A 50,615-nucleotide genomic window follows, 5' to 3' on the forward strand; every position below is an offset into this window, starting at 1 on the left:
GCATCCTGTAGATGGTACACTCTGCTGCCACTGTGTGTCAGTGGTGGAGGGAGTGAATGTTTGTAGATGGGCTGCCAAACAAAGTGGGCTCCTTTGTTCTGGATGCTGTCGAACTACTTGAGTGTTGTTGGAGCTGCACCCATCCAGGCAAGTGGAGAGTATTCCATCACACTCCTGACTTGTGCCTTGTAGATAGTGGACAGGCTTTGGGGAGTTAGGGGGTGAGTTACTCGCCGCAGAATTCCCAGCCTCTTGACTGCTCTTGTAGCCATGGTATTTATATGGTCGGTCCAGTTCAGTTTCTGGTCAATAGTAACCCCCATGATGTTGATAGTGGGGGATTCTGGATGGTAATGCCATTGAATGTCAAGGGGAGATGGTTAGATTCTCTCTTGTTGGAGATGGTTAATGCCTGGCACTTGTGTGGTGCAAATGTAATTTGCCACCTCTCAGGCCAAGTTCACTGTCTTAAAATTAGCGCTAGGCCATTTAGGAAGGAAATCCACGAGCACTTTTTCACCCAAAGTGTTGTGGAAATGTGGAACACGCTCCCCTGGAGGGATTGCTGCTTTCGAGGCTGTGATAGATTTTGCCAAGAAAAATCTATCATGCGATGTGGAACATAACGGGTAAATGGAAATGAGGTACAGAAACAGACATGGTCTAACTGAATTGCAGGGAAGGCTCAATGTTCCAATGTTCCCAAATGTGAAAAGTGAAGGATGAGGTGGTTTGTCGGACATGGGACTCATTGATTTTCCTGCAGTAATTAGTCCCTGTTTATATGAGCAGAACAATAAAATTATCTTTTCTAATTCACTCAATGCTGGATGAGGCGTTAAACCGAAACCCTATCTGCCCTCTCAGATGGACACAATAGATCCCATGGCACTATTTCAAGAAAGGCAGTAGTGTTCTCCTGGCCAATATTTATCCCTAAACCAACATCAACAAAAACAAAATCTGGTCATGGCTGTTTGTGGGACCAAAATAGTTGCTGCATTTACTAGGTTATAATGTGACTACAATGCAAAGGTACTTCGAGGTTGTGAAAAACACTGTACAAATGCAAGTTATTTCTTTGTACTTTTGCATTCTTTACAGTCACCATTCCACCAGGTGTCTTGGGATGCTTGTCTACATTAATCAAATTGCTGCTGTGGATGATTTCAGTGGTGATGGTAGAGCTTAGATCAACTTACTTTAATTTATCAATTCTTGCTGATTGAATTATTGCACAGCTACACCCAAAATATAGTAGTGATATTTATCAGCATACATGGACATTTTGGGGAGAAAATAATCTTGGGTGGTATTCTAAGTGGGCATATCGTATCGGCTACCTGTTATACAGCTGACTTGATATTCAGTTCCAGTAAACACAGGAACAGGAGAAGGCCACTGAGCCCCACAAGCATGTTCTGCCACTCAGTGAGATCATGGCTGATCTGCATATTGGGTGGGGAATGTAACTGGTGATCCAAGGATACCCCCCCCCCCCCCGTTTCGCACTACAAGCCAAAAACTGTCGCCTTACTTTTGATTTGCGTCACTGCACAAATTACAGTTTAAAAAAAAATTCTTTCATGGGATGTTGGCTTCGCTGGCCAGGCCAGCATTTATTGCCCATCCCTAATTGCCCTTGAGAAGGTGGTGGTGAACTGCCTTCTTGAATCGCTGCAGTCCATGTGGGGTAGGTAGACCCACAGTGCTGTTAGGAAGTGAGTTCCAGGATTTTGACCCAGCGACAGTGAAGGAACGCCGATAGAGTTCCAAGTCAGAATGGTGTGTGACTTGGAGGGGAACTTGTAGGTGGTGGTGTTCCCATGTATGTGCTGCCCTTGTCCTTCTAGTTGGTCGAGGTCGCGGGTTTGGAAGGTGCTGTCTAAGGAGCCTTGGTGCATTGCTGCAGTGCATCTTGCAGATGGTACACACTGCTGCCACTGTGCGTCGGTGGTGGAGGGAGTGAATGTTTGTAGATGGGGTGCCAATCAAGCGGGCTGCTTTGCCTGGATGGTGTCGAGCTTCTTGAGTGTTGTTGGAGCTGCACCCATCCAGGCAAGTGGAGCATATTCCATCACACTCCTGACTTGTGCCTTGTAGATGGTGGACAGGCTTTGGGGAGTCAGGAGGTGAGTTACTCTTCTCAGGATTCCTAGTCTCTGACCTGCTCTTGTAGCCATGGTATTTATACGGCTACTCCAGTTCAGTTTCTGGTCAATGGTAGCCCCTAGGATGTTGATAGTGGGGGATTCAGTGATGATAATGCCGTTGAATGTCAAGGGGAGATGGTTAGATTCTCTCTTGTTGGAGATGGTCATTGCCTGGCACTTGTGTGGTGCGAATGTTACTTGCCACTTATCAGCCCAAGCCTGGATATTGTCCAGGTCTTGCTGCATTTCTACACAGACTGCTTCAGTATCTGAGGAGTCACGAATGGTGCTGAACATTGTGCAATCATCAGCGAACATCCCCACTTCTGACCTTATGATTGAAGGAAGGTCATTGATGAAGCAGCTGAAGATGGTTGGGCCCAGGACACTACCCTGAGGAACTCCTGCAGTGATGTCCTGGAGCTCAGATGATTGACCTCCAACAACCACAACCATCTTCCTTTGTGCTGGGTATGACTCCAGCCAGCGGAGGGTTTTCCCCCTGATTCCCATTGACCTCAGTTTTGCTAGGGCTCCTTGATGCCATACTCGGTCGAATGCTGCCTTGATGTCAAGCGCAGTCACTCTCACCTCACCTCTTGAGTTCAGCTCTTTTGTCCATGTTTGAACCAAGGCTGTAATGAGGTCAGGAGCTGAGTGGCCCTGGCGGAACCCAAACTGAGCGTTACTGAGCAGGTTGTTGCTAAGCAAGTGCCGCTTGATGGCACTGTTGATGACACCTTCCATCACTTTACTGATGATTGAGAGGAGGCTAATGGGGCGGTAGTTGGCCGGGTTGGATTTGTCCTGCTTTTTGTGTACAGGACATACCTGGGCAATTTTCCACATTGCAGGGTAGATGCCAGTGTTGTAGCTGTACTGGAACAGCTTGGCTAGGAGCGCGGCAAGTTCTGGAGCACAGGTTTTCAGTACTATTGCCGGAATATTGTCAGGGCCCATAGCTTTTGCAGTATCCAGTGCCTTCAGTCGTTTCTTAATATCACGTGGAGTGAATCGAATTGGCTGAAGTCTGGCATCTGTGATGCTGGGGACTTCAGGAGGAGGCCGAGATGGATCATCAACTCGGCACTTCTGGCTGAAGATTGTTGCAAATTCTTCAGCCTTATCTTTCGCACTGATGTGCTGGGCTCCCCCATCATTGAGGATGGGGATATTTGTGGAGCCACCTCCTCCAGTTAGTTGTTTAATTGTCCACCACCGTTCACAGCTGGATGTGGCAGGACTGCAGAGCTTGGATCTGATCCATTGGTTATTGGATCGCTTAGCTCTGTCTATCGTATGCTGCTTACACAGTTTGGCATGCAAGTAGTCCTGGGTTGTAGCTTCACCAGGTTGACACCTCATTTTGAGGTATGCCTAGTGCTGCTCCTGGCATGCCCTCCTGCACCCTTCATTGAACCAGGGCTGGTCTCCTGGCTTGATGATAATGGTAGAGTGGGGGATATGCCGAGCCATGAGGTTACAGATTGTGGTTGAGTACAATTCTGCTGCTGCTGATGGCCTACAGTGCCTCATGGATGCCCGGTTTTGCATTGCTAGATCTGTTCGAAATCTATCCCATTCAACACGGTGATAGTGCCACACAACACGATGGATGGTATCCTCAATATGAAGGCGGGACTTCGTCTCCACAAGGACTGTGCGGTGGTCACTCCTACCAATACTGTCATGGACAGATGCATCTGCAGCAGGCAGATTGGTGAGGACGAGGTCGAGTATGTTCTTCCCTCGTGTCGGTTCCCCCACCACCTGCCGCAGACCCAGTCTCGCAGCCATGTCCTTTAGGACTCGGCCAGCTCGGTCAGTAGTGGTGCTACCGAGCCACTCTTGGTGATGGACATTGAAGTCCCCCACCCAGAGTACATTTTGTGCCCTTGTCACCCTCAGCGCTTCCTCCAAGTGGTGTTAAACATGGAGGAGTACTGAGTCATCAGCTGACGGAGGGCGGTAGGTGGTAATCAGTAGGAGGTTACCTTGCCCATGTTTGACCTGATGCCATGAGACTTCATGGGGTCCAGAGTCGATGTTGAGGACTCCCAGGGCAACTCCCTCCCTACTGTATACCACTGTGCCACCACCTCTGCTGGGTCTGTCTTGCCGGTGGGACAGGACGTACCCAGGGATGGTGATGGCTGTGTCTGGGACATTGTCTGTCAGGTATGATTCCGTGAGTATGACTATGTCAGGCTGTTGCTTGACTAGTCTGTGGGACAGCTCTCCCAACTTTGGTACAAGCCCCCAGATGTTCGTAAGGAGGACTTTGCAGGGTCGACAGGGCTGGGTTTGCCGTTGTCGTTTCCGGTGCCTAGGTCAATGCCGGGTGGTCCGTCCGGTTTCATTCCTTTTTTTAGACTTGGTAGCGGTTAGATACAACTGAGTGGCTTGCTAGGCCATTTCAGAGGGCATGTAAGAGTTAACCACATTGCTGTGGGTCTGGAGTCACATGTAGGCCAGACCAGGTAAGGACAGCAGATTTCCTTCCCTAAAGGACATTCGTGAACCAGATGGGTTTTTACAACAATCGACAATGGTTTCATGGCCATCATTAGACTAGTTTTAATTCCAGATTTTATTAATTCAAATTTCACCTTCTGTTGTGGTGGGATTTGAACCCATGTTCCCAGAGGAATACCCTGGGTCTCTGGGTTATTAGTCCAGTGATAATACCACTATGCCATCGCCTACCCTATTGCTTGAGGGCAATAGAATTTTGGTTCGTGGCAAGGATAAGACTATGTTGAACAAAAATCAGCTGAGACAGCTGTGAACATCAGCTGTGAAATTTTGCCAAATGAACAGTAATGAACTTTGAACATGACATGAATCTCATCAGTCATCAAATTACAATTACGATGTAATGCAAAGTTCATTTGGCTTCATTTACAGATAAACCAGTGCAGACAACAAGTTGCCATCGGTAGACATGATTTTCCACCTAAAGGTTTTAAAACACATTTTTAACATCATACAGTGTGATGAGATTAACGCAGGGTTGTCCACACTTTTCACATGGCGGGGGGAGTGCGGGGGGGTGCATGTTACAATTTTTGTCTTACATCGGGGGCAGGTGAGACAATTTCAGAAAGATAGACATTAAAATTTATCTTAATATTAATGAAAACTACAACAAATGTGCATTTTCATGAAGATGATTTAAATGAGAAGATTAATTTGTTGACTTACTTGGACACTGATTTAGTGAGATAACTGGCATTTATTTGCTTGCAAAAGTAGTCAATGTTTGCCCACACACTTCTTGCAGCGATGTGGAGAATTCTGGATAGATATCCATCTGTCAGGAGTAATCTTCATCACTCCTGTCTCTCTCTCTGCCCACCTCTGGTCCCCCTGCAGTGTTCCCCCCCCTCTGTCCCCGCCTCCCTCTGACGCCTCGTTGACTCCCACCATCCCTCCCTCTGTCGTCCCCTCTCTGGCCCCCTTCCCCCTTTCTCTCTGTCCACCCAGCCACCCTCTCGGTCCACCCCCTCTCTGTCCGCCACCCCTCTCTGCCACCCCTCTCTGTTCCGCCACCCCCCCCAGAAACCCCCCCATCTCTGTCTCACTCAAGCCTCTCTTCCACCCTCTTTGTTTTCTTCCTCTCTCTGTGCCCCCCTCTCCCTCTCTCTCTCTCTCTGCTCCCCTCTCCCTCTCTCTCTCTCTGCTCCCCTATCCCTCTCTCTCTCTCTCGGCCCCCCTCTCCCTCTCTCTCTCTCTGCCCCCCTCTCCCTCTCTCTCTCTCTCTCTCTGCCCCCCTCTCCCTCTCTCTCTCTGCCCCCCTCTCCCTCTCTCTCTCTGCCCCCCTCTCCCCCTCTCTCTCTGCCCCCCTCTCCCCCTCTCTCTCTGCCCCCCTCTCCCCCTCTCTCTCTGCACACCTCTCCCACTCTCCCTCTACCTGCCCCCCTCTCCCTCTCTCTCTGCCCCCCTCTCCGCCCCCCTCTCCCTCTCTGCCCCCCTCTCCGTCTCTCTCTCTCTGCCCCCCTCTCCATCTCTCTCTCTCTGCCCACCTCTCCTCTCTCTCTCTGCCTCCCTCTCCCTCTGTCTCACTCTGCCCCCTCTCCCTCTCTCTCTCTGCCCCCCTCTCCCTCTCTCTCTCTGCCCCCCTCTCCCTCTCTCTCTGCCCCCCTCTCCCTCTCTCTCTGCCCCCCTCTCCCACTCTCTCTCTGCCTTCCTTTCTCTCTCTGCCCCCTCCCCCTCTCCCTCTCTGCCCGCCCTCCCCCTCTCTCTCTCTCTGGTCCCCCTCCCCCTCTCCCTCTCTCTCTTTGCCCCCCCACCCCCTCTCCCTCTCTCTGCCCCCCCTCCCTCTGTCTCTCTCTGCCCCCTCTCCCTCTCTCTCTGCCCCCCTCTCCCTCTCTCTCTTTGCCCTCCCTCCCCCTCTCTCTCTCTGCCCCCCTCCCCCTCTTTCTCTCTCTCTCTCTGCCCCCCCACCCCCGCTCCCTCTCTCCGCCTCCCCTCCCCCTTTCTCTCTCTGCCCCCCCTCCCCCTCTCTCTCTGCCCCCCTCTGCCTCTCCCTCTCTCTGCCCCCCTCTCCCTCTCTGTCCCCCCCTCTTCTCTCTCTGTCCCCCCCTCTTCTCTCTCTGTCCCCCCCTCTCTCTGTCCCACTTCTCTCTCTGTCCCCCCCTCTCTCTCTGTCCCCCCCTCCTCTCTCTCTGTCCCCCCCTCTCTCTCTCTCTCTGTCCCCCCCTCTCTATCTGTCCCCCCCTCTCTCTCTGTCCCCCCCCTCTCTCTGTCTCCTCCTCTCTCTCTCTGTCCCCCCCTCTCTCTCTCTGTCCCCCCCTCACTCTGTCCCCCCTCTCACTCTGTCCCCCCTCTCACTCTGTACCCCCCCTCACTCTCACTCTGTACCCCCTCTCATTCTCACTCTGTCCCCCCCTCACTCTGTCCCCCCTCTCACTCTGTACCCCCCTCACTCTCACTCTGCCCCCCCTCACTCTCACTCTGCCCCCCCTCACTCTCACTCTGTACCCCCCTCACTCTGTTCCCCCCCTCTCACTCTGTTCCCCCCTCGCTCTCTGTCCCCCCCCTCTCTCTGTACCCCCCCTCTCTCTCTATACCCCCCTCTCTCTCTGTACCCCTCTCTCTCTCTGTCTCCCCCCTCTCTCTCTCTGTCTCCCCCCTCTCTCTCTCTGTCCCCCCCATCTCTCTCTGTCCCCCCCCATCTCTCTCTGTCCACCCCCCTCTCTCTCTGTCCACCCCCCTCTCTCTCTGTCCACCCCCCTCTCTCTCTGTCCCCCACTCTCTCTTTCTTCCCCCATCCTCTCTCTGTCTCACCCCTCTGTCTCACTTTGCTTCCTTGTCTGTCTGTCTTTGTCCCCGCTCCACCCCCACCCCAGACAGCTGCAGGGCGCAGGAGCACTCAGCACAGCAGCTTTGCGTTTGGTCAGTTTTTTTTTTAATCGCAATTCAATTTCACAGCTGAAAGCAGTTTCTGAACTTTGGACAGCTTTGGGGTTTCCTGGTCGTTTTTTAAAAAAAAATTTACAACCCGCCGGAAAACCCCAAATCTGTCCGAAGTTCAGAAACCGCTATTCCTGATGTCAGCACCTGTCAGTTGTGAAACTCAGTGCAACATGATGGGCTGAATGGCTCCTTCTGTGCCATAATTTTTCTATGGTTCTCGGAAACACTTCTACAGACAAAGGGTGGTAGCAGTTTGGAATTCTCTACTGCAAACTACAATTGACACTATTCAATGGTAAATTTGAAATCTGAGATTGGTAGATTTTTGCTCCCCAAAGCTATGAAGGGATTTGGGACAAACATGATTCTATGGAGTTAGTTTGCAGATCGGCCAGCAGTCTCCAGAGGCCCAGGCTAGTGATCTGGGGACATGGGTTCACCACGGCAGATGGTGAAATTTGAATTCAATTAATTTATCTGGATTTTAAAAAGCTAGTCTAATGGTGACTGTGAAACCATTGTTGATTGCTGTAAAACCCATCTGGTTCACTAATGTCCTTTAGGGAAGGAAATCTGCCGTCCTGATCTGGTCTGGCCTCCATGTGACTCCAGATCCACAGCAATGTGGGTGACTCCTAACTGCCCTCTGAAATGGCCATTCAGTCCAAGGGCAATTAGGGATGGGCAATAAATGCTGGCCTAGCCAGCGATGCCCACATCCCATGAACAAATTTAAAATACTCTCTTTGAATGCCGCACAGTCTCGAGGACAAACTGGCCTTCTCCTGTTCCTACGTTCCCAACTGTGCCTTTACCACCAATATCCTTCTACCATTTTAAACAATCGCTACCCTTAAAGCACCTCGCTACTGATGACTGCCTAGCACATTCTGCATACACTTACTTTTTTCCTACCCTTAGATGCAATCTTAGGAAATTAGCACAAATGCCCTTGTAGTAAATGAGCCGCCCCTTAGTATCTTAAAGACATATATTTTAAGTGAATGGAAATTAACTATATATTTTGTAAATTTGTTAAATTCAAAAGCAACGTCCGAGGGTAAGAAAGTGAAAAGTATTTGCATAATCCCATTATTTCTATAAGTATTAACTAAAGAAAGAGAGAAAGCCTCTGACTCAGAGGCAAGTGTGTTACCAACTGAGATTTGGCTGGCACTGTCCATATTAATTTCTCAAAGTTCTCAGGGAGTCTAAAGGTTTGTTTGTACATGTGGACTTTTACCAGGCTAGAATCAAGCTGCATCTGGTGTTGAACCAAAGCAATGCGTTGCTGCTCCCATTATGATGCCACTCAAAATTAGTTGGTATGATGCAAAAATAAGCATTAGTATGCCATGAGCAGGAACACGTGTTCATTTCTCAGGGAAAGACAGATGACGCACGAGAAATGTATCTTGAGAGGAAGTTAAGCTGTGGGGAAGAGTGGGAAATTTTAAGTATTCAAGCAGTTTACTAGAAACATCTCTAACTTGATTGGACACTTCAACTGTTGGAGTGAATCACACCAGTGGGAATAACACAACGGAAAAGCATGACTTTTACATTAATCTTTCCAGTGATACAATCTTTCCAGTGACACAATTAAATCAAAAGTGTTATTCCTATTTGTATCCAGTAAATTATTTTGGAATATGAGAAAGACTAGTACTTTCTATTGTCCTACATATGTTTGTGTAAAAAATAAAACCACTATTCTGATTTATCACAATTTTATGAATTAGAAAGGCAACAGTCTGACTTCTCTGTGTACTGCCTAGGCAATAAGTATTACCTGGACTGAACACAGAAAGAAAAATCTCACAGGAAGGATCAAAAACAACTTTCAGATCGCCATCCATTTGCCGGTAATTTTATTCGAACTCACCTGGTTGATAGCACATGGGATCAGTGGAACACTAGTTTCATACGCTGCCCAATATTATTCTCCATTGATTTCAGTGCAGAGTTAAAATTGGGGTGGGGTGAAAATCTAGCTTTGCAGCCGACTCCGTCAGCTCCTCGACAGACGAATTAGGTTAAAATTGCCCCATGTACCAGTTTTGCACCCAACCTGATTTTATTCTCCAATGAAGTGAGTAATATTAGGTGGGGTGCAAAACTAGAAGCAGTCATTTTAACTTAGCTTGCCAGGTGAGACGATGGGTGGGTCTTTGAACCCTGTCCAATATAACTGGCCATGACTTCAATTGGGCTGAGTTATCAAACCAACAGCATCAATTTTAACTTCCTCTTTCCTAGTGAGAATGGTGCATGGTTAAGATCAGGCTGAGTCAACCTATTGACCTGAGGCCATTCCGTTCCCACCCAGCAACATCTCACCTTTCCCCACTTTGACGCCGGACAAGACTCTAGTTGCAGGCAAGTGAGGGCCTGCTTTCAAAGTAAGAGTCATGACCTGATGGTGCCATCGGTGCTGTGGCATGATTTTCACACCAGCTCAGGTCACTTGGTGTCAAGGTCACTGGAGAAATCTGGCAGCCTTCAGCAACATGGCTGGAAGAGGCCAAGTTGAGTATGATTTCTTATCCTACAGAAAATCAGGAAGAAATCCTTTGCCCTCTCTTACCCTGGCTCTACTTATCATTTGTCACACTGGCATGGGTTTGGGATACTCCCTCCAGCACTTGATGCCAGGGCCTATCTCAATTCCAGCTCCTGCCCACTGGCATTGGCATCATTCCCACCAGCATCGACAGGGACAGGGGCACCCATATCAAGTATTCAAATCAACTGGGTATCACTACCTTCATAACTACCGTGTGTCACCTTCGAGTGTCCACCACATTGTACTCACTTTACAATCAGGGTCAGCATTGCACCCGAGCTTGTTGGATTCCTGATATATGGGCTAGGTTAAAATTAACACCCCCCACACCCACACCCATCCGATTGGTGGAACTCCCGAGGAAATTCCCAATGCGTGAGAAAAAAGCCCCCCATCTTGTGCAGCACTGAACCATAAAACTCTGCGATATCCTGAATTCTACAGGCCAGATGGGTTTTTTGCTGGGCTCTGTGCCAAGGGGTGGAACTCAGCTGGGCAGCCGGGGGCCTCTGAACTAATCAGTGCTGCACTGACTAAGATTCTTCATCCACTGACTGACACTAATGCAGGGGTACATTCATCAGCAATACAAAATAAAGGATACAATTCGAAAGGAGATGCAAGAGTATAGGGACCAGGAGATACATGTGCACAAATCGGTGAAAATGTCAGGGCCGGTTGAGAAAGCAGTTAGTAAAGCATACGGGATCATGGGCTTTATAGAGGCATGGAGTACAAATGCAAGGAAGTTACTGTGAACCTTTATAAAACACTGCTTCAGCCTTAACTGGAGTATTGTGTCTAATTCTGGGCACTACACTTTAGGAAGGATGAGAAGGCATTAGAGAGGGTGCAGAAAAGATTTACCAGAATGGTTCCAGGGCTGAGGGACTTAAGCTACGTGGATAGATTAGAGAAGCTGGGGTTGTGCTCCTTAGAGAAGTTTGAGAGGAGATTTGATAGAGGGGTCCAAAATTACGAGTGGTCTGGACAGAGTAGATAGAGAGAAACTGCTCACGTTGGCAGAAGGGTCAACCAGAGGGCACTGATTTAAGGCGATTGGCAACAGAGGCAAAGGCAACGAGGAAAAACTTTTTTTAGGCAGCGAGTGGCGAGTATCTGGAATGAACTGCCTGAGAGTGTGGTGGAGGCAGATTCAATTGTAGCCTTCGAAAGGAAATTGGATAATCATCTGAAGAGAAAAAATTTGCAGGACTATGGAGATTGGGACTAGGTGGGCTGGTCTTGCAGAGACAATTGGGCCGAATGGCCTCCGTCTGTGCTGCAATCATACTATGATTCTATGATTCTATTTATTCATGAAGAAGGCATGCACTCCACACCAAGAAGTTGATTCCCCAAAGTGGTGTCCACACATATGTTGCTGCCTGCTTTGTATTCAGATAGATTACTTTAGACAGAAGGGAAAGTACAGTATCAAAATTAGCCCTGGCATTCTCGGCTCGGGTGTGGAACAGTATGTGAGCAATCTAGCCTTTGTTTGTCTCTCAGATCCTGTTCCACTTGTTGTAATGGGAAATTATCAGCTCAAGTCACTCGGGGGGGGGGTTTTCTCTTGCATGTTTCTCCAATCAAATGCTGCAGGCTGGTACTGTTTAACCACTGTGAGCAAGTCAATGGATAAACAAGTCGGGTGTTACTATTAACCTAATGCACTGGGCAGGCAAACGGTAGCTTCGGGTCATCTGCCTTCTTTGCACGCCTCCTCAGCACCCCCTGCCAAATTTATTCTCCATTGAAACCACTGGGGAGAAAAATGGGTCTGATGTAAAACAGTCACCTGCCCCCATCAAGTTAACTCTCTGTTGGATAGGTTAAAATGCGGGCTAATCGCATTCCTTTTATGGTAGTAATTTTAACCCCGCCCCACCCCCATCACAATCGTCAGGGCAAGGGGTGGCTGTTGTAATTCAAAAATGTGAAACCAGACTCCAATGTTCATGACTGGTTTTAACGGAGGGGACTGGAGTTGGACATGATTAACCTGCTCTCACAAAGTTGTTTAAATGTGGTGGCTCACGCCAGCAAATGTTAATTTAACTGCTGTGCTCCAAGTATCCCAGGGCTCAGGAAACCCAGCAGCTGAATGGAGCAGAGAAAGGCCAGATCCAGCAGCACCTCTGCAGCACTGCTTGTGGGCTCAGAGGAGCAGAAGTGACAAGCTCAGACTCCCCACAAGCTAACCTGCTTCCATCCCCCTCTGATGGAACATACCCGACAATTGCTTCAAACCCGACCCAAGATCTCCCCTGACCCCTGATCGCTTTCTTGATCCATGACCTCCCACCCTGACTCACGCTTTCCCCTCTGACCCATGGTCTCCCAAACGCAGGGTCTCCTCAACCCACAATCTCCCGCCCACCCCACCAGTGATCTATCCCAACCCATGATCTCTCCCTGACCCTCACTCTCCCCGACCCACCCTTTCCCCACTGACCCATGCTCCTCCTGACCCACGATCTCCCTCCACAATGTCTTTAACCCCCTGACCCATGACCCCCCCCCAAAACCAATCTTGCCTGACTCTCAATCCTCCCACAACACTATCCCGACCTGCAATCTTCCCATCCTGTGACATGTCTTCTCCAGAATTTCTCCCTCCCTCCCTCCTCACTGCTCCCCAACTGTGATGTCCAGCACAGACCTTCCCACCCAACAGACAGCCTCTCAATCTGGCAGGCTGCCAGTCCAGAAATGGAGAAAAAGAAAACAAATGATTTCCTGCTGTGCAATAGGGATGTGATTTCCTGGCTATGATTCCATCTCTGCTCCCTCCAGCCTATGAATTAGTTAATAAAAATTTTACAGCAAGGAAAATAGACTTGCATTTATATCGTGCTTTCATGGCCATTGGTCAGCACAAAGCGCTTTGCAGCCAATGAAGTACTTTTTGAAGTGTAGTTGTATCACTAAGTTAAAACTTTCCACAATATTAAATGACAGGAAATATGTCTGTATATACATGCCATTATGTGGGCAATTACTGTTAACTTGTAAATGTAAATGACCAAACTCTATTTTTTACCTGCAATCACTTCCTCATTACTTGATGTGCCCAAAGATGCTGATAAGAATTTTACTGGTGCCATAAATTGGTGGAATGAATCACAGCACGATATTACATGAAGAAGGAACTGGTCTTTAAGATAATTATTCCAGACTCACAATTATTGCAACACGTTTTTTTTGCTATTCAACCGCAGTAAATTATTTAATATTATTTTCTGAGGAAAAGAATTTGCTTTGTAATATTACATTAAGTTACATGGGATCAACAGCACAGAAACAGGCCAGTTCTCCCAACAACTCGATGTGGGTGTTTATCCTCCACACCAGGCTCCTGCTACTGAACTGGGGGAGACAGTGGTGTAGTGGTAATGTAACTAAACTGATAATCCAGAGGCCCGGAATAATACCCTGCATACACGGGTTCAAATCCCACCAGAGCAGCTGGTGGAATTTAAGTTCAATTTCTTCATTAAAAAAATCTTGAATTGAAAGCTAGTCTCAGTAATGATGCCATGCACTATCGTCGATGGTTATAAAAACCCATATGGTTTACTAAGGGAGGTTGGATAGGCTTGGGTTGTTTTCGCTGGAGCAGAGAAGACTGAGGGGGTGACCTGATCGAGGTGTACAAGATTATGAGGGGCATGGACAGGGTAGATAGGGAGCAGCTGTTCCCCTTAGTTGAAGGGTCAGTTACGAGAGGTCACAAGTTTAAGGTGAGGGGCGGGAGGTTTGAGGGGGATTTGAGGAACAACTTTTTTACCCAGAGGGTGGTGACGGTCTGGAATGCCCTGCCTGGGAGGGTGGTAGAGGCGGGTTGCCTCACATCCTTTTAAAAAGTACCTGGATGAGCACTTGGCACGTCATAACATTCAAGGCTCTGGGTCAAGTGCTGGCAAATGGGATTAGGTAGACAGGTCAGGTGTCTTTAATGCATCGATGCAGACTCGATGGGCCGAAGGGCCTCTTCTGCACTGTATTATTCTGTGATTCTGTGATACTAATGTCCTCCAGGGAAGGAAATCTGATGTCCTTTCCTGGTCTGGCCTACATGCGAGTGCAGACCCACATCAATGTGGTTGACCCTTAACTACCCTCTCAAATGGCCTGGAAAGCCACTCAGCTGTCATGGGCAATTGGAGATGGACAATGAATGCTGGCCTTGCCAGTGATGCCCACATCCCATGAAAGGGTGAAATTGCATTTTTTTTTTAAATTCTATCAGCAAAACCTTGCATTCCATTCTACTTCATGTACCCATCCAGCTTCCTGTTAAATGCACCTCTGTTACTCGCCTCAACCAGTCCATGTGGTAGTGGAAGGAATGGTTTAGGCCCATTTTCCTGCTGCACGACAGAGGCAGGAACCCGAGTCTCATCCTAAATTGGGCCTTGGGCAACATCTAACCAATTCTAGAGAGCTGCTGATGCCATTCAGCTATCCAGAGGCAACTCCTTGGTTCCTGGAGACCAATACTGACTTCGATGCCTGAACTGGCCATCAGGTAGGCCTTCGGTGGGGACAACCTTTTGGTTTCTGTGCTCCAGCATTTCCTTTAAGGACTGCTGGTTAGTAGCATAAGCAATGAAAAATCTGAGCTGAGGTAGCCCACACCAGCTCTGATCAGTGCTGATGAATGTCTGGGACAGGGCAGCAAACCACTCTTTAACATATGCAAGGTACCGAACCTCTGTTTTAGGAGGCACGAGGAATGCCTGAACACTGGCAAATCCAACATGGCATTGGATGTACTTAAGGTACTCTTGGCATGTGGAAGACTGCACTGAGAAATTAGTGATTAAAAGAGTTGATAGGGTAGATAGAGAAAAGTTATTTCCTTTGGTGGGAGAATTCAGACAAGGGGGCAAACCTTAAAAATGTCTTAAAAAGTTGAATAAGAAAAAAAAACAAAGGAACATCCGGCAGCGACCTAGACACCGGAAATGACAACAGCACACCCTGCCTTATCGACCCTGCAAAGTCCTCCTCATGGACATCTGGGGAATGGTGCCAAAATTGGGAGAGCTGTCCCACAGAGTAGTCAAGCAACAGCCAGACAGTCATACTCACCGCATCATACCTTACAGCCAATGTTCAATGTCCTAGACACCGTCTCCACAGCAGAAGGTGGAATTTGAATTCAATTAATAAAATCTGGAATGAAAAAGCTAGTCTAATGATGGCCATGAAACCATTGTCGATTGTTGTAAAGACCCATCTGGTTCACTAATGCCCTTTAGGGAAGGAAATTTGCTGTCCTTACCTGGTCTGGCCTACATGTGACACCAGACCCACAGCAATGTAATGTAGTTGACTTGTAAGTGCCCTCTGAAATGGCCTAGCAAGCCACTCAGTTGTATCAAACCGTTACAAAGTCAATAAGGAATGAAACCAGATGGACCACCTGGCATCGACCGAGGCACCAGAAACAACAACGGAAAACCCTGTGGCAGGTGATGAGGAAACCAACAAGAGGAAAAACATACTTGACCTCGTTCTCACCAATCTCTCTGTCGCAGATGCATCTGTCCATGATAGTATTGGTGGGAGTGATCACCGCACAGCCCTTGTGGAGACGAAGTCCCGCCTTCACATTGAAGATACCCTCTTTCGTGTTGTGTGGCACTGCCACCATGCTAAATGGGATAGATTTCGAACAGATCTAGCAACTCTAAACTGGGTATCCATGAGGCGCTGTGGGCCATCAGCAGCAGCAGAATTGTACTCAACCACAATCTGTAGCCTCATGGCCCAGCATATCCCCCACTGTACCATTACCATCAAGCCAGGGGATCAACCCTGGTTCAATGACGAGTGCAGGAAGGCATGCCAGGAGCGGCACCAGGCATACCTCAAAATGGTGTGTCAACCTGGTGAAGCTCCAACCCAGGACTACTTGCATGCCAAACAGCATCAGCAGCATGTGATAGATAGAGCTAAGCAATCCCACAACCAATGGATCAGATCTAAGCTCTGCAGTCCTGCCACATCCAGTCGTGAATGGTGGTGGACAATTAAACAACTCACAGGAGGAGGTGGCTCCACAAATATCCCCATCCTCAATGATGGGGGAGCCCAGCATGTCAGTGCAAAAGATAATTCTGAAGCATTTGCAACAATCTTTAGCCAGAAGTGCCAAGTGGATGATGCATTTCAACGTCCTCCTGAAGTCCCCAGCATCACAGATGCCAGTCTTCAGCCAATTTGATTCACTCCATGTGATATCAAGAAATGACTGAAAGTACTGGATACTGCAAAGGTTATGGGCCCTGACAACATTCCGGCAATAGTACTGAAGACCTGTGCTCCAGAACTTGTTGCCCCCCTTGCCAAGCTGTTCCAGTACAGCTACAACACTGGCATCTACCCGGAAATGTGGAAAATTGCTCAGGTATGTTCTGTAAACAAAGAGCAGGACAAATTCAACACGGCCAATTACTGCTGCATCAGTCTACTCTCGATCATCAGTAAAGTGATGGAAGGTGTCATGGACAATGCTATCAAGCGGCACTTGCTTAGCAATAACCTGCTCAGTGACACTCAGTTTGGGTTGTGCCAGGGCCATTCAGCTCCTGACCTCATTACAGCCTTGGTCCAAACATGAACAACAGAGCTGAATTCAAGAGGTGAGGTGAGAGTGACTGCCCTTGACATCAAGGCAGCATAGGACCAAGTATGGCACCAAGGAACCCCAGCAAAACTGTAGGTCAATGGGAATCGGGAGAAAACACTCCGCTAGTTGGAGTCATACCTAGTGCAATGGAAAATGTTTGTGCTTGTTGGAGGTCAATCATCTCAGTCCCTGGACATCACTGCAGGAGTTCCTCAAGGTGGTATCCTCGGCCCAACCATCTTCAGCTGCTTCATCAATGACGTTTCTTCAATCATAAGGTCAGAAGTGGGGATTTTTGCCGATGATTGCACAATGTTCAGCACCATTCGTGACTCCTCAGATACTGAAGCCGTCCGTGTAGAAATGCAGCAAAACCTGGACAATATCCAGGCTTGGGCTGATAAATGGCAAGTCACATTCATGCCACAGAAGTGCCAGCCAATGACTATCACAACCAAGAGAGAATCTAACCATCTCCCCTTGACATTCAATGGCATTACCATCACTGAAACCCCCTCTATCAACATCCTGGGGGCTACCATTGACCAGAAACTGAACTAGAGTAACCACATAAATACCGTGGCTACAAGAGCAGGTTAGATGTGAGGAATCCTGTGGCGAGTAACTCACCTCCTGACTCCCAAAGCCTTTCCACCATGGACAAGGCACAAGTCAGGAGTGTGATGGAATACTCTCCACTTGCCTGGTTGGGTGCAGCTCCAACAACACTCAAGAAGGTCAACACCATCCAGGCAAAGCATATCACTCCCTCCACCACCAACACACAGTGGCAGTAGTATGTACCATCTACAAGATGCATTGCAGCAACACACCAAGGCTCCTTCGACAGCACCTTCCAAACCCGCGACCTCTACCACCTAGAAGGACAAGGACAGCAGTTGTATGGGAACACCACCACCTGCAAGTTCCCCTCCAAGTCACACACCATCCTGACTTGGAATTATATCGCCATTCCTTCACCGTCGCTCGGTCAAAATCCTGGAACTTTCTTCCTAACAGTACTATGAGTGTACCTACCCCCAGATGGACTGCAATGGTTCAAGAAAGAGGCTCACCACCACCTTCTCAAGGGCAATTAAGGATGGGTAATAAATGCTGGCCTGGCCAGCAATGCCCACATCCCATGAAAGAATATAAAAAGATAGAGCTAGACCATTCAGACCTGAAGTCAGGAAGCACTTTTTCTGACACAGGGTAGTGGAAATCTGGATTTCTTTCCCACAAAAAGCTGCCAATTGAAAATTTCAAAGCTGAGAATTTTAAAGGTATAAGCATTACGGAACCAAGGTGAGTGGATGGAGTTCAGATACCGATCAGCCATGATCCATTTGAATGACAGAAGCGGCTCAAAGGCTGAATGGCCTCCTCCTGTTCCCATATTCCTGGAGTTAACCCCTTACATGAATATGTACAACACCAGCACATCTATCTCCTTCCCTTCCACCGCCAAGTGCCCCAAACACTCTTTGCACGTGAACAGCGATTTACTTGCATTTTCAATCTGGTATATCCTAATCGCTGCTCACAATGTGGTCTCCTCTGCGTTGAGGGGACCAAGGACAGATTGGGTGACCACTTTGTGAAACAAATCTATTCAGTCTGCAAGCTTGTCCCTGGGCTCCTGGTTGTTTGCCACCATTTCACTCACATTCTAACCTCCTACTTAGTTCCAATTAAGCTCAACGGGAGCTCACAGAACAGGGCATCATCTTTACATTCTTTCAGACTCAACATTGACCTCAATAATTTCAGATCATAACCTCTGGCCCCTTTTTGTTTTGGATGTCAGCTGTTGATGATGACTCCGGTATTCCCGTTCACACCTGCTCGACACCCATCTTCTGTATCTTTACTTGTCCTGTTACCATTTCCTTTTGCCTTGTACCATCATCCATCCCGTGGCTATTTAATCACTCCTACTTTCCACTGTCACAGACCTTCCCTTTTGTTCTTTCCACCATTTCCCTATCTCTGTACTTGCATAAAACCTGTTCCATCTCACTTTTTACCAGTTCTGATGGAAGCTCCTTGGTCTAAAGTGTTAACTCTGTGCTCCTTCCTCCACAGATGCTCTGAGTCCTGTTGACAATTTCCAACATCGTCTGTTTTTTTATCAGGCGAATCTACCAATGAACGAGCACTATATTTAACCCACAGTCACTCCTTAGATACATGACATGTACATAGCATTGTAAATACCGATCAGGTCAGCTGCCTGTCAGGTATCGATCAGATTAGCCAGGTACAATCCGCTGTAACTTTCCCTCCCAGCCAACAAAAGGTGGCGGTACAGACACCAAACTCTCAGACTGACTTCGGGGGAGGTACAGAAATGGCTACAAATCTGGACAGAGATTTAAGTTGCTCCATTTGCCTGGATGTGTATCAAGACCCGGTGTTGCTAAGATGCGGCCACAATTTCTGTCGAGTCTGCATACAAAGACACATAGAAGAGTCGGAGGAGCCACTGTGCCCGCACTGCCGAGAAGAGTTTGAGGAGGATTCGCTTTATCCCAATCTGCAACTGGCCAACCTCATCGAGGGAGTGCTGGAACTCCGCACTAATGCGGAAGCACAGGCGGACAAGCTGCAATGTGTGAGACATAAGGAAGAATTGAAACTCTTCTGTCGGGACGACAACCAGCTGATTTGTTTGATGTGTGCACTCTCCCCGGATCACAAATCCCACACTTACCTTCCCAAAGTTGACGCCGATAACGAATACAAGGTAATTAATATAACATAAAAGCAAAATACTGCGGATGCTGGAAATCTGAAATAAAAACAAGAAATGCTGGAACCACTCAGCAGGTCTGGCAGCATCTGTGGAAAGAGAAGCAGAGTTAACGTTTCGGGTCAGTGACCCTTCTTCGGAATTGACAAATATTAGAAAAGTCACAGGTTATCAGCAAGTGAGGTGGGGTTGGGGCAAGAGATAACAAAGGAGGTCCAGATTGGACCAGGCCGCATAGCTGACCAAAAGGTCACGGAGCAAAGGCAAACAATATGTTAATGGTGTGTTGAAAGACAAAGCATTAGTACAGATTAGGTGTAAATACATTGAATATTGAACAGCAGCAAGTGCAAACCTGAAAAAAAACAGTGGGTAAGCAAACTGAACAAACTAAGATGAAATGAAATAAATGCAAAAAAAAGATTGTAAAAAAGAATGTAAAAAAAGGAAGAAAAAATAACTAAAAATAAAAGTAAAATGGGGGCCCGTCATGCTCTGCAATTATTGAACTCAATGTTCAGTCCGGCAGGCTGTAGTGTGCCTAATCGGTAAATGAGATGCTGTTCCTCGAGCTTGCGTTGATGTTCACTGGAACACTGCAGCAATCCCAGGACAGAGATGTGAGCATGAGAGCAGGGGGGAGTGTTGAAATGGCAAGCAACCGGAAGCTCAGGGTCCTGCTTGCGGACTGAGCGGAGGTGTTCCGCAAAGCGGTCACCCAGTCTGCGCTTGGTCTCCCAATGTAGAGGAGACCACATTGTGAGCAGCGAATACAGTATACTACATTGAAAGAAGTACAAGTAAATCGCTGCTTCACCTGAAAGGAGTGTTTGGGGCCTGGGGTAGTGAGGAGAGAGGAGGTAAATGGGCAGGTATTACACCTCCTGTGATTGCAGGGGAAGGTGCCATGGGACGGGGACGGGGACGAAGTGGTGGGGGTAATGGAGGAGTGGACCAGGGTGTCGCGGAGGGAACGATCCCTTCGGAATGCTGACAGGGGAAGGGAGGGGAAGATGCGACTGGTGGTGGCATCACGCTGGAGGTGGCAGAAATGGCGGAGGATGATCCTTTGGATATGGAGGCTGATGGGGTGGAAAGTGAGGACAAGGGGAACCCTGTCACGGTTCTGGGAGGGAGGGAAAGGGGTGAGGGTAGAGGTGCGGGGAATGGGCCGGACACGGTTGAGGGCCCTGTCAACCACAGTGGGGGGAAATCCTCGGTTGAGGAAAAAGGAGGTCATATCAGAAGCACCGTCATGGAAGGTAGCATCATCAGAGCAGATGCGTCGGAGACGGAGAAACTGGGAGAATGGAATGGAGTCCTTACAGCAGGTAGGGTGTGAAGAAGTGTAGTCGAGGTAGCTGTGGGGGTCGGTGGGCTTATAATGGATATTAGTAGACAACCTATCCCCAGAGATGGAGACAGAGAAGTCGAGGAAGGGAAGGTAATTAATATCTAGCAAATACCTACTGCTTAAAAAGAACATGGGGTGTAATAATTTCACATCGTTCGTGTTTGCACTGTCTTCCACAATCTTCTAGCGCAGGCAGGGGATACAATTCGGGAAATCTCCGATTTAGTCCCCAGTTTTGCGATCATTAATTTTAGGCTGCGTTTGCTGACAATGCAACCACCAGGTGGCGCAGTACTAGCACATGTGCAAATGCAGCCTCTTCCACTGTCACTGTCTGCCACCATCAGGCAGCTGCCAGGATTAAAGATGGCGCTGCTCAATTTATCACAGAAAAACAAATGGCACCGGAAAATACACTCAATGGCTGCCATTGCTGCCTCTATCCAACTCCCAACAGTCCTCCGCTCCCCCCTTGCCATTGAGCGTCTCTCTATCGGCCCCTCCTGCGCTCGTCTTCTCACCGCTGAATCCCCGCTGTCTTCTTTTAAGCCGGTTCGCCCCCTCCGTCAGCCTGTTGCTCCACACCTCATCACTGCTGCCCCCCGCCGCCACCCCCCCCCCCCCCCCGCCCCCCGCCGCCACCCTGCTCTCTGGCCACTCACTCCCCCCTTCCCCCCACCTCCAGACGCTAGCTCCAGGCCATGCCGCTTTCCTCTTCTCGGCCACTCGCTCCCACTTTCAATCGTTCTCCCACACCGCCCGAAGGATGACGTAGGAGCGAATGGCCGAGAGGAGGGAAGTGACGCGGCCTAGAGTTAGCGGCTGGAAGGGAGCAAGCAAGGAGCGAGTGCCCGGTGAGCGGGGTTTTGGGGGCGAAGGGGCGGTAGCGAGGAGCAGGGAGCAATCAGCTGAGGGGAGTTGGGCGGGGGAGCAGTGGTGAGGTCTCGAGCGAGCGGCTGAGCGGGGGAAGTGGCTGGTGGGGAGGAAGGGGGAGAAAGCCCCGAGGCCTGGAGCAAGTGGCCAGTGGGGCGGGAGCAAGTTCGGTTCTGGGTACTGCCTGTGTGGAGTTTGCAAGTTCTCCCTGTGACTGCATGGGTTTCCATCAGGTGCTCCGGTTTCCTCCCACAGCCAAAGGTTTGCAGGTTGATAGGTAAATTGGCCATTGTAAATTGCCCCTCATGTAGGTAGGTGGTAGGAGAATTGAGGGAAGGTGGGAATGAGGCAGGGAATATGGGATTAATGTAGGATTCGTATAAATGGGTGTTTGATGGTCAGCACAGACTTGGTGGGTCAAAGGGCCTGTTTCAGTGCTGTATCTCTCTATGACTCTAATTTAGCGATTCCGTCTCTCCAGCTCTTTTCCCCATAGTCCTCCACTATATGTTCCCTTCAGGTCCTTATCAAATTCCCCACTTGAAAGCCATCACTGAACCTGCCTCCACCACACTCTCAGACAGTGCATTCCAGATCCTAACCACTCACTGAGTAAAAAACAAATTCCTCATGTTGCCTTTGGTTCTTTTGTGAATCACTTTAAATCTGTGTCCTCTGGTTCTGGAACCTTCTGCCAGAGGCCTCATGATTTTGAACACATCAATCAAATCTCCTCTCAATCCTCTCCTTTAAGGAGAGCAAGCCCAGCTTCTCCAATCTATCCACTTCGCTGAAGTCTCTCATTCCTGGAACCATTCTGGTCATTTTGTTTTCTGCACCCGGACAATACTACAGTTGAGGCTGAACTCGTGTTTTATAAAGGTTCATCATATCTTCTTGCTTTTCTACTCTATGCTTCTATTCATTAAAATCCAGGATCCCCTATGCTTTCTAAAACACTTTCTCAACCTGCCCTGACACCTTCAGTGATTGATGCAGGTACAACCTCTGTTCCTGCACCTCCTTTAGAACTGTACTCTTTAATTTATATTACCTCCCATCATTCTTTCAACCAAAATGTATCCCTTTGCACTTCTCTGCATTAAATTTCATCTGCCACATGTCCACCCATTCCACCAGCCTGTCTATGTCCTCTTGAAGTCTATCAGTATTTTCCTCACAGTTCATTAGAATTTGAAGTTTTGTGTCCTCTGCAAATCTTGGAATTATGCCTCATACACCCAAATCTAATTAATTAATAAATAACAAAAAAACAGTGGGCCTAGTACCAACACCACTGCATGCCTTCCTCTGGTCCAAAAAATAACCGTTCACCAGTACTCTCTGTTTCCTGTCACTCAGCTAACTTCCTATCTATGCTGCCACTGTTCCTTTCATTCCATAGACTCGTTGTGGGCGAGTCTATTATGTGACACTTTATCAAATGCCTTTTGGAAGTTCAAATGCACCACATCACCTGCATTACTCTTATCAACCATCTTTGTTACCTCATCAGAAAACTCAATCAAGTTAGTTGAACATGATTTGCATTCAATAAAAGCATACTGGCTTTCCTTAATTAATCCACGTTTGTCTAAGTGACTGTTGATTTTCTCCTGCATTTCCTTGTCTATAAGCACCACTGAGGTTAAACCGACTAGCTTGTAGTTACTGGGTTTATCCTTGCACCCTTTGTTTTGAACAGGGTGTAACATTTGCATTTCTCCAGTCCTCTGGCGCCACCTGTCTATCTAAGGAGGATTGGAAGGCTATGGCCAGTGCCTCTGCAATTCCACCTTTACTTGAATGGGAACTTTAATTGGAAATGTAATAATTGTGGGGGACTTTATAGACTGGACCAATCAAACTGGGCAAAAGTGGTTTGAAGATGAGTTTGTAGAATTCTTTCATGACTGTCTCAATTTTGATTTAGATTTTTGATTTAGAGATACAGCGCTGAAACAGGTCCTTCGGCCCACCGAGTCTGTGCCGACCATTAACCACCCATTTATACTAATCCTACACTAATCCCATATTCCTACCACATCCTCACCTGTTCCTATATTCCCCTACCAACTACCTATACTAGGGGCAATTTATAATGGCCAATTTACCTATCAACCTGCAAGTCTTTTGGCTGTGGGAGGAAATCGGAGCACCCGGAGGAAACCCACGCAGACACAGGGAGAACTTGTAAACTTCACACAGGCAGTACCCAGAATTGAACCCGGGTCGCTGGAGCTGTGAGGCTGCGTTGCTAACCACTGCGTCACTGTGCCGCCCTACACTGCGCCACTGTGCCGCCCTGGAGAAATATGTTGTGAAACCAACTAGGCTTAAAGTTATTTTAGATCTAGTTTTTGCAATGAGACAGGGTTAATTAGTAATATCATAGTAAAAGATTCACTGGAAAATAGTGATCATAATACAATTGAATTCCACCTTAAGTTTGAAAACCACACGCACCAATTACAAACAAGAATCTTAAACTAAAATAAAACCTGTAGAATGAAGAGAGAACTGGCTAAGGTAGATTGGGTAAATACACTAAAAGGCAGTAAATAAACCCTTGTTCAAAACATGCAAAGAAACAATTCAAAATGTTCAACAAAAATACGTTCAATTGAAAAACAAATACTCAGTACAAAATATCTATGCATGACTTACTGTGGAGGTTAAAGATAGTATTAGATTAAAAGAAGAAACTTAGAATTTTGCAAAGAATAGTAGTAAGTCTAAGGATTGGGAATGTTTTAGAAACCAGAAAAGGGCCACCAAAAAAAAGTTAATAGAAAAGGAAAATGTAGAATGAGAATAAACTAGCCAGCAGTATAGAAACAGATTGTAAGAGTTTTTACAAGTATATAAAAAGGAAGAGAGTAGCTAAAGTAAATGTTGGTCGCTAAGAAACAGAGACAGGAGAAATTATCATGGGGAGTGAGGAAATTACAGAGACAATGAACAAAGATTTTGTGTCTTTATTCACAATAGAAGGCACAAGTTACATGCTAAAAGTAGACGGTAACCTAGGGGCAAATAAGAATGAGGAAATTAAGGTAATTAACATCAGTAGAGAAGAAGTACTGGAGAAACTCAAGGGACTAACATCTGACAAATCTCCAGGACCTGATAGCTTAAATTCTAGGCTTCTAAAAGAGATAGTTGCAGAGATAGTTGATGCGCTGACTATGATTTTCATAAGTTCCCTAGATTCTGGAAAGGTCCCAGCAGAATGGAAGTTAGCAAATTTAACACCGCTATTTAAGAAAGGAGGGAGAAAGAACACAGGGGACTACAGGTCAGTTAGCCTGACATCAGTCATCAGGAAAGTGCTGGAATATATTATTAAGGAAGTCTTAACAATATACTTAGAAAATCATAGTATGATTTAGAACACGTCAATGTGGTTTTATGAAAGAAAAATCCTGTTTAACAAATTTATTAGAGCTTTATGAGGATGTAACTAGTCGGGTGCATTAACATCTCACACTGAAGAGTGTCTGCAGAGACTCATCGAAAGGTTTGCGGCTGCCTGCAATGAATTTGGCCTAACCATCAGCCTCAAGAAAACGAACATCATGGGACAGGACGTCAGAAATGCTCCATCCATCAATATCGGCGACCACGCTCTGGAAGTGGTTCAAGAGTTCACCTACCTAGGCTCAACTATTACCAGTAACCTGTCTCTCGATGCAGAATTAAACAAGCGCATGGGAAAGGCTTCCTCTGCTATGTCCAGACTGGCCAAGAGAGTGTGGGAAAATGGTGCACTGACACGGAACACAAAAGGCCAAGTGTATCAAGCCTGTGTCCTCAGTACCTTGCTCTACGGCAGCGAGGCCTGGACAACATACGTCAGCCAAGAGCGACGTCTCAATTCATTCCATCTTCGCTGCCTCCGGAGAATCCTTGGCATCAGGTGGCAGGACCGTATCTCCAACACAGAAGTCTTTGAGGCGGCCAACATCCCCAGCATATACACCCTACTAAGCCAGCGGCGCCTGAGATGGCTTGGCCATGTGAGCCGCATAGAAGATGGCAGGATCCCCAGACACATTGTACAGCGAGCTCGCCACTGGTACCGGACCCACCGGCCATCCATGGCTCCACTTTAAAGACGTCTGAAAACGCAACATGAAGTCCTGCGACATTGATCACAAGTCGTGGGAGTCAGTTGCCAGTGATCGCCAGAGCTGGCGGGCAACCATAAAGGCGGGGCTAAAGCGTGGTGAGTCGAAGAGACTTAGCAGTTGGCAGGAAAAAAGACAGAAGCGCAAGGAGAGAGCCAACTGTGTAACAGCCCTGACAACCAATTTTATCTGCAGCACCTGTGGAAGAGTCTGTCACTCTAGAATTGGCCTTTATAGCCACTCCAGGCGCTGCTCCACAAACCACTGACCACCTCCAGGCACTTACCCATTGTCTCTCAAGACAAGGAGGCCAAAGAGAAAGAGAACTAATAGGGTAGATAAAGGGGAACCTGTAGATATAGTATACTTGGATTTACAAAAGGCATTCTATAAGGTGGCACACAAAAGATTAATACACAAGATAAGGGTTCATGGAGTTGGGGGTGACATATTAACATGGATAGAGGATTGGTTAATGGACAGGAAGCAAAGAGTAGGGATAAATGGGGCATTTTCACATTTGCAGGCTGTGACTGATGGAGCACTAGGGCCTCAGATATTTACAAACTATTTTAATGACTTAGATGAAGAGACAAAGCATAATGTATCTATGAATGGAATACTGGGTACAGTTTTGGTCTCCATATTGAAGGAAGGATAGACTTGAATTGGAGGCAGTACAGCAAAAGTTCACTAGATCGGTCCCTGGGATGAGAGGGTTGTCTTGTGATGAGAGGCTGAGTAAATTGGGCCTACATACTCTGGAATTTAGAAGAATGAGAGGTGATCTCATTGAAACATTCAAGATTATGAAGGGGCTGGACAGGGTAGATACTAATGCGTTATTTCCCCTGGCTGGGGAATCTAGATCATGGGGGTACAGTTTCAGAATAAAGGGCTGATCATTTAGGACTGAGATGAGGAGAAATTTCTCCGCTTAAAGTGTTATGAATCTTTGCAATTTGGTACCCCAGAGGATTTTTGAATATATTTAAGGCTGGGATAGACAGATTTTTGGTCTCTCAGGAAATCAAGGGATATGGGTAACGAGCGGGAAAGTGGTGTTGAAGTCCAAGGTCAGTCATGATCACATTGAATGGTGAAGCAAGCTCAACAGGCCATATGGCCCACTCCTGCTCCTATTTCTTATGTTCCCTCAGCATCCTTGGATACATCCCATCTGTACTTTAAGTACAGCCAGCCGTTCTAGTACCTTTTCTTCAATGTTCTCTCTGACCTCTGTTCGCTGTGCGTGGCCAGCTTGTTGCACTGCGTGGTCCCTTTAAGATCAATGCGGGGCCTTGCATGGGTATCTTCAAGGAAATGTTGCTTGTACAATGCCTGTTTGTTCCCTGTAGAGCACCTTCCTCATTGCTGTGCAGCTACACACTTGCACATCTTGAAATGACTCCTCCTTATCAAATTTTAGCCCATCTGGTATCTCAACTACTTCCTCTTTCGCTATGACTTTGACAGCATCTTCTTCCTCGGTAAACACTGATGCAAAGTACTCATTTAGTACCTCAGCCCTGTTCTTTGCCTCCATGTGTAGGTCTCCTTTTTCGTCCCTAATTAGCCCCACTTCACCCTTATACTATTTAACATTGAGTGCGACTTTAAGGTTGGAGTCCCTGAATGTCCACGGGGGTGCTGGTGATCTCCCAATGTTAAATTAGAGGCTGCCAATCTCTTGATTGAGAAAATCGTGTGGAACTTCCAGTCACATGTGTTAAACCTCCGCAAGGAAGCCTTCAATTAAATCAGCACAATTCAATGTCAGCCATACATAACAGCCGCCAGCACTTATGAACTGGTTTTAAATAAGGCTCTGAGGGTGGGTTTATAACTTTAATGTGGATGAACGTTTTCTTCCTGGAAGCAATGCTAAACACCACCTGGGGGCTAATTTTAACTTAGCTCATCATGCAGCCCAATATTACTCTCCTTCAACTTCAAGGGAGAGTAAAACCAGTGGGAAAGTAAAATCAGCATTGTATCCAACCCTGTCTGTTTGCCAATGGCCAGATTAAGTTAAAATTGTCACAAGGTGCTGAAATTCAGTGGCTCATTCATCGTAACTGTGATGCAGTAATTGCCAAAATCCCGAAGAGACAGGCACGTAAAGTAATCAAACAGACTAATGGAATATTGGCTTTCGGGGACTAGAATACCAAGGGATGGAAGTTATGCATCAGTTGTATAGAACCTTGGTTAGACCCTGTTTGGAGCACTACATTCAGTTTTGGTCACCGCATCTCAATAAAAATATAGGGAATGCAGTGCAGATTTACTAGAACAGTATCAGAGCTTAAAGAGTTAATTATGATAAGAAAGGTTACAATGCACCAAGGCTCCTTTGACAGCACCTTCTAAACCTACAGCCTGTATCCCCGAGAAGAACTAGAGCAGCAGATGCATGGAAACACCACCACCTGCAATTTCCCCTCCAAGCCACACACCATCCTGACTTGGAACTATATCACCTTTCCTTCACTGTTGCTGGGTCGAAATCCTGGAACTCCCTTCCTAACAGCACTGTGGGTGTACCTACCCCACATGGACTGCAGCGGTTCGAAAAGGCAGCTCACCACCTCAAGGTGGTGCCTCTCAAGGGCAATTAGAGATGGGCAATAATTGCTGGCCTAGCCGGCGATGCCCACATCCCATGAACGAATAAAAAAAAAACTTGGCTTGTACTCCCTTGAGTTTCGAAGGTTGATGGGTGATATATTCAAGGTTTTTAACATTTTTAAGTGAGTCAATAGGGTAGACACAAAGTAACTATTTCCTTTGGTGGAGGAATCCAGAACAAGAGCACAATCTTAAAATTTTCTCGAGGCATTCAGAACTCAAGTCAAGACAGTTTTTCACCCAGCGGGCAAATGGAAATCTGGAACTTGATTTTTGCCAGGCAAGGGAGTTGATGAACAGACTGTCCATAATCTAATTCATTGGTAGAACAGCATTTTCCTAGGCAGTAATTATAACCTAGCTCTCTAGGTGGGATGCCCATGGGATAGGGTGGAACACTAGTTTTTACACGCTCCCCAATATTAGTTTCCATTGACTTCAACAGTGTGCCGCCCAATCCCATCAATATGGTTTAGGTTGAAATTGACTACTCTCAGACCATTCCATTAATATAAGCAATGCACAATTCCCACTTCTAAATAGAAACAAATTGTTTACTATATTCTGACGTGTGTTTTACAGGATCTACTGAAACATTCGATTACATTGCTCGAAGAGGAGGTTAAAGACCGTATAATCATGCGCATGGCACAGGGGCAGACGATTTCTGAACTATTGGTGAGTTTCTGAAGAGTGCATTCACTTGCTGTGCACCACAATCTCCAGGCGATAACTATTTTCCATTGTACCTTGTAATTGTTTCTGACCCTTTATTAACGTGAAGGAGAAGAAATGGCAGCATCTTCGGCAGAGGTACGAATCGGGCATTATTGTTATGTCCCCAGCCCAATAATCAATTCCATTTAAGTCAATGAAATGGAATATTGGAGTGGGTGGAGGTGAGGGAGGGGTGAATCAGATGAGTGGTGGATTCAATACTGGTTACACTCTCTAAGGGTGCAATTCAACTTCTGCAGTGGCACCAAACTGATATCAATGGGCTGATTTTTACGGTCTGTGGTGGGGACCCATCCACTGGCCGAAAAGTCATTGGCGATTCCGCCGGACCCGGGGAGCAAGACCAGATTTTACGGTCCCCTGGCCCTGAATTGGTCTTGGGCGGGACTTCCACTTCACTGTGGCAGGAAGTCCCGCCTAATGGAGCTGACAGCCAATCAGCGGGCCGGCAGCTCTTCACCCCAGCAGCACCACCGGGAGTGGTGGCCACTACTGGGATAACACGCAGCTGCAGGAGGAAGATGACGGCCGGCCCCAGAAAAGAGGTAGGTTTTTCGGGCCTCGCTAGGGAAACCTGTTGGGCCCTGGCGAGGCAAGGGTGGGTCAGGAAGCGTTTTGTGCGTTGGGGGCGGTTGGGCTTTGGGGGCGGCCCTCCGTGGGGCACAGTGTGCCCAAAAAGGAGGGCCCCCAGCCTCCCAGAAGGCCGCCTAGTTTTATCAGATTGGTTTTTTGAGGCCTCGGCCACCCGCCAAATGTAAGATACCCATGGCAGTGGGCAGAGACCCTCAAGAGGAAGACAATTGGCCACTTAAGGGCCTTGATTGGCCTGGGGCAAGGTAGCTGTTTCTCGCCGCTGCCGCCCTGTGTAACTTGGCAGTGGAGGTGGGAGCCTCCCACTCCATTTTACGCCCTCCCAACCCCCCCGCCACCAGCCCGCTGTTTTGGGGGGATGTAAAATTCCGGCCAATGGTTCATCTGATTGCTTTACAGAGTACCCGATTTTACTTTTTGATGACTGCAGTGTTATCTAGTGGGCTGCCACTCCTCTACTCCCCACTTTGGGCCTCACCAATATTGAATTTCACCTGTCTTTCTCTCTCAGTGTGGTTCAGAAAGGTTCTTAATTGCACGTATGTGTGTTTTTTGGGAGGACCTAACCTGCCTGTCGGGAAACTGGTGAGATCTGGTGCAACCAGGTCACCTGATTTCATTCACCACTGAAACCAATGAAGATCAATATTGGGCAGGGTCTAAATCCAACATTCCACCCAATCGTGCTGGCTTCCCTCCTGGCATGTTAGATTCGACTACACCCCATGCTACCTGAGGGGAAAGGCTCCCTTACTCAGTAATATCGGGAAAGTTACATTTAGTTCCATCTTGGGTTCCAATTACATAGCCTGCTCACATTCACCTCCTAATTCATCAAATTTCCATTTTACTAGATGTCTCACGAATAACTGGCAAGAATGAACTGAGAATGTTGTGCTAAATGTATGTTGGGTTGAGATATTTATCCGGAAGCTAACAGGTTATTGTGCATTCAATAATTAGCTGCGGGCTCATAAAGTTGAGAATGGTAACAGAGTTTAAATTAACATAATGAAGCAAGGATCATATTAATCACAAGTAATTGTATAGGATCGACCACAATTTATTTTTGCTGAGTCATCTGTTCACTGAAGGTTAGATATGAGTCCGCGATTGGGCAGCACTTGCTGAACGATCCTGAGGGCACTAATAGCTACACAGCAACCAATGTAAGATAATCCACCGAGTTTGTGACGTGGCTCATTTACGCTTGCTAGAAGCAACATACATACATAAGTAGAGACCCATTCTGTGCAAACAAAAGGAGTATGTTCCAAGCCTTGCATCTTTTTGAATTATCCAGAAGCTTGGGTCACTTGTAGTTCCCGCTTGCGTTCTCCATGACAATACCTTGGCCAATCAGACTTGCTGATCAATTAGCACCCTTTTCTCCTGTAGTATAAATTGTGATCGTTTAAATTATGACAGTCTTACATTTGTCCCGATAAGGGCAAGACAAAAATGCTTTGGCAACATGTCTCTCTTTTCAGCAATATTCAAGTTCTGTACTACCAAGCGACTGAATGTTGAAAAGATTCGATAGGATAGATACAGAGAAATGATTTGCTCTTTGCGGAATCAAGAATGAGGGGACATAATATTCAAGTTAGAGCTCAGAAATTCAGGAGCAAAATCAGAAAACACGTTTTCACACAAAAGGTAGTAGAAATATAAAACTCTCCTCCCCAAAAAACTATGCATGTTGGGGGACGATTGGAACTTTATCCATATTCGGTATGTGATTGAAAATGAATTTCACCATATTTGGACTGCAGTAATTGTAACAAATTATACTTGCCCCATGTACATTGTGTTGATCCTTCCAGGTACCTGTAGATAAAAGCATATTTTCAAACAATCATGCTACTAATTTTCAACAGTGATGGCAAAATGAAATGTTGATATACTTCGGATAAGTTATCAATATTACATAAAATACTTATTCATTTCTATGACAACTTTGATGATGTTGTTACAAACTCACCATTCTACTACAGGATACAACAGAAAGCCTGAGAGAAGATATCGCAGGACAATTCGAGGCTATGCATTATTTTCTCAATGAGAAAGAATGTGCCATCATACAAAAACTTGCGGATGAAGAAGATCGTGTTCTGAAAAAGCTGGAAGAGAACGTTTTTTTGCTTTCAAGAGATTGTGACAAGATGGAAGCAGCAATACGCGATATACGCATGGTGGTAAATTCGCAAGACAGTTACAAGTTACTACAGGTAAGTCTTCAGCATTTTGGAATGGACATGTTTTGACTTCACAGTCGCGAGTTGAATTCTACAAATTATGCAGTCGCTCTGAAAGAAATGAGCAAGCAAAATAATAATATATCCTTTCTTTCACAGGAATATGGCAGTCTTAAGAAGAGGTATGTGTATACCAAATGTGTTTATATTGAAATAAAAACAAGAAATGCTAGAATCACTCAGCAGGTCTGGCAGCATCTGTGGAAAGAGAAGCAGAGTTAACGTTTCGGGTCAGTGACCCTTCATCGGAACTGACAAATATTAGAAAAGTCACAGGTTATAAGCAAGTGAGGTGGGGGTGGGGCAAGAGACAACAAAGGAGGTCTAGATTGGACCAGGCCACATAGCTGACCAAAAGGTCACGGAGCAAAGGCAAACAATATGTAATGGTGTGTTGAAAGACAAAGCATTAGTACAAATTAGGTGTAAATACACTGAATATTGAACAGCAGCAAGTGCAAACCTGAAAAAAAACAGTGGGTAAGCAAACTGAACATACAAGGATGAAATGAAATATATGCAAAACAAAGATTGTAAAAAATGTAAAAAAGAATGTTAAAAAAAGGAAGAAAAAATAACTAAAAATGAAAGTAAAATGGGGGGCTGTCATGCTCTGAAATTATTGAACTCAATGTTCAGTCCGGCAGGCTGTAGTGTGCCTAATCGGTAAATGAGATGCTGTTCCTCGAGCTTGCGTTGATGTTCACTGGAACACTGTAGCAATCCCAGGACAGAGATGTGAGCATGAGAGCAGGGGGGAGTGTTGAAATGGCAAGCAACCGGAAGCTCAGGGTCCTGCTTGCGGACTGAGCGGAGATGTTCCGCAAAGCAGTCACCCAGTCTGTGCTTAGTCTCCCCAATGTAGAGGAGACCACATTGTGAGCAGCGAATACAGTATACTACATTGAAAGAAGTACATTGAAAGAAATCCGCATTCCGAAGGGATCGTTTCCTCCGCGACACCCTGGTCCACTCCTCCATTACCCCCACCACCTCATCCCCGTCCCAGGGCACCTTCCCCTGCAATTGCAGGAGGTGTAATACCTGCCCATTTACCTCCTATCTCCTCACTATCCCAGGCCCCAAACACTCCTTTCAGGTGAAGCAGCGATTTACTTGTACTTCTTTCAAATCTTTGTTATCTCTTGCCCCACCCCCACCTCACTTGCTTATAACCTGTGACTTTTCTAATATTTGTCAGTTCCGAAGAAGAGCCACTGACCCGAAACGTTAACTCTGCTTCTCTTTCCACAGATGCTGCCAGACCTGCTGAGTGATTCCAGCATTTCTTGTTTTTATTTCAGATTTCCAGCATCCGCAGTGTTTTGCTTTTATTTTAGTGTTTATATTGAACACCATCTAAACCTGTTATGGTTAAATTTCCACCTAAGTTCTGCTTCTGCACTAACTACACTGGCTGAGCCATAAAGACCCCAGAAAAAATGGCATAAACCGCTAAACAGGCCATTCACGTTTTTTTGTCAACAACAACTTATATTTATATAGCACCTTTAGTTAATAAAAAGTCCCAAGGCTTTTACAAGAGTATTATAAAACAAAGTATGACACTGAGCCACAAAAGGAGATATTAGGTCAGATGACCAAAAGCTTGGTCAAAGAGGTAGGTTTCAAGGAGTGTCTTAAAGGAGGAAAGTGAGGTAGAGAGGCAGAGAGGTGTAGGGAGGCTGTTCCAGAACTTGGGGCTTCGGCAACTGAAGTGCGGCTACCAATGGAGTGATTAAAGTCAGGGATGCACAAGAGCCAGAGGAGCACAGGTATCTTGGAGGGCTGTGGGGATGGAAGAGATTACAGAGATAGAGAGCAGTGAGGCCATGGAGGGATTTGAAAACAAGTGTGAGAAGCCAATGTAAGTCAGTGAGCACAGAGGTGATAGGGGAACAGGACTTGGTGCGAGTTACGACATGGGCAGCAGTGCTTTGGATGACCTCAAGTTTACAGAGAGTAGAATGTGGGAGACCAACCAGGACTGCATTGGAATAGTCAAGTCTAGCGGTAACGAAGGCATGAATGAGGGTTTCAGCAGCAGATGAACTGAGACAGGGACGAAGTTGGGTGATGCTATGGAGGTGGAAATAGGCGGTCTTAGAGATGGCAAAAATATGACGCTCATCTCTGATCAAATGTGACACCAAATGTGAATAGACTGGCTTAATCTTAGAATGTTGCCAGGGAGAGAAGTGGAGTCGGTAGCTAAGGAACGGAGTTTGGTGAGGGGACCGAAAACAATGGCTTCATTCTTCCCAATATTTAATTGTAACAGTGTGGAAGCAGGAAGAGAAGCCATTGCAAATGATTCTCTGGCTACAATTAGACAGACAAGAGTGGAACCAGGTCTGTGGTTTCCACTGAAGTTGCAGTGGAAGATCGGGGAAATTCTATCACGTTTTTTAAAAATCATGTTTGCTATTTAATATCAGCGTGCAGACTTTGAATTGTGCCTTATTTCAAATATCCAACTTCTTTACTCAACTTACTTAAAGACATAAGATATAGTAGCTGGGTCTGTGCTGGGGCCTCAACTTTTTACAATTTATATCAATGAGTTAGATGAGGGGAGCGATGGCATAGTTGCTAAATTTTCAGATGATACTAAGATAGGTAGGAAAAGTATATTGTGAAGAGGACATAAGCAGGTTACAGACCAATATAGATAGGTTGATTGGGCAACAATCTGGCAGATGGAATATCCTGTGGGAAAATGTGAAGTTGTTCACTTTGGCAGGAAGAATAAAAAAGCAGAGTATTACTTAAATGGAGAATGACTGCAGAATTCCAAGGTGCAGAGGGATCTCAGTGTTCTAGTGCATGAGTCACAAAAAGTTAGTAAGCAGGTACAGCAAGTAATAAAGAAGGCTAATGGAATGCTATCCTTTATTACGAGAGGAATTGAAAATAAAAGTAAGGATGTTATGCTTCAGTTATACAGGGCATTGGTGAGACCACATCTTGAATACTGTGTGCAATTTTGGTCTCCTTATTTAAGGATAGATGTAAATGCATTGGAAGCGGTTCAGAGGAGGTTTACTAGATTGATACCTGGAATGAGCAGGTTGTCTTATGAGGAAAAGTTGAATAGACTGCGCTTGTTTTCACTGGAGTTTGGAAGAGTGAGGGGAGACTTGATTGAAGTATATAAGTTCCTGAAAGGTCTTGACAAGGTGAATGTGGAAAGGATGTTTCCTCTTGTGGGTGAGTCCAGAACTAGGGGGCATGTTTTTAAAATTAGGAGTCTCCCTTTTAGGACAGAGATGAGGAGAAATGTTTTCTCTCAGAGGGTTGTGTGACTTTGGAACTCTTTGCCTCAGAAGGTGGTGAGGAGGGGACATTTGAATATTTGTAAGGCGGAGGTAGATAGATTCTTGTCAGGCAAGGGAATCAAGGGTTATCAGGGGTAGATGGGAGTGTGGAATTCGAAACACAAATAGATTGGCCATGATCTTATTGAATGGCGGAGCAGACTCAAGGGGCCGAATGACCTACGTCTGCTCCTAATTTGCATGTTTGCATGTTCGTAGGAGCTTGTGTAGACTGTATGACCCTCGAGCCTCCTCCACCATTCAATAAGATCTCAGTCTTGAATATGCTCAAGGACTGAACATCCACAGGTCTCTTCGATAGAGAATTCCAAAAAATCACAACTGTCTGACTAAAGAAATCGATCACAGTGCCTTTTCGAGGCTGTTAATTCTGGCATTTTTTCTAATCCCACATTACATTCAATTATTTAAATATTTGCATAATTTCATCAAAGAGCAGAAGAGGTGGAAATAGCAGGATGCTATTTTTTTGTCAGCATTCCGGCAGTTTCGCCCCATATACTTCCAACCCTAAGTATAACTGCAAGCTACAGACACCCAGGGCAAGCTATGAAGAAGTGGAAACCATACATCAACAAGTGATAATAGTCGTAGGTAGATATTCATCTTCGGAGCACTGTCTTATCTTATGAAACATAAGAGATCCTGAGGGGACTTGACAGGGTAGATGCTGAGAGGATGTTTCCCCTTGTGAGAGAGACTAGAACTACGGGGCACAGTTTAAAAATAAGGGGACTCCGATTTAAGATGGAAATGAGGAGAATTTTTTTCCCTCAGACGATGTTGGTCTGTGCAATTCTGTTCCCCAGAGAGCAGTGGAGGCTGGGTCATTGAATATTTTGAAGGCTGAGTTAGATGGATTCTTGATTGACAAGGGAGTCAAGGGTTATGGGAGCAGACAGGAAGGTAGAGTTGAGGCCACAATCAGATCAACCATGAACTCATCAAATGGCGGAGCAAGCTTGAGGGGACGAATGGCCTACAAGTGGCTCCAACTATCACAAGTGGCCCCCATCAACCTACCCTTGAAAAGACCACAAAGGAGACTTGAGACAGGCAGTGTTGAAGTCAACTTGGAGGCCAGTATGGCCCTCTAATGTTAGGGTGCAAATTCTTCAGTAAACAAAAATAAGACAAGGAGAGGTTTGGTCAGGAAGTAGTGACACATACTATTATATCGTTCCAAAGAATTCAGCTCAGTAATGTTTGTCAATTACAGATCTGAATCAATCTATTATCCAGTGTTGAATAGCCCAACTTGCAATTTGGATGAATTCTATGGTCCTTTGCAGTATGGAGCCTGGAAGCAGATGAAGAATATCATCAAAACAGGTTAATTTAACATTATAATTTCTCTTTCCTGCAATTATGGACACTTCTTTATGTTTGGTGCAAAGCTTGTTAAAGGGACATGCTTCTGAATTTTACTTTCGGCTTTACTAGTTCACTCAGGATGTAAACTACTCAGGTGAAATTGGACATGGGCAGGGCGCCATGTCTCCAGACCATTAGTCCGAGCCTCTGGATTACTCATCTAGTAACATTATATGTGGTACTTTGTCAAAATCTTTGTTAAAATCTATAGAGACAACATCCATTGGTTTCCCTTCATCAACCTGCTCTGTTACTTCATCAAAAAATTCAATCAGATTAGTCAAGCACAATCTGCCTTTTACAAACTATGCTGGTTCTCCTGACTTAACACAAACCTTTCCAAGTGTCAGTTGATTGCTTTCCCTTGATTATTGTTTCTAAAACCGTACCAACCAATGATGTTAAACTGACTGGCCTGTAGTTACTAGGAATGTCTTTACACCCTTTCTTGAATAAGGGTGTGACATTTGCCACTCTTGCTCTCTGGTATCTTCCCCGTATCAAGGGAAGATTGGAAGATTATGGCAAGCCCTTCCACTATCTCCACTCCCACTTCCTTTCACAACCTGGGATACAAGCCATCCAGACCATCTTATCCACTCTAAGCATAGCCGGCATTTCCAGGAAATCTTTCTTATCAATTTTCACCCCATTATTCCCTCTGCCATCTCTGCTTCTACTGATATTTTGTCAACATCCTCTTCCTTCATAAACACCAATACTCATTCAGTATTCTAGCCTTGGTCTGCACCTCGAATCATATATCACCCTCTTTATCTCTAATAGGTCCCACCCCACTTCTTACTACCTGCTTTCTATTTACATGCGGTAGTAGATTTTTGGGTTCCCTTTTATGTTAACTGCCGTTATATTCTCAAATTCTCTCTTTGACAATCTTATTTTCCTCTTCACTTCCCCTCTCAACTTGAAAATTTCACTGGCATGCATCATACACCCTCTTTTTTGTTTTGTCATATTTTCTGTCCCCCTCATCATCCAGGAGCCCTGGCTTTGGTTTGCTTACCTTTCACCCTTGTTGGAATGTACCTTGCCTGTACTTGAAACATCTCCACCTTCAATATCACCTATTGTTCCTTTACACTTTTTCCTGTTAAAACTTTGGTTCCGTTTTACCTTGGCTGGAGCCCCTATCATTTCACTGAAGTTAGCCCTCTTTCAATTTAGAAGTTCTACTTGAGATCGTTCCTTACTCTTCTCCATTACTCATCTGAGCCTTATGGTATAATGATCACTCTTCCCCAAGTGCTTCCCCACAGACACTTTGTACATTTGGCCCACCTCATTCTCCAGCACCAGATCCAGCATTGCCTCCTTACTTGTTGGACCAAGACCATGCTGGTCAAGGAAGTTCTCCTAACACATTTCAGAAATTCTTCCCCCTCTTTACCCTTTACTGCAATATTATGCCAACTGATATTTGGGTAATTAAAGACCCCAATGTCACCACACTATAATTCTTGCATTTCTCTGTGATTTCCCTGCAGATTTGCTCCTCTATCTCTCTCTCACTATCTGGAGGCCTATAGAATACCCCTAGTTGTGTAATCATACCCTTTTTGCTTCTCAACTCTAACCAAATTGATTCTGCCTTTGCTCCCTCAAGGACATATTCTCTTTCCCACATTACCATGCCTTCCCTAATCAGTACCACCACCTCGCCTCCCTTTTTCCCTTCCCTATCTTTTCTGAACACTTTGTACCCTTGAATATTAAGCGCCTAGTCCTCACCATTTTAAGCCATATTTCTGTTATTGCTCATTCCAACATGGCTATTTATGTTTGTAGCTCACCAACCTTATTCACCACACTCTGTGCATTTACATGCTTGCATTCTAAACCTGTCTTTGTAGTCCTCATAGTCCTCCTTAGTCTGCTCCTCTCCAATATGGTACTTCTTCCTTCTCTAGTACTAACAGTCGCTCCTTTATGCACCTTTTATTCCTCTTTTCTACTTCTATTAGCTGGTGCCCATCCCCCTGCCAATTTAGTTTAAACCATCCCCAACCATACTAGTGAACCTCCCTACGAGGACATTGGTCCCAGTCCTGTTGAGGTGCAATGTGTTCCTTTTGAACAGGTGCTTCCTGCCCCAGAACTGGTCCCCATGTCCCACAGAAACAGTCACCCTATTAGTCCCACTCCCCTGCTCTTTTCCATAGCCATGCTGTTACGACCCGGTGAGAGAAGTGTCTCGGGGTCCTTCTCAGCCTACACTTGGTCTTTTTTGTAACAAGGTTTAATTTTAAACACACCATGTTTTTAGCTCCCCCTTGGTGAATCCTTTTTGCAATTATAAGGCAAAGATGCCAGCACAAACAGGTTTTCTTAGGTTTAAAGAAGAAAAGTTGAAATTTATTAAATTTGAACTTAAACTCTAATTTGGTTGATGCCTACGGGTACACGACACATCCATGCTAGCATGCATATGGAATACACACATGCAAATAGAGACAGAAACGAGCAGAAGAAAAGTAAAGTGGAAAAGTTTGAAGCAATATCTGAAGAGTTTTTGTTATGGTTCTTCGAGCTCACTGTAGAGTCCTGGATTGTAGATAGATCTTGCTAAGTATTCTTCTTAAACTCTGTACATTGTAGGAGACTTTTCTCTCTTGGGGTTCATGTGTCTTCAGTGGATTCAGAGGCTTGTGAGAAAGAGAAGGGAGCAGACAGGAGAGATCTCCTCAGTCCAGGAGCAAACAGAAACTCTGAGTTCAAACTCTTTGAGGCCAGTTCAAAAGAAAACCCTGCAACAGCCAGTTAGTCATGTGATCAGCTGGTCTAACCACTCCTGGCCCTTGTGGATTGTATCCTCCTTAGCAGGCTCTGGAATGCGCTTCCTCACCTTCGATGTCTGTTAGTATGCAAATGTCTTTTCCAGCCATGGCTGATCTGTTTAACAAGTCATCTTCTCACTCCAGCAATAGTTTAAAATCAATGTTCATGACAAAATTAATGTGCCTCATTCTTGGCAGTTAGGGGCCTTGCATTACAACGCACATATTTCCTTTGCAAGTATATATCCAATTCCCTTGTGAAAGTTACTATTGTATCTGCTTCCACCACCTTTTACAGGCAATGCATCCTAGATCATAAAAAGTTGCTGCATTAAAATAAATCTCCTCATCTCCCCCTGGTTCTTTTGCCCATCATCTTAGACCTCTGCTCTATGATCAACAACTCTCCTGCCAATGTAAACAGCTTCTGACCATCTACTCCACCAAAACCCCTAATAATTTGGGACAACCCCTATTAACTCCCTTCTTAACATTCTTTGTTCTAAGAAGAACAATTCCAGCTTATCTAGTCTCTGCACATATCTGACATCCCTCATCTCTGGCACCAATCGAGCAAATCTCTTTTGCACCTACTGTAAGGCCTTGACATCTGGAAATCTGCCCAATGGTGGGGCTCAATATTTTTCCCATTCCCTGCTCTCCTATATTCTTAAGTTTAAAGAGAATATAAATGCCTGCTTATATCCAATTCCTTTACAGTTCCAAAGGCACTTCATTTCGATGCGAGAACAGCAAATCCTCGCCTTTGTACATCAAATCTTGGACGAAAACTTGAATATTGTGAGACTCCATCAAAGTTATCAGACACCCCTGTGAGATTTACCAACCACCTCAGCGTTGTTGCTTCAGTGGGCTTTACCTCAGGAATACATTACTGGGAGGTAAACGTTGGCGAAGACGCTGACTGGTTTCTTGGAGTGGCTGCAGCATCGGCCAACAGGAAAGTGGAAGTAGCAATGAAACCAGAGCATGGATATTGGACCATACAACACACAAATGAGGGAAATTATTGGGCTTACAGCAAAAACAAAATCGCCATCAACCCTGATATCAATCTCGAGAAGATTGGTATTTACCTCGACTATGGGAAAGGACAGTTGTCATTTTATGATGCCGAGGACATGTCACATATTCATACATTCAACGACACGTTCAAAGAGATGCTTTATCCTTATTTTCGCGTCAATTGGAACAAACAAGATGAAATACCACCCTTAGAGATTTTCCATCTACAGTTGTGAACATCTGTCTTGATTAGAAGATATTTACAGTTAAACATTTGTTTGAATGGTGTGATTATCAAACTGAATCAGGCTAGTGAATATGTTACGGTAATGTGGTGTGACATGGGTGGTTCTCACTGTTCAACTCCCCATCTGACCACAGCAAGTGTATTTGTGTTAGAGCGTAGCCCCTTGGTGTTTTATTTTTCAAATAACCAGACAGCGACAGATTTTCTTGTAGGGTTTAAGAACAGAAAGTAAATTGTTTAATGATCAATGCAGCTTATCTCGAAATTGTCACAACTGCATCCACTCACGCATTCACTCGTGACCACACATGCACACACACACACATACGCACACACACATACGCACACAAGAAGGAACAGATAGAGAAGGGAAAGAGGAAGGTGTTTTTTTAGTGGGGGAGAAAGGTTACGATAAACCTATTGAATTCTTTTGAGACTGAAGTTCTAGATGGTCGCAGGTGTGAAATGATTGTATATTTCTCTCTTGATTGAAGGTTCTGCTGAAGATGGTGGGTCACTTCTAGCTCTCAATGCTGTATAATATAGATGTCGGATTTGTCAGCAGGGCATGTGCTTTCTGGCTTGCTGGAATGCCAGCTGTTACAAGTAGCTTCACCTTCTGCGTCAGTCTCGCTATCTCTGGCTGTCTTTGTTTAAAGGTAAAACTGTGTCACCTCTCACCTCTTGTTAGGAAACACGTTGGTTTCATCCCATGATGATCACACAAAGGCCCAGGATGTGGCTACTTATTACCTCCTTTGTTTTAAAAGAAGACATTCAGTGTTGGAATGTTTTTAGGATAGGTGTGGAATAGGTTTCAGTAAAACCTTTTGGCTTTGTGGTTTTGTCCTTTGTCTTTGTCAGGCTGTGTGAATGCACAAAAGACTAATCCCCTTTGTCTTCGGTGGCTATTTTGGACCATTGTTCGCTTTTAAAAATAAGTTGTTTTTTTAAAGACAAAGGCTGTTTTTTTATAACTCTTCAGAGTTAGTCTGTGAATGTTGCATCATCACACTTCCAATGTGCATGACAAAAAAAAACATTTTCCAATGTTTTCATTACAAATTCCTGGGTGAAACAATCTGCCTGATTTTTAACTCCCTGCCTGATAGAATTTGGGCAGTGGGAGGGGGCAGTTAAAATGAGGGGGAAGACCTTACCTCACTTACCTCCTCCAGTTCACCTGCTTTTCTGACATCTGCCCGAAGCTGGCGGGGTCCTGTTCTGTCCCTCAGGCCTTGAACTAAAGTAGCAGATCAGGCCCCAATGATTTCTTGGGGCCCCCATCTGTATTTTTAATCAAACCCCAGCAGCTTGTCCAGCCGATTCACACCGCCCGTTTTATTTCGGAACAGCACGGTGACAATCTTCACAGACCCCCTTGTAATTTCAGCGTGCCTTCAGCAGAACCCCAGGAGGGACATTTCCCCCATGTTTCTCCAGGTTTTTCACTGATATCTCACCCAGGTTTCAATGGAATAAATACTGAGCAAATTCTCTCCCCCTTGTCTTATTTAGTGGCTGGCCCCTAGCTTCCTTCTCCCACCCTTCTGCCCTCCCGTTTCTATCTGTCCATTTTAATCTCACCAATTTATTACATCAGTAATTCCACTGAAAATTAATACTGTTTCTCCTACAGTTCAACCATGACCCTCTATACACTCTTCATGATCCCTGAAACTTAGAAACAGCAGTATATTTAGCCAACAGATATGTAGTCCATCAATCAACTCCACTATTTGGAGAGCCAATGCAGCACTTTAATTATTTTTTAATCTTTAATCCCCATTCTTACATATCTTTCAGCAAATAGGAAATTCATAATCATGCTAAAATGAACACTGAACCATTATTTCTTGTTCCACAATATTTTTCATACTATAATTCATCTTTATGTTATGCCTGTGTTATGGACAAAGGCATCTGTGATACATTGATCAATCTTATTGTTTAAAATCGTGTAAAAGGACATAAATTGAAAGCAGATCAGTAAATCAGTTGCATAACCCTTGCTGCTGCCGGATTTCACATTTTGCTTCTCTGAGGTAACTGGGAAAGTTAATTTGTTTGAGCGAAACAAAATAAGTGACAGCCATTCACTGGTTCATTCCTCAGGGCGAGGCCTTGACCAATCAGAGTCAAGCCACCTGGTTTAAATTTAAATTTAATCTGGGCAGTTAACTGTCAGTCGCCATAAACAGATACATTCTCTTTGGCAACGCCTCTACCAATCAGAGACCACTTGCCAACCAATCAGCACTCTCTTCTCATTTAGTATAAATTTGTTGCTTTCCCTTATCGGTAAATTGTATTCTTGTAAATTGTCCTGATGAGTGCAAGATGAAAAGCTTCAACAAAATGTCTCTGAAGTTCTGTACAACCAAACAACTACTTAATTAAAACAGAAAAACCGGAAACACTCAGCAGGTCTTGCAGCATCTGTGGAGAGAGGAACAGAGTTAACAGTTCAGGTCTGTGCCCTTTCAATGCAGTTGAAGGGGAGGGGTTCTGATGAATGGTCACAGACCTGAAACGTTAACTTTATGTCTTTCTCCACAGATGCTGCCAGACCTGCTGAGCGTTTCCAGCATTTTCTATTTTTGTTTTAGATTACCAGCAGCCACAGTATTTTGCTTTGGCGTTGGGAAAGTTAACTGATGCTGTTCCTTTGTATCTCGTCAGCTCACTGCAATAAAGCCAGATCTGAATCATGCACTCGACAAACTATTTTTTCTCTTTGCCAGTCGCACATCTGTCTACTGCTTTGACAACACGCAAAGCAGCATTTGATTCTCAGATGAAATATAACATGGGCTGTTGCATACAATACCCAAGCTGCACCAAAACAATGCACAGGTTTATCAGTATTCCAAGAAATGGCAGTTTTAAATGATCAAATCAATCAAATTTTGCATGGGCTGGTTCCTTTAGGTTCCCTGCCACATTCAGTTACATAGCAGTCAATTGAACTGAAAAGTGGGCGGGCAATTAAGGGGTTGCAGATACGGTACAGAGCGGCTTACACTATTGCCCCGGATAAATTTCTATACCAGGCATCTCTAGTCAATGCGGTTTCTGAATTTAGTTTAGTTTAGTTTAGAGATACAGCACTGAAACAGATCCTTCGACCCACCGAGTCTGTGCCGACCATCAACCACCCATTTATACTAATCCTACACTAATCCCATATTCCTACCACATCCCCACCTGTCCCTACATTTCCCTACCACCTACCTGTACTAGTGGCAATTTATAATGGCCAATTTACCTACCAACCTGCAAGTCTTTTGGCTTGTGGGAGGAAACCGGAGCACCTGGAGGAAACCCATGCAGACACAGGAAGAACTTGCAAACTCCACACAGGCAGTACCCAGAATTGAACCTGGGTCACTGGAGCTGTGAGGCTGCGGTGCTAACCACTGCGCCACTGTGCCACCCCAAATTTGATTAGGTTATTCATCACCTTCCCCCTCGTCTCACCATCTCCTTCCCCCATGCACATGAAAGCCAGAATGGACTGGGTTACAGATGCTGCAGTAGAACTGAAGCTGGAGGCATGGATCTGTGTGGACCTGTTGGTGCCGCAGGGCCTGGAGTGCATCATCGATGCAGGCAATGCTAAGTTAATTTGAGTTTTGTCTTTAAATAAAGTTATTTATTGAAAATGCATATAAAGGGGGCCTGGGGAATAAAGGCCCCCTCAACAAAAATAAAAGGGGCCTGGGGTATAAAGGCCACTGTAAAGAAATACCCAAAAAAGGGGTTAGATAGAGTATAAAGCTCCAAAAAAAATTAAGCTGTGCGGAGATCCGAGATGGAAGTTATGACATGAATTAGGGCAGCTGCCCTTGTATCGTAGCTGATCTGGATTCACAGTAAAATCCCAACATCTGTTTCTGTGCCCTCCATGTGGATGCTGGCCTGCAGTCCAGCTGTTAAAATTAGGCAGCATCCCATGGCGTCTTTGTTGTCCCGAACATTAAGCAAAATTTGCATGGACTTCAACAGTATTGACTCCTACAAAGACAACGCATGCCTCGGGTGTGAGGTGCCTCTGGAATCCATTCCTTTGTTGGACAACAACAACTTGCATTTAGGCGGCACCTTTGACGTGGCAGATCATTCCAAGGGAAACATCCGCAGAGTACGAATACAAAAGCAGAATATTGTGGATGCTGGGAATCCGAAACAAAAACAGAAAATGCTGGAAATACACTGCATCGGTGGAGAGAGGAACAGGGTTAGCGTTTCAGGTCATGAGCTTAACTCTGCTGAGTATTTCCAGCATTTTCAGTTTTTGTATTTGCAGAGTACTGTCCCTTTAATAAATCATTCATCTCACTCCTGCCACCCGAATGCCTGCTGTGTCCTCTGTCAAAAGTAAGGAAATAAAGTAGGAAGCTGGGTGGTGAAATAGCGTCTGTAAAGCAATTAGAAAAGGTTAAAAATGAGGTGACCTGTTCAATTTGTTTTTTTTTTACAATGATCTGGTGACCCTCGACTGTGGGCACAACTTGTGCTGAGCCTGTATTTTACAGCACAGGGAACCAGTACAAAGGAAGGTCACTTGCCCGGATTGTAGGACTGAATTTCCCCAAAAGAATGTTAGGCCCAACCAGGTTGTGTCCAATATTGTGGAGAGTGTTGGCTGTTTAATATGCACCCTCGCCAATATGGGCTTCCTGGTTCTGATGTTGCCAATTACAGTCCCTCTATACGCACCGTTTGCTTCCTTACCTGTCCATTATCATCTCCTTTTGCCTTGCACCATGATCCCTTTGTTAATTTAATTTCTCTTGGACTCTATCACAGATTTTTTTTTAGTATTCTTTCCTCTCATCTTTCTCCTTCTTTCCTCAACTCTGCATTTGCTGATAAACTGTGAAATCTCTTGCTTCTTCCAGTTCTGATAGAAGATCATGGACCTGAAATGTTGACTTTGTTTCTCTCTCCACAGTCGCCACCTAATCTGCTGAGTATTCCTGGCATTTTTCCTTTTTATTTTGGATTTCCAGCATCTGCGGTGTTTTGCCTTTGCCTTCCATTGATTTTAATGGGAGCAGGAAACCAGACTTTGTACTTAACAGGCGACTACTTCAATATCGCCCACTTTACACCATTGCTCAGTGTTAAAATTATCCCCGGTAGTGCAGAGCCAGAGTACCAGGCCTATTGTTTATCCGTTGCTAAACATAGTGAGCTTTGAAACATATAGCTTAGTGTCAAACTGTATTAAGTAAATATTAATTAAGAAATGTGTGGCTGTGAAATTCTGTGGTATTCTCCTGATCTCTTCCCACGCTGTGATTTTTCTTTCCATTAAATGTGCTGTATAAATCATAGAATGGTTACAGCACAGAAGGAGACCATTCGGCCTGTCTTGTCTGTGCTCTCTCACGGCAACTCATCTCATCCCACTCCCCTGCCTTTTCCCAGAGCCCTGCAATTTTTTTCTCTTCAGATAATTATCCAGTTATCTTTTGAAGGCCTGAACTGAATCTGCCTCCACCACACTCTCAGGCAGTGCATTCCAGATTCTAACCACTTGCTGCATAAAAAAACATTTTTCCTCATGTCGCTGTCACTTCTTTTGCCAATGAATTTAAATTGGCTTCTCTGGCTCTAGATCCTTTCGCCAATGGGAACAGTTTCGCCCGAGCTTTTCTATCCAGAACTCTCTTGACTTTGAACAGCTCTACCAAATCTTCTCTTAATCTTCTCTTCTCCAAGGAGAACAGCTTCTCCAACCTACGCACATCACTGAAGTTCCTCATCCCTGGAACCATTCTCGCCAATCTTTTATGCACCCTCCCTTATGCCTGAACATCTTTCCTGAAGTGCGGTGCCCAGAACAGGACACAATACTCCAGTTGAGGCTGAACTCCGGAGGTGAGGTGAGAGTGACCGCCCTTGATATCAAGGCAGCATTGGACTGAATATGACATCAAGGAGCCCTAGCAAAACAGGAGTCAATGGGAATCACTGGTTGGAGTCACAGCTAGCACAAAGGAAGATGGTTGTGGTTGTTGGAGGTCAGTCATCTCAGTCCCAGGACATCACTGCAGGAATTCCTCAGGGTAGTGTCCTTGGCCCAACCATCTTCAGCTACTTCATCAATGACCTTCCTTCAAACATAAGGTCAGAAGTGGGGATGTTCACTGATGATTGCATAATGTTCAGCACCATTCGCAACTCCTCAGATAATGAGGCAGTCCATGTAGATATGCAGCAAGAACTGGACAATATCCAGGCTTCGGCTGATAAGTTACAAGTAACATTTGTGCCACACAAATGCCAGGCAATGGCCATCTCCAACAAGAGAGAATCTAACCATCTCCCCTTGATGTTCAATGTCATTACGATTGCTGAATCCCCCACTATCAATATCCTGGCAGTTACCATTGACCAGAAACTGAACTAAAATGTTGTGGCTACAACAGCAGGTCAGAGGCTGGGAATTCTGCAGTGAGTAACTCACCTCCTGTCTCCCCAAAGCTTGTCCACTATCTACAAGGCGCAAGTCAGGAGTGTAATGGAATACTCTCCACTTGCCTGCATGGGTGAAACTCCAACAAGCCTCAAGAAAGTCGACACCATCCAGGACAAAGCAGCCACTTGTTTGGCACCCCATCCACCACCCCATTCACTCCCTTCACCACCGATGCACACCGGCAGCAGTGTGCACCATCTAAAAGATGCTCCTTCGACAGCACCTTCTAAACCCATGACCTCTACCACCTAGAAGGACAAGGGCAGCAGATGCATGGGAACAACACCACCTGCAAGTTCCCCTCCAAGACACACACCATCCTGACTTGGAACTATATTGCAGTTCCTTCACTATCGCTGGGTCAGAATCCTGGAACTCCCTTCTAACAGCACTGTGGGTGTACCTACACCCCAAGGATGGCAGTGTTTCGATAAGTCAGCTCACCATCACCTTCTTAAGGGCAATTAGGGATGGGCAATAAATGCTGGCCTAACCAGCAACGCCCACATCCCACGAATGAATTTAAAAAATGAACTGGTGTTTTATGCAGGTTTATCATAACTTCCTTGCTTTTGTACTCTACACCCCTATATATAAAGTGCAGGATCCCATATGCTTTGATAACTGCTTTATTAATGTGCCCTGTAACCTCAATGATTTGTGCATATATAACCCCAGGTCCCTCTGCTCCTCACCCGTTTAGAATTGTAGCCTTTAATTTATATTGCCTCTCCTCCTTCTTCCTACCAAAACAAATTGATTCACACTTTTCTGCATTAAATTTCATCTCCCACTTTTCTGCCCATTTCACCAGCCTGTCTATGCCCTCTTGAAGTTTACCACTATCCTCCTCACAGTTCACAGTACTTACAGTTTTGTGTAATCTACAAATTTTTAAATTGTGGTCTATACACCCAAGTGTGGGCCATTAATATATATCAAGAAGAGCAATGGTCCTAACATTGACCCCTGGGGAAACCCACTATATAACTTCCTCTTGCCTGAAAAATAACCATTCATAACTACACCCTGTTACCTGTCACAGAGGCAATTTCATATCCTTGCTGCTACTCTCCTTTTTATTCCATGGGCTCTAACTTTTCTGACAAACCTGTTATGTGACACTTTTGCAAGTGTTTACTGGAAGTCCATGTACACCACATCAACCACATTATCCTAATCAAAAAGCTCAAGCAAGTTAGTTAAACATGATTTGCCCTCAACGAATGTATCTGACTTTCCTTCACTAATCCACATTTGTCCAAATGACTATTAATTTTCTTCCGAACTATCATTTCTGTAAGTTTCCCCACCACTGGGGTTAAACTGACTGGCCTGTAGTTGTTGGGCTTATCCTTACACCCTTTTTTGAACATGGGTGTAACATTTGCAATTCTCCAGTCCTCTGGTACCACCTCTGGATCTAAGGATGATTGGCAGATTATGGCCAGTGCCACCGCAATTTCCATCCTTACTTCCCTCAGTATCCTTGGATGCATCTCATCTGGTCCTGGTGACTTATCAAATTTAAGTACAGCCAGACTATCTAATATCTCCTCTTTATCAATGTTTAGCGCATCCAGTGTCTCAACTACTTCCTTCTTCACCATGACTTGGGCAGTATATTCTGCCTTGGTAAAGACATACAAAGTACTGATTTATTATCTCAGCCATGCCCCTTATGTCCATGCATAAATTCTCTTTTAGGTCCCTAATTGGCCCCAGGCCTTCTTTTACAACCCTCTTACTATTTATATGTCAGCCATGAATCTCTTCTCATACGCTCTCTTTACTCTTATTTGTTTTTTTCACTTCCCCTCTGCACCTTCTATATTCAGCCTGGTTCTCAATTGTATTATCCACCTGAAATCTGTCATATGCACCCTTTTTCTGCTTCATCTTACTCTCTATCTGTTTCATTATTCAGGGAGTTCTGGATTTGATTACCCTACCTTTCTCCCTCATGGGAATGTACCTTGACTGTAGCCGAACTATTTCCTTTTTAAAGGCAGTCCATTGCTCAGTTGCTGTTTTGCCTTCCAATCTTTGATTCCAGTTTACTTGGGCCAGATCCGCTGTCAGTCCCTTGAAGTTGGCCCTTCCTCAATTTATCTTTAATTTGGATTGCTCCTTCTCTTATTCCATAGCTAACCTAAACCTTATGATGCTATGGTAACTGTTCATTAAATATTCTCCTACTGGCACTTGATTCACTTGACCCACCTCATTCTCCAGAACCAGATCCAGCAATGCCTCCTTATTCATTGGACTGGAAACATATTGATGGAGAAAATTCTCCTAAACACACTCTAGAAACTCTTGCCCCTCTCTGCCCTTTACATTATTATTACCCCAGTCTATATTAGGATAATTAAAGTCCCCCATTTTATCTACCCTATAATTCTTGCACATCTCAGTAATTTCTTTGCAAATTTGCTCCTATATATCTTTCCCAATTGGTGGCCTATAGAATACACCCAGTAGTGCATTGGTACCTCTATTGTTTCTTAGCTATAACCAAATAACTTCTGCCCTTGACCTCTCTAGGACATCCTGTCCTCCCGGTGGCGCTGCTGAGACTGAGAGCTACCGGCCCGCTGATTGGCCCGCAGCTCTTGGAGGTGAAATTTCCTGCCTCAGGGAGATGGACGTTCTGCCCAAGCCCAATTAGGAGCCTGGGCTCCCGCCCAACATAACATTCCGGCCACAACAAAAACAAGAAATGCTGGATTCATTCAGCAGGTCTGGCAGCATCTGTGGAAAGAGAAGCAGAGTTAACGTTTCGGGTCAGTGACCCTTCTTCGGAACCGCCATTCCGGCCATTGTATCCAGCAATATTTAGTACTGAGTCCTGATCGTTTTTGAGCCAGGTCTCCGTTATTGCCATGACATCATATTTCCACGTGGCTATCTGCGCCTGCTGCACACCATCCTTACTTACTTCAGTCTGTGCATTCATATACATGCACAGTAAGCCTAATTTCTAACTTATTACGTTCCCTCTTATACTGACCCCAACTAATGCCTTACTATTACGTACTCTAGTGCTGCCTCTCCCAATTCTCTATGCACCTTGGTTTTCCACTCTGATATTACTGTTACGACCAGGTGAGAAGGTGCCTCGGGGTTCCTCTCAGCCCTCACCTGGTCTTACTGTAACAGGGTTTAATTTTAAACACACTGTGTTTTTAAGCTCCCCCTTGGTGAATCCTTGTTCACCGCTTTCCAATTATAA

General features: G+C 45.4%; 1 protein-coding gene across 1 annotated transcript; it reads left to right on the plus strand.

Moving 5' to 3' along the window:
- Positions 1–19,133: 19,133 nt before the first annotated feature.
- On the plus strand, positions 19,134–40,879 carry LOC137345695 (zinc-binding protein A33-like). Its single transcript, XM_068008959.1, has 6 exons — positions 19,134–19,529; positions 29,106–29,201; positions 31,850–32,083; positions 32,210–32,232; positions 36,668–36,780; positions 40,338–40,879. The coding sequence occupies exons 1-6, from the start codon at positions 19,134–19,136 to the stop codon at positions 40,877–40,879; spliced, it is 1,404 nt and encodes a 467-aa protein (XP_067865060.1).
- Positions 40,880–50,615: the final 9,736 nt, after the last annotated feature.

Source organism: Heterodontus francisci, chromosome 29, assembly GCF_036365525.1.
Source record: "Heterodontus francisci isolate sHetFra1 chromosome 29, sHetFra1.hap1, whole genome shotgun sequence".
Classification (NCBI taxonomy): Eukaryota; Metazoa; Chordata; class Chondrichthyes; order Heterodontiformes; family Heterodontidae; genus Heterodontus; species Heterodontus francisci.

Bases quoted from the DNA above. Each gene is read 5' to 3' on its own strand.
- LOC137345695 (XM_068008959.1), top strand. From the start codon at position 19,134: ATGGCTACAAATCTGGACAGAGATTTAAGTTGCTCCATTTGCCTGGAT. The intron at 29,202-31,849 runs GTGAGTTTCTGA...ATTCTACTACAG, and splicing joins AGACGATTTCTGAACTATTG to GATACAACAGAAAGCCTGAG. The intron at 32,084-32,209 runs GTAAGTCTTCAG...TTTCTTTCACAG, and splicing joins ACAGTTACAAGTTACTACAG to GAATATGGCAGTCTTAAGAA.